This window comes from Momordica charantia (assembly GCF_013281855.1).
Source record: "Momordica charantia cultivar OHB3-1 chromosome 1 unlocalized genomic scaffold, Mcharantia_2.0 BLBB01000001.1, whole genome shotgun sequence".
Taxonomy (NCBI): domain Eukaryota; kingdom Viridiplantae; phylum Streptophyta; class Magnoliopsida; order Cucurbitales; family Cucurbitaceae; genus Momordica; species Momordica charantia.
In genome coordinates this window covers 1011679-1083767 of record NW_028275157.1, presented here as the reverse complement: position 1 = coordinate 1083767, position 72089 = coordinate 1011679, and the positions used below count along the sequence as shown (strand labels likewise).

The following is a 72089-nucleotide window of genomic DNA, read 5'->3' as shown; positions in this document are numbered from 1 at the left end:
TGTACGGCTTATTTATTCATTTAAATTCAATGAAAAATACTTTCTTTATGTTTTCGTGCATTTACTTTCATTTAATCATGTTCTAAATTAGTTATCAACCTCCTTGTGGAATGCCTTAGTCAAATGATTTGATTTCCAACACGCTCGAGATTTTGGCCAGATTGCGCCTGGTACTTTTTTGGGTTGGTTTCTAAAAACTTCTCTTTACGTCTTTTTTCCATTTGGCCGGTGGGAACTTGACTTATATACCAAAGCCCAACCTTGGGAAAGGTGAGTTAGGTAAAATAATAGGAAACCAATATGGGATGTGACTTAGGAATAAGCGCATAAAACATGGTCCTAGGCATAGGCCCTCTGACCCATAATGCAAATGAGTTGGTAGATATTCTCTAGGATTGTAATCACACATAGGAATATGATTGTAGGTTACCCTAGCCTCTACAGCAACCAAAAGCGGTAGTGAAAGAGTAGAACTCAAATCCCAAGAAAAGTCAGGAATTGCGCCTGGTGCATTTTCCCAACATAGTGTGTTTTCCATGTTTTGCATCAAAACTAAGGTAGGAGACAAGGAGGTTGAGTTTCATTAAATTGCTTGATAGTTAAAACCCCAAACAACAACATTTCACCATTATTTTCTTCCTAAATCACAATTGCATATTTGAACCATTTCACTGCATTACTTGATTTTGAAAAGCAACAAGTCCCTGAGGATTCGACCTTGGATTACTTCCGAGTATTACTTGTGACCGTGTGCGCTTGCACGAGTCTCTAATCTTTTTAAAGGTAGAGAAAATCCCAACAAGGACTTTACTTAAAGTAAGCTTTAATCACGAGCCATGTTCATTTCGAGAAACACTTATAGGTTTTGGAACTACAAGAGCGTGGAAATATATCTGATGATCTCTACTCTTTAGCAATGGGATCGGCTTCCAACGCGTGCAGTTATCGTGGATGCATTGTGAATCGAATACGTTTTCACAATATCGATTGCGACAAACGTCAGGTTACACAGAACAGTGGTGTATGGGTACCAAGAGAAACTAGAGGAGATGACAAAAATTTTAATGGCATCTTGACAGAGGTTTTAGACTTAGACTACTATATTATAAGATGTGTCATCACTTTTAATTGAAAGTGGTTCGACACGGACTCAAAACAAATACAGTAGTTGATTTAGCTTTACGTCAATCAACACACCTCGCAATTGGTACGTGCATGACCCGTTTATTTTGCTAGTCAGGCTTAACAAGTTTTCTATGTGGACGATCCTTAATTAGGAAAAAAAATTGGAAAGTGGTGCAGACAGTTCAAACTAAACGTTTGTGGGACGTCCCATAAGTAGATGATACTGAGAATGACAAAGTACAGTCTTTGGAAGTAGAAGGTGCTATTGGAGTTGATGAAGCTATCACAAATTAGTCATATTATAGAGATGACGTTAATCCTACGCTTGTGGACCGACAAGTCATTCAAGAATAGGCAAATATAAGTACACCATCAATCATAGACGATGATGTTGAAATATTAATGCTAGCATTTCAAGTCCTGTTGAAACTTCTGTACCGAATGAGTTAGAAAGTGATTGTGTATGTAATGTTAGTCAGCTGTTACTTTTGTAATGTAAATGTGTCTAATATATTTTGCTACTTAACCTAACTTTGTAATCTTGATGATGTTTTGAATCATATGATGTCATAGGTATGGCGGGAACTAGTCAACAATTGGTCGATGATATATTCGAGGATGCACGATGGGATGAAGAGTTTGGTGATGGACCTGAAGAAGACGCGTCCCGTTAGTATTTCACAACTATTTTGTGGGGTGTTAGTACTTCATAAATATTGACTTAATCTGATTATTTTCTACAGGTAGCACTGGTTGATCAGGTGTACGGATGCATACTCGCTGTGTTGACTTAGACAATGAGGTGGCAAAAAAGGGGAGAATCGAAATTGTAATTGACGAGAAACACGATAAGCTGGTATGTGCAAATGCTACACGGTTCTCGAATGCTATAGGCTCTGTCGTTAGAGAAAATATTAGCCCGGTGGAGTACACGAAGTGGAAGGAGGTACCAGAGGAAATGATAGGAAAGCCATCAAACGCGTAATTGTAAGTAATACTTTTACTCAATTCATTAAAATGATACAACATATGTCCATTAATTATAATGTTATCGTTCCAAAACTGGTTCGATGTGTAAATCTCACAGGCACATATGAAAAAATTCGTCTATAAACAGATTCAATTGACATTTAAGCAGTATTGGGCAGAATTGTATTCCTACTACAAAAAAAAAATAGAACTCCAGAGGTAGCTCGTGGGAAGCCACATTGACAAATTGAGAAGCTAGATGATTGGCACAAGTTGTGCGTTAGATGGGAAACTCCTGAATGGAAGTTACACTCCCATTTTTCCTTATTACAGCTTTAAGTAACATGTTAGATTGTGTACTAATTGCCAATTGATTTTGTTCATAAGGAAAAGTTAGAGACAAACAAAAGGAAGTAGGTCAAAGGTCACTTACAATCATTGGGTCGGGTTTAAAACATTCGACCGTATGAACGAGAACTAGTAATTATGTGTAATTGATAATTACACGTACCATTACTGTATGTTTTGCACTGACCGGTGTAATTTGTTGGATCGGTATGACAACCCTAGACGGGGGTGAATAGGGTTTAATGAAACTTTTTAAAATTTTTACTACGGTGAGCCCATGTTAAACAATTATGTAAACTTTTTATGAACAAATGATTTAACACAAAATTAAACAACAAATTAGAAATACAAACACCCTAATTAATTTCACCACCCAAATAATTCAAATATAAATATTGAGCATAAATATGATTAACAAATTCTAACAATTAATTCAATGCAATTTGTAATAAAGAAAATTAATTGGAAAAATTAAATAGAGTAGGGTTAGAGAAAATGACACCGGAAATTTTATAGTGGTTCGGAAACAACCGGCCTACTCCACTCCCCAAGCGCCTCTTGGGTATTCGATTAAGAAACTTTTACTCTTTCCACAGTAGTAGTCAAACTGGTATAAAACCTTCTTCTTTTTTCGGGAGCAAGAAGAAACCCGATCCTTTCCACGGTTCAGGATCAAACCGTTACAACGCTCTTTTTCGAGCTCAAGAGCAACCCTTACAAAGTATATGGAAATCTAAGAACAAACTTACAAACTCTCTCAAAAAGTGAGTATACAAATTTTTACTCACAAATTTGTAAGAAAAATTCTTACAAATAAAAGCCCTCAAATGGCTAAGAGAAATAAAATTGAATAGCTCCAAATCTCTCAAATAAAATTTCTCTCACAAGAAATTAGAACAACATTGAAATTTTGGAGAGATGAACATGAAGAGATTGAAGAGAAAATTGGGGAGGAAAAATTTGTTGTGAAAATTTGAGAGAATAAGGGGTTTAAATAGAGGAGGAAAAATTGAAAATAAATTTGAAATCGAAATTGAATTTCGACCATTGGATCTTTAATGATTGAAAATCAAAGGTTAAGATTTAATTGACTAAAATAATAATTGATTTTGAAAATATAATATAATAAAATAATAACAATAAAATATTATATATGGATGTGTCAAACGGCTATGTATATATAATATAATATAATATATATAATTTAAAAAAAAATATGCATTTAATGTGATGTGACATATATATATATTTTTACTTTTTATTTCTTTTTCTTTCTTTTAAGTTACCTTCAGCGGTAACTTTGTTTTTTTTCTTTTCTTTTTTTAACACCATGCCACATGTCAACATTTTGTTGGACCACTTAGTTGATTCAGTCGCCACGTCATCTATCTCGGGTAATTTTTCTTCCAACTTCTTTCGATCATAATTTCTTCGTTTGAGCTCTGATTTGGGTAATTCAAAATTCGTTGGAATCATCGTATTGAGCTCTACGCTGTGGACATTTTAAAACACTAAAATTATCAATAACAAAATATGTATTATCAGTAAATCATATAATATTATTGAAGCTCATAATAAATTTATGTTTTATAACAATAATTCTTACACACCAAAAACAATTAATACTAAGTGTGTTTGTTATCATCAAAACACTAATTAATTAACCTAGATTTGCTAAAAAGCCAACAATATCCCCCTTTTTAATGATGACAAACCACTCAAGAAAAATGTAATCAAAGTGGCATGTGAGATAACATGAAGCACAATCAAGATAAACATAAATTTAATTGTAACACAATTTCTCACAAGGTTATTCATTTTTCTTAATACCTCTCCCCCTTTTGGAATCAATCAAAAAGGAATAAGTAAGAAAAATAAACAAAGAAACATGGAAGCTCCCTTTTTTGAAGCAATTTAACACTCCCTCGTAATAAGGGACAAAAAGACATTTAACAAGTTTTTATAAAACTCCCCCTATCAAGATGCTTTCTAAATAAAAATTAACAAGAAAATCAAGAGGCATCAATTATAAGTAATTCTAAAATAAATTTTACTTTGAAGAGAATTGCTCCCCCTAAATAGATAAACATTATGCATAAGAGGGGTAAAGTTTCAACATACCTCAATAAGCTTTAACATCAACACATTTAGCATGTAATCTTTGTCAAGCTTAGTAGAGGTGCTTATGAGAGTTTTTGCAATTTTAGATTAATTGACTTTAAACAATTTGAGCAAATTCTCCCAGCATACTCAATGTCAAAATCAGTATGTATACTCTTTAAAAAAACACATAAACAATAAAAAGCAATATGTAGAAGCAATTTCATCAAATTCACAAGTATTATAACTCCCCCTAAAGATATGTATTCTCCTCTTAAAAAGACGTATCAATAAATATCAAGAAGATAAAAAGATACAAACAAAAATTATCTCAACAATTTGCACAAGATAGATATATATATATAAAATCATGGTAGATTAATCTTTCTCCAACAAATTATCAAAATATTACACAAAATTTTCATTCAAGAAAATATGGTATAAGACAAGAAAAATTTCAAGAGAGTAATTTTAATTCTCATGATTATGCACAAAAACAAATTTTCAAATCAAATGATAGTCTAAGCAAGTTAATCTTGAGGAATGAACTCATCAAATCCATGGAATATATAAAACACCATCATGATACCAAAATATTAAATGTTAGAGAATAAATACCAAATGATAAAGAAAAACTAAAATTGATACCAATTTGTCAAAATAACAATATCACCATTTATGCCACCAAAAAAGAATTACAGATTAAATATAATCAAATGACATCATAAAAATATTAACCAAATAAACATTGATGCCAAATGTACTTGATCATAGGTCTAATTTAACTTATGTCACCACAAAAAATATCAATCAAATATAGACAAAAAAATTACAAAAATCAATTAAACTCTTTTGAGCACCAAGCTAATGAAATTTTCAAATATGAATCACTTTCACAGATACTCCCCTTATGAAAAATAATTTAACATTTCTTTTCAAACGAAATATCAAAACAAATAATTTTCAACAATGAGCAAAATTTTGAAATTAATTTTCATATAGAGCACATAAATTATGGCAAAAAAGCATTCAATCAAAATTTTGTCAATCTCATCCAAAAAAGATTCTCAGGTTAAAGACATAAAACTTAACAAAACAAACTTGTTCAAATAAAATATATCAAACTATCAATGACCATAATTATCAAAATAACATGCATCTATTTGATCAAAAATTCAAGACTTTAAATTTATCAAAGAAGCAAAACAAAGCACATTTCCTTTTAAGAGAATTAAACAGTATGTTTCAACTATTAAGAACAATATTTCTCAAACAAAACTCAATATCTTCAATATCGTGCAAAATGGATATTCAATAATTTCTCAATGACATATAACAATCCAATATTTCAAATAATTAGCAACAAAGATTATGGATAAGTCTCAAAATAATTTACCACAATGTTTTTCAAGAGAATTAATCCACTAATCCATAAATAATCAAGCAATAAAGATTAATGCAAAAAAAAATTCCAATATACTCAAAGACATTTAATCCAATCAAAAATAAAGTTCAATAAATCAATTCATAGTTCTCTAACCCATCAAAGAGATTTCCGTAAAGTATATGAAAAGCATAATAATCTCAATAATAACAAGTATAAAGATATCGAATACGTCATTTTCCTTGGTTGTATTTCAAGCAAGTCATAATGTTGCTCCTTTAAAAATTAATTTCAATTTGAAGTCCAAAGCAACCATTTGCTTCTTGAAATCACACCTACAAAAACAAAGCTCAACCAAAAGATGGTACCCATTTCTTGGGTCCTTCATTTTTAGTAAGCAAGGATTTTGGAACCCATTTCAAATTAGTTTCAATATTTTTAGTATTCATTTTTGGCAAACAAATATCGAAGTTACAATCAACTTTGCCACATGACACAATATTTGATTTCTTAACATGTTGATTTTGTACTCTACTTTTCATGGAGAAATTATTTCTTGGAGCATTATTTAATTTAAAGCAATTAGGTCTAGTATGACCTTTAACTCCACGAAAATGATATGTAGGCACAAATTTGTCATTATGCATATAATTTGATTTTCCATGAACATGCTTAGACACAAGTTTAGCACTATGTATATAATTAGTTCTAACACAAGCATGTCTAGGTACAAATTTTGATTCTACATGCATATTTGTCTTTCCGTGCTTAGGCATAAATTTAGAACTTGCATTTACGTTTGAAGCTTTAGATTTAGATAAGTAACAAGAATAAGTTTTATGTTCATACTTGCCACATGATGAACAAACAACATTATGCAATGATTTATTTCTTTCAACAAATTTATGCACTCTACTTTTCTTTTGGAAATTTTCTCTTGAAGCATTGTGAAACTTTGCTTTTTGAGAAAAATTTCTTCTTGAAGAAGTTTTTTGAGCATATTTCAATTTAAAGCACTTAGGTCTAACATGACCTTCAATACCACAATGATGACATATAGGTACAAAACTAGATTTAGTATTCATAGACACAGCCTTATGCATATTAAGCTTAGGCGCAATAGGAGATGCTTTAACAAAGATAGTTTTAGAACTTGAAGGACTAGAACATTCATCTATATAACCTAAACCTCTTTTATCACCAAAAGGTTTGCCTACTTCAATTATTTTATCTAACCTTTAAGTACCTATTGTCAACTTCTTAATAGAATCTTTTGCAATTTCAAGCTCCTTATTAGCAAGCAATTCTTTTTCTTTAAACACATGCAAAAGATCATTTTTCTCACAATTATCACATTCAAGAAATTTAACTTTATCAATAAAAGAAAATTTTTCTTTTTCTAAAGATGTATTCCTAGTTTCCAAAATAACAATTTCACTTTTCAAACTAGCAATTTTATCCTTTAATTCCAAAGAAAAAGATTCAATTTTCTCATTCTTATTTCTCAAATCATTCAAATCAATTTTTAATTCGCATGCTAGTGATTTGAGATCCTCATTTTCTTTTTCAAGAAATTTAATTTTCTCATTCAAAGCATGTTTTTCATCACAAGAATTATCTACTTTCTCATGCAACAACATATCATTAGCTCTACTTTTCAAACAAACATTTTCATCTATCAAATATTTATTTTCAATAGACAATGTCTTATACTTCTTTGATAGTTTCACATACTTAGAGCTAACTTTTTCTAAATCACATTGCATGCTTTCAAATGCCTCAAATAATTCATCATAAGTTGGGAGCTTATGAATTACCTCATTGTCATCGCTTTCAAAATCGCTCCCATTTTTTGAATGAGCCATTAAACACATGGTGGATCTATCACATTTTTCTTTTTCCACTTCATGGGAGTTTTCTTGATTTTGAGATTTATAATTCTCCTTCACATCAAATAAATCATTAGTAGTACAAGGAGAATTTTCAACACTATACATATTATCAAGAAAATTCCAAATATCATATGCATATGTAAAATGTAAAATTTTATCACATATTTTTCTATCTAAAACACAACATATGATATTTATGGCTTTGGCATTAAAAGAAAGCATTTCATCACTTAATTTTAATTTAGATACATCATTTTCACAAACATACAAAATATCAAAATCAATAGATAACAAGAATGTTTTCATACAATGATTCCAAATATCATACTTTCTACCATCAAACAATGGAAGTTTATCAATACAATAACTTTCAAGAAAATCTAAAGTTGTAAAAGCCCTAGCAATTAAGCTTTTCAAATAATTTTTCAAAAATTAAGAAGATACTTAGTATCAAGATAAAATTTGAAAAATAATTTTTGTAGAAAAGCGAAACCGAGCTCTGATACCAATTGTTGAATCGGTATGACAACCCTAGAGGGGGTGAACAGGGTTTAATGAAACTTTTTAAACTTTTTACTACCATGAGTCAAATTTAAACAATTATGTAAACTTTTTATGAACAAATGATTTAACACAAAATTAAACAACAAATTAGAAATATAAACACCCTAATTAATTTCACCACCCAAATAATTCAAATATAAATATTGAGCATAAATATGATTAACAAATTTGAACAATTAATTCAATGCAATTTGTAATAAAGAAAATTAATTGCAAAAATTAAATAGAGTAGGGTTAGAGAAAATGACACCGGAAATTTTATAGTGGTTCGGCAACAACTGGCCTACTCCACTCCCCAAGCGCCTCTTGGGTATTCCATTAAGAAACTTTGACTCGTTCCACGGTAGTAGTCAAACCGGTATAAAGTCTTCTTTTTTTTACGGGAGCAAGAAGAAACCCGATCCTTTCCACGGTTCAGGATCAAATCGTTACAACGCTCTTTTTCGGGCTAAGGAGCAACCCTTACAAAGAATATGGAAATCTAAGAACAAACTTACAAACTCTCTCAAAGAATGGGTATACAAATTTTTGCTGACAAATTTGTAAGAAAAATTCTTACAAATAAAAGCCCTCAAATGGCTAAGAGAAATAAAATTGAATAGCTCAAAATCTCTCAAATATAATTTCCCTCACAAGAAATTAGAACAACATTGAAATTTTGGAGAGATGAACATGAAGAGATTGAAGAGAAAATTGGGGAGGAAAAATTTGTTGTGAAAATTTGAGAGAATGACAGGTTTAAATAGAAGAGGAAAAATTGAAAATAAATTTGAAATCGAAATTGAATTTGGACCATTGGATCTTTAATGGTTGAAAATCAAAGGTTGAGATTTAATTGACTAAAATAATAATTGATTTTGAAAATATAATATAATTAAATAATAATAATTAAATATTATATATGGATGTGTCAAACGGCTATATATATAATATAATATATATAATTTTTTTTAAAAAAACAAATATGCATTTAATGTGATGTGACATATATATATATTTTTACATTTTTTTCTTTTAAGTTACCTTCAGCGGTAACTTTGTTTTTTTTTCTTTTCTTTTTTTAACATTATGCCACATGTCAACATTTTGTTGGATCACTTAGTTGATTCAACCGCTACGTCATCCATCTCGGGTAATTTTTCTTTCAACTTCATTCGATCATAATTTCTTCGTTTGAGCTCCGATTTGGGTAATTCAAAATTCGTTGGAATCATCGTATCGAGCTCTACGCTGTGGACACTTTAAAACACTAAAATTATCAATAACAAAATATGTATTATCAGTAAATCATATAATATTATTGAAGCTCATAATAAATTTATGTTTTATAACAATAATTCTTACACATCAAAAACAATTAATACTAAGTGTGTTTGTTATCATCAAAACACTAATTAATTAAATTAATTAATCGAGATTTGCCAAAAAGCCAACATAATTCATGTGAAATGCAGAAAGACAAGCTTGACGTGGAGTCGGTCCCATCCAAATGTTTAAGGAGACGGATATAATCCTGAAAAAGGATGGGTAAACCCTCACGTTGAAACAACACATGTAAGTTTTAGTTTGTTAATTATCTATTACAAGTATATGAAATTAGAATATTGTTACACAGTGCATGACCCATTTTTGCAGAAAGCGTTAGAGGACGTGAGGGATGCACTTATACCAAAAGGGACCGATCCGCCAACAGAAACAGATTGATGTCGGACTGTATTTGGTCCTCGATCCAGATTCGTCGTAAGCATGGGATTGGGCCCAGCACCAAGAGCGAGAAGAGGAAGCTTATCCAACGATCCAACAGTCATAGAGGAGCTAAACTAGACGAAAAAAGAATTAAAGACGACTAAAGATGAATTGAGGGAGACTAAAGAACGGTTGGACAGAATTGAAGATCGCTTAAACCGAACTGAAGAAGTTTAAGCCAACAATCTACGAGAGTTCAGTAACTTCAAAAGCTACTTCAAAAGTTTCATGAATGAATCCTCAGGCGGATCATGCCCTTTGTCTGGATAGGCATAAAACCTCAACTTAGGTTTTTGTAGCTTTTGAAAGATATTGAACGTGTAAATTCAATAACTTTTGAAACGCACGTTAACCAGGATGATATTTTGGTATTTGATATTTTGGTATTTGACCTTCAAATGAGGTCTCTCAAGAATGTCGGGACTGAAATTAGCCCATTTTATTTTAAAAAAATTAAATAATTATTGCCAACGTCTTTGGTAAAAACATCAGTAAAACTGTAAATATACCGACGCTTGCAAGACATTGGCAGAATAGTAGATCTGCCAACATTTTTCGAAATGTTGGCAGAATAGTAGATCTGCCAACGTTTTCCAAAACATTGGAAGAATAGTAGATCTGTCGACGCTTTTCAAAACGTTGCCATAAAAGTAGATCTACCAACGTTTTCAAAAGCATCGGCAGATGGAAACTTTTGCCAACATTTTGAAAAACATTGGCAGATGGAAACTTCTGCCAACGTTTTGATAACTTTGACAACTCTACCAACGTTTCTTTAAAACGTTGGCAGAAGTTTCCATATGCCAACATTTCTTTAAAACATTGGTAGATCTGCCGACATTTAGGAAATGTTGGTAGAAAGTCAATTGTACCAACGTTTTTTGAAGGTTGGCAAAAGTATTGCTCTTCAAACGTTTTTTAAAAAACGTTCGCAATGTGCTTTCCCAACGCACTTTTGCAGACTTTTTTGCCAACAAATATTTATTGTTGGGAGAAATTACTCCCAATGTTTTTTTGGTCTTTTCCCAACATTTTATAGCGTTGGGAAAAAATTAAAATTCTTGTAGTGTCACTGTACAAGAAAGATCGCTTGGAGCATTGTTGGCACAAGAAGGAGAGAAAGGGAAGGAACGAGCCCTTTATTACATGAGTAAAACCTTGGTCGGAGCTGAGTTAAACTACTCTCCTATCGAGAATGTGTCTTTGTCTCTTCTTCGCCATCAATAAATTAAGGTACTATATGCAAGCCTTCACAGTGCATTTGGTTGCTAAGGTAGATCCAATCAAATATGTCCTGTCTAGGCCAATCATTTCTGGATGTCTGGCAAAATGGGTAATTTTGCTCAAGCAGTATGATATTGTTTACGTACTGCAAAAGGCAATGAAGGGACAAGCGTTGGTAGACTTCCTAGCAAATCATTCAGTCCCATCAGATTGGAAATTGTGCGAAGACTTGTCCGATGAAGAGGTCTTTTATGTTGAAATTAAGGAACCTTTGACCATGTACTTTGATGGTGCAGCATGAAGGAAGGGAGTCGGGGCAGGTGTTGTCTTTATCTCACCTGAAAAACATATGTTACCCTACAGCTTAACACTTGGTTAATTGTGTTCGAACAACGCTGCTGAATATTAAGCGCTCATCATAGGTCTTCAAATTGCCATAGAAATCGGAATAACATACATTGAGATCTACGACGATTTAAAATTGATAAACCAACTTCTGCTTGAGTATGATGTGAAGCACGAAGATCTTAAGCCTTTCTTTGCTTATGCGAGACAACTGCTGGAGAGCTTCAATGGCGTGACATTAGAGCATGTTCTTGGTTCGAAGAACAAAAAGGCAGATGCCCTAGCAAATTTGGCTACTGCTCTTACAGTTCAGGAAGATGAGACGTCGCACATCTCACTTTGCCAAAAATGGATCACCCCACCAATCGATAGTGAGCATCAAGAAGTAAACGCTATATTGGTTTGCATCCTTGAAGAAGAAGATTGGAGACAATCCATTATATACTGTATTCAACATGGAAAGCTTCCAACAGACCTCCTGCATAAGATTGAAATACGTAGAAGAGCTGTTCGATTTATCTGCTACAAAAATACTCTTTACTGACGCTCATATGAAGGCCTCTTCCTTCAATGTTTGGGAAAGGAAGAATCTGCTAAGGCATTAGAAGAAGTACACTAAGGAGTTTGTGGCACTCATCAGCCTGGACCAAAGCTCCATTTCCAATTAAAGAGGATGGGCTATTACTGACCCACAATGGTTCAAGATTCTATGGAATACGCAAAGAAGTGTGAAGCTTGCTTGTCAGATTCATGCTAATTTCATACATTAGCCACCAGAACCTCTATACCCCACTATAGCCTCGTGGTCATTTGAATCTTGGAGACTTGACTTTGTCGGTCCTATAATGCCTAAATCTTCAGCTGGACTTTCTTACATACTCGCAGGGACTGATTATTTTTCAAGGTGGGCTGAAGCAATTACATTAAAAGAGGCAAAGAAATAGAACATTACAAACTTGGTCTGAACTCATATAATTTATCGATATGGTATACCTCAGTGAATTGTTACGGATAATGGCAGACAATTCTCCAACGGTCTGATGGACAAACTATGCGAAAAGTTTAACTTCAAGCAATACAAATCATCCATATATAATGCTGCAGCAAATGGGTTGGCAAAAGCATTCAACAAACCATTATGCAACTTGTTGAAGAAAGTGGTCTCCAAGACAAAAACAGATTGGCAAGAGAAGATCGGTGAAGTATTATGGGCTTATCAAACTACTCATTGTACTACTACAGGAGCTACGCCTTACTCTTTGGTTTATGGTGTATAAGCTATCCTTCCACTAGAGAGAGAGATTTCATCACTACTAATGGTCGTGCTAGAAGGTTTAACCACTGAGGACAATGCAAAATTACGCCTTCAGGAGTTAGAAGCACTTGACGAGAAGAGACTTGATGGGCAACAGGCATTGGAATGCTATCAGGCATGAATGACCAAAGCCTTCAATAAAAATGTTCAGCCTCGGTCATTTTAGGTTGGTGATATGGTGCTTGCTGTTCGAAGACCTATCATCACGATGCATCACACAGGGAATAAGTTCACACCTAAATGGGACGAACCCTACATTATCAAAGAAGTCTACACAAATGGAGCGTATAAGATCGTTAATAAAGATGGATTGAGAATTGGTCCGATTAACGGAAATTTCTTAAAAGGTTTTATGCGTGAAATGTAAACACTTCTTATCGTAAGAGTCTAAACTGCATGATACTTCTGACCCACATGAGTTTAAAAGGAGAACGACCCAAAAAAAATTATTGTACTTGAACTACGTTATGACTTGATCCCTTTCATTGAATGATATGTAGGCAGCTTAAAGGAAACTTTGAGTTCAGTCTATAATAAAAAATCTTGAATCAAGAATCAAGGCAATTTTATTTCTTTATGAATAAAAAAAAAAGTACTGCTAACATGAAAACATAAAGTCCATACATGAAAGGATAAATGAAAACAAAAAATATTAAAATATTAAAAAATCCTCTGAAATCGCGGCATCCACTTGAAGTCCTTCAACTCTTGTTGCGCGTCGTCCAAATTTCACAATAGGCCTCAAGCGATCTGACATCCACATCATTCACAATTGGAGCACTTTCAATATCATTCATCTTTTTCTCGCACTTTAAAGGCTTCAAGTTTTTGTTGGTCCATGTATCCATCTTGCTCGAGAATCAGCTTAGAAACTTCACCTCCCTAAGCTTGAGCACCTTTAAGCTTGGTTTCCAGCTTTTCTTTCTTTTGCAGTAGTTGTGCAAGTTGTTGTTGAAGTTTGTTCTTCTCTACAAGGGCATGTTCCTCATTGTATGATATCTTCTCTAAGCTAAATTTGCACTTCTCTAATTGATGATCTTTGCTTGCTAAAGTCAGCTGAGAGAAATAGACGATTGCACGTTGTTATAAGTTTCAACCTTTCGAAAGTAGTCACCTATAAATTCTTCAAGATGAGCAAGGTTAGTTGTTCCTGTCTCCGAAATCGCATGGATTTCTTGCGTGCCTCTGGTTCAAATTTAGAAATTCTATCAAGTGGAGTACGCATAATCTTTTTATGTAAAGTTTCCCATGTAATTAAAGCAACTTGTCGTCGACTGTCGGAAGTTACGTACATTAGCTGTACAGAGGTTAGAGACTTCCGACTTGGCAACATACACCACCTTCTTGGCTGGTGTAGAGTCCTCAACAATTGCAGGCAACATATGAGGAGGAGTTACAACCTTGTCAGTTGGCACTTTGAAATTATCAATGCTAGCGACAACTGAATCTTGAACATGGGGACTCGTAAAAAATGAGACACTACTTTTCTAGTCAATTCCTTTGAGGAAATCATCTAGAAGTGACTAGAAATCACAAAAAAAATATGATATTAAAAAGTCAAAAAAAAAAGAAAAAAAAAAGAAGAAAAGAACCTCACTAACCAAAAGTATAGAAGGAAGAGGAGGATGAAGGGATGTGAATCCCGGAGCGAAAGCGGACCGTTGTTCGTGACATTTGGGAAACAAAATCACAAAGTGCAAGAAGAAAACTACCGGAGAAAAATTACCTTTGAAGAACTTTTCTTCAATGAATTTCCGACACTACCAATGAGTCTTCCGTGCTATCCTCTTGGGTCTCAAAGAACACGCTTGTGGGAGCGTTTCGTTTGGAAGAAGAGGGGATTTTTTTTTTAGAGAGATCGATTGAGAGAAATTGGGAGAGCTTTTTTCTCTGTTCTTTTCTTTTCTATGCAGAACAGTTCTGCAATCCTAGAAAAAACCAAGTGACGTGGGGAGTTACCCCACGTCACATAACTCCCCACTCCCCTGCAATAATGTAGGGGAGTTAATAATTAATTATGTTAATTAATTATATTAATATAATTAATAAATTAAATAATTATTAATCAAATTAATAATTAATTAATTAAATGTAATATTAAATAATTAATTAATATTAATAACTAATTAACTAAATATAATATTAAATAATTAACAATTAATTATTTAACATTTAATTAAATATCTCATATTTAATTAAACCATATTCTCTCGTATAACCTATAGTTCTAATGTACATCTTATGCACATTATTCTTAACCTATAGTTTTAATATGCATCTTATTCATATTAATTTTATTTGAATCTCATTCAAATAATTTCTCTCATAATATATAGTTTTAATTTATAATTAACTATATATTATAATGTATCAATATACATATAATCTCTTTAGTAATTTGAACAATTCAAATTCTTCCAAAACTTGATCCTCGTTTTACTCGTTATGAGCTAGCAAGGGGACCTAATGGACCTACAGATCCGAAGCTCCAACGATACGAGATTAATCGGTCAAACTCATTTATCGAGTTAATCAACATTCGTTAACTACGGGTCATTCCACTAAAGACCCGCAGTTGCACTCTTCTCACTGCAGAATGTTTTCGTGTCCACGGATATACGACCATTAATGACAAGTCAATCCTTCACGAGTGCTCGTAACTCAAGTTGGGTCAAATTACCGTTTTACCCTGAGTTACATCTTACTCCTTAAATACCACTGCTCCTCTAATGAACAACCCGGTTATGGTCCGACCAATAACCAGAAGTCCCTCTCGCACCAAAGAGAGGGTGGGGCCCCTTGTTCAAGTCCCGGAGTCGGCATTTAAGGGAACACTCATCTACTCCCCTAAAGTCGGAGAGGAGTGAATTCCATCTTGTGAAGTTATGTTCCCAGCTCCCCACTCGATCTCGTCCCCAAAATGGTAGGAATGTTGAGTCGGCAACTTGGGCCACTCTCACCCATACAGATCAAAGGACGAGCCCTCAAGGACAGGAGTCCATAACTCACTCAGGATTGAGAATGAGTTGTCTGGTCATCCTAAGAAACAACAATCTATTAGTTAACGGTGTTACATCTAAAGATTGACTATTTCGTGGTCCGGTCTTATACAAACTCATTGTATAGGATGCCCCCACTTGCATGTCTCCAAACGAACGACCTGGATCGAGTCGTCTGTAACCTTTATAGAGTGGGCCGTATCCATAGTATTGCCAGGATAAGGTACCTAGCCTTATCCATATACTATAGACCCTTTAGGTTATTTACAGGACATTATCCACTTGTATATCAGGGTATATCAAATATATACCTCGTATATCAGGGGTATATCAAATATATACCCAGTACATATACTGTCCCGGTTACACTGAAATAACCTCGGATGTTTAGTTTATTGGATTTTGGACAATGCAATTCTATGAATTCAACAACAAATTTATTGAATATACATTTGTTTTTACACAAAATACAAACTACAAGTTTAGGGCAACACACCCAACAGAGGACATTCTGAAGAACTTGCTATGCCATTAAAGAATTCGTCGTCGACACAAACTGATAGTGGTTTGGATTTCTTTGACTTTTCCAATGATGATCACTATTTACTACTGTGACTGTCCTCATTATGCTTAGAATTGAACTTCTCAATCTCTAACAAACGAATTCTTTTCCCTCCATTATCATCACCAACCTTCTTGGAAAGTTTGGGTTTGGAAGGAGGAGAGGCGCTGTTTATCAACTTGCGTACGTTTTTTTCAAGATAATCTTCATTTTTTACTAGCCACCAATCCTTGTATTTATGAGTAACTTGGCTATGTGGGTTTAGCGAACATGCAGGGACGTGTAATTGAGATGATTTTCTAGTTAGAATACAAAGCCTTCAATGACGTAATACGCTATCCAAGTTGGAGGAACCTCTTCGCCCCGATCCTTCAATATATCTTGATAAAACTCGAACTATCGACCAAATCGATAAGGACTATAAGCCTCAATTACCATCAAACTTGAACATCGTGACGATATGAAGCATGACCTTAGGCTTGAAAAAAGTGACAAATCCCAAAATGAAAGTTTTTCATTACCTTTCAGATCTTCATCTCTATTTCTGGATTGAAGAGTTGAATGTCATGATATAATTTTATCCTTGTGAATCAATGTCACGAGCAGCAACCTCGCTAAAGTATTTAGCTCCACCTTCTCCGGAATAATCAACCATCATCGGATCTCTAACTAGCATGAGAGTTTTGAAATGTGTAGGAAAATAATGATCAATCTAGCCATGAACATAATGTATGAGAAAACAAGAACCTGAGTTCCTAGCTGAAGTTGACACATCGTGGATCTGGCCGAGCCCACGATAAATGTTGGTCAAAACAGGAATGGCAAGGCTAAATGAAATACATTCAACCATGTAACTAGCATTTTTAAAAACTTCTGGATGAAGAAGAGAATTCTTACTGGGAAAGACGAATATGCATAACCAACAATATAGGAAGCCGACCAAATACATTTTTCCCCTCCATTCATCTTCTACGCCCAGCTGGTCAAATAACTCAATTTATTCCTCCGACCAACTACGACATACCGAAGGAGTCCCATCCGAATTATAGGTTGAATGAGGTCGAGAAGTTTTTTGTGCCCTTCGAGGAGGCGGTTGTGCATATTTTCGATCTCCTTTAAATTAGAAAGAGATCCACAACTTGACAGAGACTCGTAAACCAACACCATCTTTAGATGCAACATGGTGATAAGCAGCAAAAATATACTCACAACTCTTTGAGAGATTTCCGTCTTTTTTAGTAGATGACGCTGATAACTTCGAGCAACTTGGAATAACTTCATCATGACACCAGCTTTTGATGGGAAGTCCCACTAATCTCAACATATCCCATAAAGAGATGGATAACTCTCCAGATGAAGTATGAAGAGTATTAGTGGAAGGACACCAAGCTTCGAAAAACACTCGAATTATATCGTTGTTAAGATCATAGGTGTATAAAGAAGCCAACACAGCATCTAACAAGTGATTAGACTGCAATATATCCTTATTTCGGGCGACCGTGACTTCTAACCATTCCTAATAATAAGGGATATAAAAGAATTCTCCATTGAGCTTGAATGTATAGCCCCAAAGAGTTGAGCCTTCAATGATCCTACGTCCTAGTGTTGATAAGGGATTTGAATTTGGTTCCTTGTTATGAAGAGGAAAGTCTAAAAATCATGCCGTTTAGATAGATAGCCAAGGTCTTCTAAGTAGAGCCAACCCTTCGAATTTTGTATTGGCTCCTCTACTTGGAGGATAAGTCCATTTTTCAACAGTTGGTATCTGTTCTTTAAAATAACTAAACACCTCTTCTTGGGGGTGTTTTGCAAAATATACCATGATGCTGCAAAAAAAAAATGGTTGTAGAATATATGTATATATATTTTACAAAAGAAAAAAGGAAGTAATGTCATTGTCGGGCAAATAAAAGTGACTACTGTTGGTATAGGAACACCTCAACCGATCGAAAAGGTGTTAACCTACCCAGCAAGGTTGTCACTACAAGATAGATAAAAGTGACCACTGTTGGTATAGGAACACCTCAACCGATCAAAAATGTGTTAACCTATCCAGCAAAGCTGTCACTAAAAGACAGATAAAAGTGAGCACTGTTAGTATAATGGTGTTAACCTACCCAGCAAAGATGTCACTGCGAGGTAGATGGAAGTGAGCACTGCTGGTATAGGAACACCTTAACCGATCAAAAAAGTGTTAACCTACTCAGTAATGACATCACTGAAAGACAAGTGAAGGTGACCACCGCTGCTAGAATACCAAGATAACAAATAAATAAGTGATTGGTCATAGCAAGAGTGACGCCACTATAAAGGGAAGAATGATTGCAATACTCAACTACTAAATTTTGGATTGGTCTATAGACTCTATCACAAAATCTAAGTGTTGGCCTCTACATAGAGCAGCTTCATCAAATGGGGGCATCATATTTGCAAATCAAATAATATAGGCATGTTCATAAAGTTACAAAAATAATAAATAAATAAAGCCATGCTTATAATTTTTTTTTTTTTTTGTCATAATCACCTCACAAAAAGCAAGCAAAGTTGAATGTTGCAATAAGGTGTTTACTAAAAATAAAAAAAAAAGTCAACCTCAACTCTCAAAAACAAAAAAAAATTGCTTATTTAGTAACTTTAAAGTATTATTAGAAAAAAAAATTCTTCTTTGTCGATGCAAATGAGACGAGCGAGCAAAAGATGACAACCTCGATGATAATACAGGGCTGCATAAAGAAAGGAAGAGTGTGAATACCAGAAGCCAGCAATTTAAGGAAAAAGAGAGAAAAATATTTGAAGTCAAGAGGCTTAATTTAGAGGCAAGGAGTTAGGGTTCAAATCAGAAGAATAGTCAAAATTCCAATTCGACGAGTTGGAAATTTGATTGGATTCCTAATTTGAATTTGACCCAAATCAGATCTCAATTCTAATAGAATTTTTATTCAAATTCAAAATTGAAATTTGATTGGATTTCAACTCAAATCAATTTAAATCTAAATGGGATAAAGATTGCAGCTTAAATCCAAATAAAATAAGTTTTCAAGTTCGAATTTTATTATCTTGGTAAAATGTTCGATTTGGGCATATTTCAAATTTTAAAGTTTTACCAAATTTGAATATCAAATTTGGTCATATTCCAAATCGATATTGGGACAAAAATTCAAACTCAAATTTTATTCCTTTTTAAGTCAAAATTCGAATAAACCAAATCATTTTTAAATTCGAAATCTCAGTAGAATTTTAAATTTTGGCATATTTCAAATTTTGAATTTTACCAAATTGGGATCTCAATTTGACCATATTCCAAATCGAGATTGGGATAAAAATTAAAATTCAAACTTTATCCCATTCAAGTAAAAATTGGTAAAATTTTCAATTTTGGCATATTCCAAATTTTAAAGTTTTACCAAATTCAAATCTCAAATTTGGTCATATTCCAAATCCAGATTGGGATAAAAATTCAAATTCAAACTTTATCTCAAGTTAAAATTGGTAGAATTTTAAATTTAGGCATATTCCAAATTTTACAACTTTACCAAATTCAAATATCAATTTGACCATATTCCAAATCGAGATTAGGATAAAAATTCAAATTCAAGCTTTATCTCATTCAAGTTAAAATTGGTAGAATGTTTAATTTGGGCATATTCCAAATTTTACAACTTTGCCGAATTCGAATCTCAATTGGGTCATATTCCAAATCGAGATTGGGATAAAAATTCAAATTCAAGTTTTATCTCACAAGTTAAAATTTGTAGAATTTTTTATTTGGGCAAATTCCAAATTTTACGACTTTAATCTCAAATTGATCATATTCCGAATAAAATATTTTCTAAATTCATCCACAACTATGTTTGGCATAAATTTCGAAAAGGGACATTTGTAGAAACATAAATTTTGGGCCAATCATAAACAATCACATCACTATCTCTTTTATTTAGAGATCAATTATATATTAGCCCTAAATTAAAATTAAAGATAAATTGACAATTTGAAATATGTTACATATCTTTCATTAGGCCTCTGGATTGAATTTAATTGATTTAGTTGGGTCATATGAGAATTGGGTCTAGAATCAATTTGGTTCACAAATCCATTAGATTTTATTTTGGCCCAAAACCCAAATTACCATGAGACCAAGTGGAATAATATTTAAATTTAAATCCACTTAAAGAATTGGGTTAGGTCCAAAATTATCTAAGCACAAACGTTTTGAAATTAAATTGGGCTCGTAACCTAAGTAGAACTTAGTCCATGAGATTGAGTTCAAAATCACTCAAGCCCAAAAGCTCACTAAGCTTGTGGAAACCTCTATAAAAAAGAAAGGGTCTCCTTCATTTTGAGGAGTTCAAAATTTCAGAATTGAGAGTCACACTAAATTGAAGACTCTCTGAATATTTGAAGATTTGAAGACCAACGTGAAGACTTTCAAAGAACATAGAACTTCGATCTAAGTTCAAGAACAAGCATCTCAATTTTCACATCAACTTCGAGAGAAAGAATCAGAGGACAAAGACTAAAGATTGAATCCACTATATAACCAATACAACAAAATTAAAGTTTATCTCCACGAAATATAATTTCTTCAAAAATCTCATGTGTACAATCTCCATCTTTACAAATTCCACTTTTCTCAAATTAATTTTGTCTCTCTAAAAAACTCTCTCTCTCAAATGTTGGAATACAGAGAGTTAGAATATATATAGTTTTGTCTCTTTGTTTCTATGAATTAATTTAAAAATTATAATTTATTTTTAATTATAATTAATAAGGAATTTCAAAAGTTTTGTAACTTTTTATTTTTTAGGAGTTTTTTCTTACTATTTTTCTTAATTTTTTCGTCATCAAAACTTAGTCTTCTTCTCTCATTCGGTATGTTTTCTCCTTTAGTCAATGTCTTTGTGTTTTCTTATATTTTAGTTAGATTGTTTGATCTAAGATTCAAATTTTAGTCTTCTTTTTCAATGCAATGTTAATAATTGTTATTTCAAAGTATACTTGATTACCTACCATACATAAGTAATTTATTAAAAAGCTTAAAAGAGATGACATGCTTTCGGTTTTTCATTGTATGTGTTTCTTTTAGGAAAAAAAATTAAGTAATCGAATAATATGTGTTAAGTTGTTTATTCTTGCTTGTTGTATTTTACTTATGGAAAATTTTCAAATAATCGACACTTCTCAATTTTTTTTAGTAACACCAATCGATCAGTGGATGATGAGAATTATTGAGACGTCGATGTTATGAGATAAACATAAAAAAATACAAAAAAAAACTTGGTGAGGTAAACATTGAGAGATAAAAGAGCCAAATTATATTAAAAATTTTAACTATTTAATTAATTTTTATTTTTTTAAACTTTAAAATAAAACTATGAAATTTCACGTGCACTGCATGTGTTTCCTACTAGTAATAATCTATATCTACATCTATACTATATTAAAAATGGAGGAAGTAAGAAAAACATTTTTGGACACTTTTGTCTCTTACTGAATTTACTAATTTACAAACTATGTTATTAATATATTATTATAAATATTAAATTAATCATTAATTATTAATTATCAGTACTAATAAATGCATAGAATTTAAAAGGTTCGAATGCAAAAAAAATTTATACTACATAAAAATAATTTTTTCTTTAATTATAATTCATACTAGAATTTCAAGAATTTAGAATTTGAAAAGCTTTTGTAACATTTTATCCTCTACTACTATAAAAATGAGCTTTCTTTCACATGTTTTTCACAACAAGTTTCAAGGTTTTTTGGCTGGATAGCCCTTTTACCGAGGCAATATTATTTTTTACCCACTTTTTTCAAAATATATGTTTTCTAATATTTGCTGACATCATCTTAAATACTAAATTACTTTGACTATCGCTCCATTCATTTTTTAGATTTCTCTTTCTTATTCCCTCTGGCTATCTCCCTCTCTTTTTTTCCCTCCTCCTATTCCCCTTTCTCTTTTTCTAGATTTTTTTTCTTCTCTCATCTTCCATTAACCCATTCTTTCCTTGTTTTTTCTTCATTTTTTTGTTCTCTCTTTCTCTCTTCTGCAACTAAAGGTATTTTTCTTTCATTCTCTCCAAAATTTTCTTCGAGTTTATCTCTTCCTTCTTCTATTTTTTTTTAACCAGCAGCTTCCATGATTTCGATGACATTCAACAATCGCCAACACATCAAAATAAACCGAAGAGAAGAGAGAAAAGAGAGCGAACCGAGAGAGAAGAGAAGAGAGAAGAGAGAGGAGGGAAAGAGCGAGAGATGAGGGTGAGAGGAAATGAGAGAGAGCGGAGAGGGAGAGAGAGATCGAGAGGGGGAGAGAGAATTTAATTTAATTCTTTAAAAATCTATTTATAGAATGAATAAAATTTCTAAATTATTGAACTAATTTTGAATAAATATTTATCCATTTATAAAGTGAATAATTTCAAAATACTGAAATAAAATGTTGTTTATCTAAATAATAATAAAATTTGGTTAATTTAAATGAAATCATAAACAAAATTAAATCGTAAATAAATAAAATTCGAAACAATTTGGTCAAATTCAAATTCAAAGTGATTAACAAATAATTTAAGAGATATAAAGATTTTTTAATTAAAATTTTGAAAATTAGAATTAAGTGAAACAAAATCTCAATCTCTCATCAATCTCCAATATATTCATATTCAAATTTGAAATTTAATCCAAATTGTTAAACATTTTTTCTCTTCTTTAATTATTTGAACTAATAATTTGAAATATGAAATAAATCTCTCATTTAATCTCCTAATTTTAAATAGATTTTTAAGGAATTAAATTAAATTTTCGTACTCCCTCTCGTTCTCCCCTATTTCTCGTCCCCCCCCCCCCACCCCCTCTCCCCCCCCCCCGATCTCTCCCCCCCCTCCCCCCCTCTCGTCTCGGTTCCTCTCCCCCTCTCAATCTCGGTTCCTTCTCTCATTCTCTCGCTCTCCCTCTCGATCTCCCCTCTCAATGTCTCTCATTCCCTCTCACCCTCATCTCTCGCTCTCTCTTCTCTCTCGGTTCGCTCTCTCTTCTCTCTTCTCTTCGGTTTATTTCGATGTGTCGACGATGGTTGAATGTCACCAAAATCATGGAAACTGCTGGTTAAAAAAAAGAGAATAAGGAAGAGATAAACTTGAAGAAAATTTTGGAGATAATGAAAGAAAAATACTCATAGTTGCAGAATAGAGAAAGAAAGAATAATGAAAAAGAGAAAAAAAAAAGAAGGAAGAGAAAACAAAGAAAAATGACGGAGATAGAGAGAGGAAATAAGAGAGAAAACTAAAAAATATGGAAAAAGAGATAGGGAAATAGAGGGAGGAAAAAAAATTCTCGAAAAAAAGAGACGGAGATAGAGAGAGAAAATAAGAGAGAAAACTAAAAAAATGAGTGTAGGGGTAGTCAAAGTAATCTGATATTCAAGGTGATGTCAGCAAAGATTAGAAAATATAAATTTTGAGAAAAGTGGGTAAAAATCAATATTACCTTGGTAAAATGGTTATCCAGCCCAAATACCCCAAGTTTCACTCCTTTTATTTTTAGTTCCTTCAAACATCTCTTAAAGATTATTCAATCTTAAAAATATTTCGAGATATTGGTGGTATGGGTGAGCAAATAACCCCGAAAAACTGATCCGATCGATCAAAACCGAACCGACCGACAATATTCCATTTATACAAAAAATACTAATAAATGCATAGAATTTAAAAGGTTCGAATGCAAAAAATTTTGCTGCAACATAAAATTAATTTTTCTTTAATTATAATTCATACTAGAAGTTCAAGAATCTTAGAATTTGAAAAACTTCTTATAACATTTTATCCTCTACTACTATAAAAATGGACTTTCTTCCACATGTTTTTCACAACAAGTTTCACTCATTTATTTTTAGTTCCTTCGAACATCTCTTAAAGATTATTCAATCTTGAAAACATCTCGAGATATTGGTGGTAGGGGTGAGCAAATAACCTCGAAAAACCGATCTGACCGATCAAAACCGATCTGACTGATCAAAACCGAATCGACCAACTATATTACATTTATACAAAAAAAATTAAAATAAGTGGCAACTCGCATTAAATGCAATCTGCCCCAAGCGGCATGCTGCTGCAGTTGTACTGCAGCAGCTTTGAAAACCAGCGACCATTTAATGGTCGTTGGTTTTCAAGATTTTTTTTTAATTTTTTTTATGTTTTTACTTTTTAATTTTTTTTAAACTTTAACACACCCACCTCCTTCATCTCTCTCGTTCAAAATTTATCTTATTCTCCTTCAATCTTGATTCTTCTGTTGCCTGCTCACCCACCCTCCTTCATCTTCTATCTTCCTAGCACACCATCTCCCCCTTCTCGCAGTGCCACCGCTCGTGCCCTTCTTCCATTCGTCGTCCCTTTACAGTGTCGCACCTTCCTCCGTTCATCCTCCCCCTTGGCCCTTTCGGCCTACCATCCCCGTTGTTCGATTCTTCCCACAGATTTGAGGCTTCCAATTTTTAACTCTGGATTCAGAATGAGGAGAGTAAGTATCTGTATAGTAGTATATTCGAATTTCAATTTTTGAAGTTTTAGATTTAAATTAATGTTATTTGTTATTCAAAAAATGAAAAAAATTATTAAAAACGACATAGTGCTGCAATTTGTCGATTTTCTACAAATAGAAACCGACCTGGTCGGTTTCGACGGCAGTTTCGACAAAAAACCGACCCAGCTGGCATATTCATCAAGTTGTAAGGGATTCACGTACTAAATCTATATATCTCAAATACTTGGCTTGCAACATTACCGTTCCACAATTTTATAAGGTTGAATAATAGTATTTGCTAAGCAATTATCAAGAGCGAGCATATTTAGTCTAAAAGATGAGTGTATAGTTAGGATTTTGATTTTTTTTGTTACTATTGTTTTTTTATTCTTCTTTTATAATTAGTGTATTTTATTATTTGGATGTTTTTTTAGCAATTTTATTTAGTTAGGATTCGAATTTTTTTTGTTACTATTGTTTTTTTTTCATAATTAGTGTATTTTTTTATTTGAAATGTTTCTTTTTTGAACAATTTTATTGAGAATATTTGCTTAAAATATAGATCAATTACAATATCATGTTCTTATTATTCGTAAAAAACAATCATATAAGTCAATACATCAAAAAGTATTTAATTAATTAGTAGTAAATTAATAAATTAATAATCAACAATAATTTGTATAGAATCTTAAAAGGTGGAATACAAAACTTTTGATTATTTTATTTCCCAATAATATAATTTAAAGAATTTTTCTTTAATAATTTTAATTATAATAAAAAATTGAATCAATAAAATAATTTGTCTTAGGTTAAAAAGTTCCACCTATAATAAAATGTTAGCTCTAAACAAACATTTAAAAAACAAACAAAATATAAAAAAAAATAAAGGGCCCTATTAGGTAAAATAATACATTTTAAAATAAAAATATTAGAACACCTATTTATTTTTATAATTAATATATTATGTTGGAGGAATTAAAAGAGATTTGGCAACCGATAAAGTGAGAAAGGAATTGGGCCCAAGAGAACCCAACCTATTAAAGAAAAAAACAGCTCAATGCACAATGTCATGCACAATACCATGCATTGTGCGGCACCCCCCTCCCAGCCGCACAATAAAACGCTGGGAGGGGAAAGTTGAGCGGACCCACCACCTTGTGGTGGTGGGCTCCGATTTTGTGCGGCCTATTAGGTCGCACCCCCTTTTTTCAACCACTTTCTTTGACCACCGCCAACAAAGCTGCCACCATAACGCGGATATTTGACGCAAAACACCCACTGACTCTCTTTGCGCATCTATTGGTCTCATTATAGAGCCAATTATGGAGCGGCAGTTGACTTTGACAAAACCTCTTTGACTTTTCCAACATTTGTTCACACTGCCATCAAAACCTGTAAATAGAAGGAAGCTATGTCATTCTCTTTCAAGCAATTCACTCAAGATTTGCTCATTTCCTCTCTTCCATGGTTAAAGCTCATCAACTGACTTAAGCATCGGAGCGTGTTCGGCCGACATCACACCGGTGTTTATTCTCTTATTTTCTCTCTTATTGCAGATCCAAGCTCCTCCAAATTTTCAAATCAAATCCTTATCCAAAAGTTCGACGATCGATTCCCCAGGTTACTTGGTTTGCTCGACCCTATCCAAGTTCCAAAAAATTGCATCAACAGTTGGCGCCGTTTGTGGGGATGACTGTCCAAAACTCCCAAAAATGAATTATCACATCATGGACCCCGAATGATGCCCATACTATTCCGGAGGAAACTAGGGATTCCATGCGAATGTAACATTATAGCCCGAGGCATATAGCATCCCAGCCGACTTTCCGACGTCCGATTCAGGGTGCTAGGAGGGCACAAGAGAACATTACGGTGACTACCCAGTTCGTAGATGACACCGAGGTGCCTCGGCGACGTCGAAGTAAGTACACCCAAATTAACCGAGATCTGCAGGGACTGAAGGGAGATATGGCCCAAATTCTGGATCTGTTAAAACAAAAAAAACATCCAGGAATTTCCGCCAGTTCCCGCTCTCAGGGACCACCTGTTCGAAATCCAATCAAAGGAAAGGCTCCCATAGAAGGAGAAGACGAGTCCCGAAAAAGTCCGCTTCCAAATCCTTAGGAGAAACTAACCCTGGGAGGAAACAACCGACCCAGGAATCCCCCCAATAGTGTCAATTCCCCCAAGGCTCGCATTCCAAACAAACGACGATACCACCAGACATTGTCACGAACAGATTTAGAAGGAATGGATACCAACGACCTGCGGGAGTTCCTGGAGAACCGAAGAAAAGAACATGAAAGCCGAGGACAATTGAATTTACGCGATCTCCTCAACCATCGCCGCCAAATCCCTACTGAGGAACGTCCAGGCGTCACGTTAAGTAATCATAATGGCTACCCCGATAAGGTAGCAAATGAAGAAGAACCACGCGATGGGTTGTGCACCCCATTCGCAGACAATGTCATGGCAGTAGCAATACCGCCAAAGTTCAAATGGCTAACCATGAAGCAATATGATGGTACCGAAGATCCATTGGACCATATTGACACCTTAGCGCCTGGATGGATCTTCAGGGGGCTCGTGACGAGATAAAATGCAGGGCATTTTCGTTAACTCTTACTGGTCCAGCCAGTACTTGGTATCGACAACTTAAAAGGCAGTCGATAACTTCCTTTCAGGAGTTAACTCGTGCTTTTCTGGCACAGTTTGTAGGGCGACGTGAGAAGAAAAGGCCAGATACCTACTTACTGACGCTTCGACAAAAAGCGAACGAAAGCCTACGCGAATATATCGTTTGCTTTAATAACGAAGCCTCAAAGTTGAAGGAGGCACTGGCGGAACTACCTTGACTGCTATCATGGCTGGGCTACGAAATGAGAAGTTGCTTTAGTCCTTAGGTAAGAAAACTCCAACTACCTTCGATGATTTTATCGCTCGAGCTCAAAAACATATGCATGCTGGAGAACTACTCAATGCTAGAGAGAATCCGGGAAATACTGCCCGAAGCCCCGAGTCAAAAATGGAAAGGCAGACCATTAGGCAAAATTCTCAAAAAAGAGCAAAAGCTGACTACCAGCCTAAAGATCGACAGTTCCCGAAAAACATTCGAAGATATACCACAACAACTGTACCGGTAGAGCATATCTTGATGGAAATCAAGGATAAGAATCTCCTCAGGTGGCCTGCTAAAAGACAACAGGGAAATTTTCCCCGAGATCAAAGCTGCTACTGTTTATTCCATAAAGAAGTTGGACACAACACTGCTGAATGTGTTCGCTTGAAAGAAGAAATCGAGACACTGATACAACAAGGGTATCTTCAAGAGTTCGTAGATAGAAGAGGAAGAGGTAATCGCCCTCATCCGCATGATGGACGGCCAGAAAATAGGCATCCCGATCCACGTGAGATCCGAACGATATTTGGCGGACCAACTGGGGGAGAATCTAGTAGAAAGAGAAAAGCTCGGGCCAGACATGCACGACGTGAGCCTTATGACCACACTGTCTACACATCCACATCGAGGCCTTCTGAATTCACCATATGCTTCAACCGTTCGGTGAACAAAGTCTACACCAACCGCACAATGATGCACTAGTAACCGCACTTCCCATCGCCAATATCCAAGTACATCGCATACTGGTGGATGGAGGCAGCTCAGCTGATGTCTTAACATTACAAACGTTTGATGCTATGAGAATCAGTTGAGAAAGATTGAAAACGTGCAACACTCCCCTAGTGGGATTTGGTGGGGAGCGAGTTCACCCAATGGGAAGCATTGAATTACCTGTCTCATTTGGAGAAAGCTCGTGCATCCTTAACAGGTTAGTGTGCTTTTTGGTCGTCGATTTAGATTCGGTATATAATGCTATCCTGGGACGACCCACCATACTAGTTTAGGGACTGTACCTTCCACTTTACATCAAGTTATGAAATTTCCAACCCCATGAGGAGTAGGGAACATGCAAGGAGAACAACGCATTGCTCGTGAATGTTACTATATGGCTCTACGCCCTGAACCCGTCATACCAAACATCAAACCACCAAAATCAAGCGTCGATACTGAAAAAGAAAGAAAACTTTCTGATATCCCAACACCTGCTCCACTCAATCGAGATAAGGATACACTGCCAGATCAGCCAAAGAGTTCCAACAACACTCGTGGAGAACCTGCAGAGGCAATAGAAATTGTACCCCTACTTTCTGAAGAACAACGGGTTAGGATTGGTACACAAATGGGATCAGAACCCAGAGAGAAATTAATAGCCTTTTTGAGACATAACGCTGATGTATTCGCTTGGTCACATGGCTACATGCCAGGAATTGATCCCCAGGTGATAGTTCACCGGCTTAATATGAATCTAGATGCCAAACCTGTGATCCAAAAGCGAAAATCGTTCAACGCTGAGCGAAACCAAACTATCTCCGTGGAATTTACAGAACTCCTCAGAGCAGGATTTATACGCGAAGTGAATTATCCACAGTGGCTGTTCAACGTGGTCATGGTAAAGAAACCTAATGGGAAATGGCGAATGTGTGTCTACTTCACGGATCTCAACAAAGCCTGCCCAAAGGATAGTTTTCCCTTACCACGAATAGACCAATTGGTGGACACCACGGCCGGTCACGAAATGTTAAGTTTCATGGATGCTTATTATGGATACAATCAGTTACGAATGTACGAGCCTGACCAGGAGAAGACATCTTTCGTAATAGAACGAGGACTCTACTGTTACTAGGTCATGCCATTCGGCCTAAAAAACGTTGGAGCAACCTATCAAAGGTTAGTAAATAAGATGTTTGCACCTTTAATTGGCAGAAATATGGAAGTCTATATGGATGACATGCTGGTAAAAAGTCGACTCTCAACCCAGCATGAGAATGGCCTAGTAGATGCTTTCAACATCCTACGAAAATACCATATGAAGCTAAACCCCAACAAATGCACTTTTGGGGTATCTTCCGGCAAACTTTTAGGATATTTGGTTCATCAGAATGGGATCGAAGCCAATCCAGACAAAATTCGAGCAGTTATGGAAATGGCATCACCCAAGACTTTACGCCTAGTTCAAAGCCTTAACGGAAGAATCGTGGCGTTACATTGATTCAATCTTGAGACACCGATAAATTTTTGCCATTTTTCAAGATTCTCAGGAGAAGTGGTCAGTTTGAATGGACCGACCAATGTGAGAAGGCATTCTTACAACTTAAAGAGTACCTTAGTCAGGTACCCTTGTTGGCAAAACCTTCCCCGTGAGACGAGTTATTTCTATACCTCGTCGTCTTAGAAACGACAGTGAGTTCGACCCTAGTCAAGGAAGAAAATGGACGCCAGGTACCTGTGTATTATACCAGTAAGGCACTAGTCGATGCTGAGACCCTGATAAGAATCATGGTGTTCCGCACGTCTCCACTGGACCTATTACACGAGCCAAGGCTAAGAAGCTTCAACAAGCATTCCTTATTCACATACAAAATTGGATAGGCTCAGTTCAACCTTTATTTCAGATGCTGCAAAATAATCCAAGAGAGGACGATGTTGTGAAGGTCAACGTTTGCAAGATTGACGTTGTGCCAACATTTTAAAGATTCAATTGTTGTTAAAGTCATCAAATTTTGCTTGTAATTTTTGAGTTTTTGGTCTTCCAAATTATGGTTTCAACTTTAAAGTTCAATTCTGAGAGGTTATTAAGTAGACCAATTGTGGTCATTACTACTTATGGGTTTTATTTTGGGAAGTGAAGGGTTGGGGGTTTCAATCATATAATGGCTATAAAAAGCCCCATCCAAGCTATGTAAAAGGCAGATTTTAGCTGAATGAAATTTGATCTCTCAAGAGACATTTTCTTTAGAAATCCCATTGCCATTTCTAAGGTTTCTTGCAATTCTTGTGATAGATTGCATTTTGAGCCATTCAATCCAGCCTTGATCAAGTTTGATTGTGGAATGACTCATTCTAGAACAAGATCTCAATTCTTGCTTCTAGATCTTTGATCATAGAGGTAATCAATTTCTAGCCTTTTTCTTGGTTGATTCTAACTTGTTAAGGAGGTGTTAATTTCTTTGATTCAAGGGTTCTTGCTCAACAAAAGCTTGGATCATTGGGCTGAGAATTAGGATTGCCTTATCAGACCCTCTACCCATCCATTGAAAAAATGGCATTGGCATTAATAGTGGCGACCTGGCGATTGGGCCCTATTTCCAGGCCCATGCCATCCACGTGCTTACAGACCTTCTGTTGAAACATGTCCTTTAGAAGCCCGAAACTTCGGGACAATTAATAAAATGGGTCGTGGAACTGGGAGAATATGGCATACGATATAAGCCTCGAATAGCTGTTAAAGGGCAGGCAACTCCGCCTCTAGAGCTGAAGAAATAAATCCTAAGTCTACCTCAGGATATCTTTCACGGACCATAGTAGTTACCCACGATACGCCCAATTCCATAGCCTCATTGTGCAGAGCCACAAAGGCACTTGCCTCTCGCGTCGCGGCCTCGAGTTTGCTAAGGTCTCGCCAATCAGTACGTAAAGCCTCGAGCTCTGCCTTGCATTTTGCAAGCTTAGCCTTAGCCCGATCTGACTCTGTTTGATGTCTAGTCAGATCCTCCCTCATAGCCTCAATTTCTACCATCGCACGATCATTCTCAGGTTGTATCTGACCAAGCGTTATCTCGAACTCAGCCTTCTGTCGGTCAAGTTGGCGCGTAAGTTCTCGAGATTCTTCCAAAGTTGTATTAGCTCTAATCTTTTGCTGCTACAAATAAGACAGCTCGGTTCCCATACAATAAACCGACGAACCAACCAGTGCGCAATACTGAAGAACAAACAAGTGGTAGTAAAACAGAGGAAAACATAAAAAATAAAGAAAGGAAAAAGAAGAAGGCGAGAAAAGCAAGCTCACCTTCTGCACCCTCTCCTGAATACATCTCTCAGCCTTGTCAATCTCTTCCGGTAGCAACGGTGCTTGGTAAAGTCCTTGAAAACCAAACACAGGGCCTCGTAAAGGAGTCGGGGATCTCTCAAGATGGGAAGACTCAAGAATCGTAGGGAGAGACGACCCAAAGGTCATAGTAGCAGAATTAGGAAGCACAGATCGAGCAGACAAAGGAGGAGGGCGAATAGTAGCCGTAGGAGCAACACCGGCAGGTCGAGGTAGAGTAGATGGTTCTACCCCTTGGCACCGCTGAATTGGTGAATCAAACTTGAAGCTCCCCCGCTCAAGGCAGACTTCTTGTTAGCTTGAAGTTGATCAAAGAAACTCATATCCGCCTGATCTTTGGAAGACTCGGAAGAATCTAATAGCAAAAAAAGGTAAATCGTAAAGGCAAGTCATAAAGCAAGAAGCAAATAAAGGTCAAGGAGAGGGAACTTACCTGAAGTGGAATCACTAGTATGACCAAGAGATGGGGGCTCACTAACAAGTCGACTCTGAGCCTCGGAGAGAGGACGGGTCAGATCTGATAGGCCGTAATGATGCAAACTGCCTTCTGTAAGTAAGTTCTCGTTTTTTCCCACGTTAGTTAGACCTCTTTCTAAATGTGCAGCAACGTAGGTACGTCGACCATGGGTACGAGCTAAGACTAGACGTCCATAAAAAAACAAGTTAGCAATGAAAAGACATCAGCCAAACAAAAAAAAAGGGGCAATAAAATAATAAATGCCCTAAAGCCTCAAAGATGCCCAATAAACCGCACTATTGTTGAGAGAAAAGACAAATTTTCAAGCAAGATATGTACAAAAAGGATGACGTGATACCTTTTTATATACTTATGTGAAGACCACGCGCCCAAAAGTAAGCAACAAAGTGCAGCTTTAGAGAATAATATTGTGCATAACATTCGGCGCCCAAAAGAAAAATAATGCGAAATTGGGCCTTGTTTTAAGCGGCAAGGACATTTTAAGGAACGAGCGCTCACAAAAGTCGGGTGGAGCTATGAAGAACACTATGAGCGACATAGCGACACTATGGACAACACATTCAAACGACGAATGTGGAAATATATAAATACCTCGCCGACGAGCAACGACTGAAGAAGAGAGCAAAATTCGGTAATCCATTGGGCAGTCCATTGTGCGGCCTGTTGTGCGGATTTTGGTTTAAAAAAAAATCACTTACCGAAAATCCGAGAAAAAATCAACAGCAAGCAGTGTGACGACTGCGGTAAATGAAGGAGCTAAAGTGAGCAAATGGAAGTCAAAATAGAGAGATGGAGGTGGGTGGTGGCTACAAAAAAGAAAAAAAGAGGGAACACAACATACTCAAAAGCTAGGAAACCCTAACTTTGAAACTTTGAAGTGAATGCTTAATATTGGAGGAATTAAAAGAGATTTGGCAGCCCATAAAGTGAGAAAGGAATTGGGCCTATGAGAAATAGCCCAATGCATAATGCGATGCACAATACATGGCACAATGCATGGCATTACCATGCATTGTGCGGCACCCCCCTCCCAGCCGCACAATAAAACGCTGGGAGGGGGAAAGTTGAGCGGACCCACTGCCTTGTGGTAGTGGGCCCCGATTTTGTGTGGCCTATTAGGTCGCACCCCCTTTTTTCAACCACTTTCTTTGACCACCGCCAACAAAGCTGCCACCATAGTGCGGATATTTGACGCAAAACACCCACCAACTCTCTTTCGCATCTATTGGTCTCATTATAGACCCAATTATAGAGCGGCAGTTGACTTTGACAAAACCTCTTTGACTTTTCCAACACCTGTTCACACTGCCATCAAAACCTATAAATAGAAGAAAGCTATGTCATTCTCTTTCAAGCAATTCACTCGAGATTTGCTCATTTCCTCTCTTCCACGCTTAAAGCTCATCAACTGACTTAAGCATCGGAGTGTGGTCGGCCGACACCACACTAGTGTTTATTCTCTTATTTTCTCTCCTATTGTAGATCCAAGCTCCTCCAAATTTCCGAATCAAATCCTTATCCAAAAGTTCGACGATCGATTCCCCGGGTTACTTGGTTTGCTCGACCTGACCCGAGTTCCAAAAAATTGCATCAACATATTAAAAAAAATGAAATGTGACCTTAAAATTTATTAAAACTTAAATAATTTTTTCCTTTACTTTTTAATTTATTTATTTACGAAATATGTCATTAACCATTAATTATAAATAATACATTTATTATTATTAATTAATGGTCAATAATAATAAATATATCTAAAAATTAATCTTAATTATTTTCTATATAATTATACTTAAAATATTCTACCAAAAATTATTTAAAATTTAAGTTATCTTATAATTAAAAAAATATGCGTGTATTCTAGTAAAAAAAAAGAAACACTCGCAGTGATTCGGAGCTAACTATAATATTTTCGGGTCTGTTCGGTTTCTCCGAAAACCGACCCGATTACACCCTAAATTTTATGATTCTCTAAATCCAAAGAAAGTTTCCCAAAAAGAAATAAATGTTCGTTTTCTTTATATATACTCTACGAAGCTTTTACTTGTACACGGACTCACGAATCTCTCTCTCTGCTTCCATCTTCGATTGCATAGAGGGAAGAAGATGGCGACGCCGGCGGTTGAGGGAGGAGCCGGCGGTGGAGGAGCAGCAGCAGCCGCCGGAGTAGGGCAGCCCAGGCAACAGCAACAGCAGCAAGGAGGCTTCGGACAGTCTATCACTGGAATCATAAGGATCGCTGTCTTTTGGTACTTCGCCTCTAAATTCTTCTCTCCGAAGAAGCCCTCTGATCCTGCTATTCTCATGTCCAATCTTTTCCAGAAGGGGGAACCGCTGGTAATTTTGTACATAGATTATTTGATGTGTTGTTGAGTGACGGCGAATTCGTTGTACTTGCTGTTCTCCATGTTTTATATGCGAGTAGTGATTTGGATAATTTTGGATTCACTTTTCTTGAGAGTATTTTATTTTATTTGTATGGGTTTTCTTGAATTTCGCCACGTCGGAGCACCACAAACTGAGCCTGCTGGATGCTGAGAAGGGTGTAGAATAGTTTTTTCACTCTAGAAGTTAATACTCAGCACTCAGGATTCTCAATATTTATCGTTGAAGATAGAAATGGTTGTTATTGTTGACTACAGGAGTGATCCCGAAGCTTCAATGTTATGCATCAAGCATGTGATGTAAAAATTAAGCTTTATGTAAATATCTGCATTGAAATTTATCTGAGGATGCTCGCACTGGTTTTTCAGCCTAAGAAGCATGGACACTTCAGTTTGGGTAACGTGTGTCGGACACTCCGATACTCCAACACTTATTGGACACGTATCATATCTGCATTGAAATTCCTGCTGAAGGGAGAGTTACCTAATTTGATATTTAAGCAGTTATTGCCGTAGATAATAATTTATGTCTGTTCTTAGTGATAAATATAATGTAGGTTTTTGTTTTCCTTGTTGCTTTTTATCCATATGTAGTGTATTATGTTTTTATACCATTTTATTTTTAGTTATAGATCCTGTTACCAATTGCATTAATTTCCTTCAGGATATGTGGTTGTATCTTTCTGAGCATGAAAGGTTTAACGACTTTGGAAGTGAAGGTGCGCTTGTTTGGCATGAGAGTGGTATACCTTATGCTGTATGGGGGCAAGAAAGTAGCAGGTCTCTTTCATTTAAGTACTATCCATCTGAGGTACTATTAAACTTATTTCAGGGACATTTATTTGTTGTCTTTTTAGTCCCTCTTATAATTCTTGATGTTAGAGGGTTTTGATGCAATAGCTCTTCTTATAGGCTTTGAAGCAAAATGGATCTATGTTTGCACATGTGTTCTTCGCACGGTCAGGGTACACTCCAGACCCTAGTGATCCAGAGTTTCAGCCTCTTGCTACATTTGGAAGGACACATCGTAAGATCGTATCTTTTTTCTTGTTATCTTAAGCTTTAGAGTTTTCTGTTTCATCTGTAATGAAGCAATGAGTAATTTATCAGCAATTGAGGATGTGTACTTTAATTCATTTCAGCTCTCGTGGTGTATTTTCCCAAGTCAAAATCAGATAAAAGGAGGAGTTTATTGGGAAATTCTGCAGGTTCTGATACTGGTGAAATTTTGAAAGAGGTGAGTCCTCTACCATCGCAAAGTTTTTATCAAATAACTTTCCATTCACTGATATTAAAAGCATGCATAGGTATGAGGCATGAGAGATGCTAATTAGGGAAGGCACTCTTGAACAGTCACCTGTTATTTTGTTTGAATGGGTTTTTCTACTGTCTTTTTTCTGAGGAGAAACGCATCTATTACTATTATCTTCCTTTTTTTTTGTTGTTGTTGTTGTTTAAGGCTGAGTTTTTCTATTATTGTTATTATTATTCTTCTTCTTCGTCCTGATTTACCTGAGCAAACCTAAAGAAAATTGTCTAGAATCTGCAGAGAGACGGTTGATGTCACGCTTTCTGCTTTTGTTGCATGTACCTTATGTGCTTTCTGCTTTTGATGCATGTACCTTACGACATAGAGAGAGAAGCTTGTTGATTGATACTTAATAGGTTGTGCTTATATAGTTTTTAAGCGTTTAACTAAAACATTTTCACCACATATTAATCCTTCTTGCATTAATATGCTATGAGTTATTAATACGATTAAGATGTTATGCTATGCTATGCCATTATTATATATATTAAAAAATTTACAGAAGTATATTTGATAGGTGTTAGCGATATATCACCAACACTTCTTATGGGCACTGGGATTTTTGAGCTGTGTTTATTAGAATGAGACGAAAGAAATTGCTCAAAAGAAATATAAGAGTTGTGTATGGAAGCTTAGTTTTATTGTGTATTTTCCATTACCTATACAATGATTCAAATTGCATCAGAACATTTCTGTTCTGTCATATTGTGGTGTGGTTCTCTTCATGGATTTCCTTAGATGGTACATCAATATTTGATCCATATCAATAATTCTCATTTAAATTAAATGTCAGCCTTCTATTTTGTACTTACGATCTTAACAGTTCTAGTCTAAACAAGTGTCACTTTTGATTGCTCAAGGTTGTTGATGATGACCAAGTTGAGGTGAAAGATGATGGTCCTGTGGAGTGGGTTTCTTATTGGAAACCAAATGTTACTATTAATCTAGTTGATGATTTTACTCGGTATGTTTACTACATTTTAACTTTTAGTTTTTGCAAGTTTTTGGAGCAATAAATTTATGGAAACATTATATGTGGTACTGTTGTATTTAAATTTGATTTTCCTTATTTTTTTGCTTTTATGATAAATATTTTTTGTACTTTTCATAAATTTATGGAAAAATTATATGTGGGGTCTGCTATGATGGTTCTGTCTGCATATGATTTTATTTCTGCTCGAGTGTGTTGACAAACTCCCCTCCCTCCAACTTCATTTCATGTCAGAGGGATGATTCAGAATCTTTCAATTAAGGAAAGAAAGTCTTCCGAGCAGAATTTTAATTTTCTACCTTTGTCCTCCCAGACATAATCTTAAGGAGAGAGTGCCTTTTTTTTTTTGGTTGGAAATCTCCTCAACCTAAAACAAACAGCTGGTGCTTCTAATTTTTATGATTCCGTTTTCCTTTTTGATTCCTTGGAGATGCTACAGCATCCTTAGAACATGCCTCAACCATTCTATTTTTTTTTTTTGATATCCGTGTGTCCGGGCCAGTTTGCGCGCACCTCGACTATTCACGGGCCAACTGTCTGACCGTACTACATTTGATTGACAAGGAAACTCGTAGGATATTAAATCCTAGGTAGGTGGCCACCATGGTTTGAACTCATTCCCTCTAAGTCCTTTGCTATTTACATTGGCCCTCATTGACCACTTGAGCCATCCCATGATGGTTGCCTCAACCATTCTATTAGGTTTCTGATTACGGGAAAGTAACAAGATAACTACACTGTAATATAAAAAACAAATTATAATATCAATAGCCTTTCAATATGGCTATCTCTCTCCCAAGAACTATGCCAAGTTCCTCACCTTAAACTATTTCCAAAAGATGTCCACCTTTTCTCCCTAATACATCTATTTATATCTAACAAACCCCTAACTAATTACCATAACACCTCTAATTAATATACTAATATTATTCCCAAACAAGCTCTAATAGGACTCTCACATTACCCGCCTTTCGAAGATACCTTGTCCTGGTGTGGATCATCAACTTAAAACTTAGATAATGGAGTTTTATTTTTATTTATTTATTTATTTTAAATAATTAAAATAAAACATCTACCTAGAAATGGCTTCAAACAGAAAGTAAAGGAAAAACCCTAGTTGAGTCGATTGCTCTGATGGGGCGTGGACGGTGTACTGCAGCGTATGGTGGATGATGGCGGTGGAAGACGATGGTGTGATGGCGGTGGAAGACGATGTCGCACTGGTGTGCGACAAACGATGGTGGTGGTGTGACAAACGACGATAGACAATCGTGTATAGCGACGGGCGCACAAGTGGTAGACGATGTAGGTGACACAGGCGGCAGTGGGTTGTCTGTGGCGTGGGGCAGACGGCAACCAACAGCAGGCACATCAAGTGGCGTAGGTTGGAGGGTCTACTGCATAGAAGGAAAAAAACGTGAAGATGTTGCAGTTAGGGTTACTTTCTCCACATGGGTATGCCAAATCGGTTCAGATTCTATGTTTAAAATCAAGGACACCCCGACCCAAAGTCCATCTTGTACTTCTGTCTCATTTTCTTTCTTTAAGAAGTCATGGGCCCAACAAATTTATTTAATTTCAGCCCTCTCAGCCCAATTCTCTTTTCCAACCCAGGGTCCAACTTTTCTTCAGCATCTTCTTCTTCTTCACCCTTCATGTGAGCCATGTGATTAGGGTTCCTTCTCCCTTCTTTCTTTCTTTCTTTCGTGACTCTTCTTCACCTTGAACCTCCATGGTTGCCTCTTCACAAAACATTCATCGGAGCCTCCACCCGAGCTCCTTCTCAAACCATACCCGCTTTTGCTGCTGGCATTGGCCTACATTACTACTTTAGACCTTTTTCTTTTTCTAATTTCTTAATGATTGTTTGCCTTCTCTCGAGCTTTGTTGCTGTTGAAGCTCTGTCTCCTCCAGCTTCTTCGTCTCCTTCGAGTCTTCACCTTTCGACATAAAATTGACAATGGCCATCAATATTCCTCCAAAAATCCAGCCTTAGTCGCGACATTTATCTTCCCAGTTCTCTCTGATCCTGCCAGAATGTTGTCGTTTCTTCTTTGTCATTCGATTTCTCCTTCATTATTCTTTTTGAACCTTGTTGGGTTTGCTGCTGCAGCCTCCTCATCCTTGGTCAACTTCTCAAGGGATCTGGAAACTCTTTTACGCCTTGATTGATTTTCCATCGCACTCCAGTAGGCATTCTTGGGTATGATCATCGCCTTCCAGCCTCTCTTAGTCTTCGCCCCTGCTTTCAACAAACCAATAACTTTAGGATGGGTTTCTTCATTGTTGCGCCTTCCCTAATTGATGTCTACTGCTATTTTTCTGCCCTCCGATCATTTGAATCTGCCAACCGATTTTGTGTTTCTTCTATTCTTCGTAGCCCTTCTTCTATTGCTTGTTGCATTTATTCCATAAGATCCCTCTCTTTGGCCAAAAATCCCTATAGGCTATACCTTCAACAATAACTCTTATACACGACCCATGGCTAGAATCGTTGCTCTGATGCCAATTTTTTAGGTTCCTAATTTCAGGAGAGTAACAAGATAACTATATTGCAATATCAAAGAGAAATTACAATATCAGTAGCCTTTCGAGAGGGCTATCTCTCCAAATAACTATGTCAAGCTCCTCACCTTAAACTATTTTCAAAAGATGTCCCCCTTCTCTCCCTACTACCTCTATTTATATCTAACTTATCCCTAACTAATTACCATAACGCCCCGAACTAATGTACTAATACTATTGCCAAATTATCCCTAATATGATTCTCACAAATTCTTGGAAAAGAGAAAAGCTTTTCTATGCCCATTTCAAAATTCTAGGTCTAGTACCTTCAAAATTGAAATTTACCCTTTTGTTTAGACCTAGGCAGTTTTTGCTTGCCATAGCCTAATATCTTCACTTTTGAGATTTGTTCAAACCTAAGAAGCACATATCGGACACGGAGTGTTCGACACGCCAAATGAAGTATTTGTTATTTTTTAAAGTTTTTTTAATTTTCAGATACGCTAGACAAGTCTAATGTCCCGGACGTATTTTTTCTTTTAAAAAAGGTACTTTCTAGCTTTCTATTAGACAAAGCAAAAACTTGAAATTACATGGAGGGAGACACAAATTTCACCTCAAACTTACTAAGAAATTCCCAGTTAATGGAGAAGAGGGTACTTATGTTCTTCAAATACTCCATAAAGAAGCCATGATACTTTCAGTCCATTGTATCTTGCCTTATCCTTTTGAGCAGCCATTATCTAACCAAAGGTATTGTCTAGAGAGGGCAGATAACAATAATTTTCATTCATTGTATTATAGCAATTTTGGGTTTCTTAAATCACAACTTTGTGGCTCTGTAACTTTATCATATGGCTTAAAAGGTGCCTATTGTTTTTTCCCCCCTTGATATATCTATATATAGAGTATCACTGACAACTACGTGTTTTCTTTATTTATTTCTTTTGGGTAAGAAACAAGTACTTCATTGATAGTATGAAATAACCGAAAAGCCATGGTGGCTAATTACAAAAAGGCCTTCCAATTAGAGGCAATGGCTCTTAGGGAGGAGCTATTGAAAGGGGAATAAGAACATTTACACCATCCAATAGCTAAAACATTAACCCTATAAAAAAAAATCTCGAATGAGGAACTAATACTTGTGAATTAGTGTTGTAATCTGCTAATATACCTAAGACATTTTTACTGTTTGTTTTGCAGATATCCTCATAATGCTGTCCCGCCAAATATTGCTCCTTGTATCCTTTAATGTTCCTTTGTTCATCTTCATGAATTTCGTTTTTTCTTATTATGCTTAATGGCTGTAGAAGTAACAAAAGAGATACAAAGGTTGATGGAAAGTCTAATACAGTTAGCGTATTTCAATAGATCTCATTAAGCTTTCATGCTCATGCCTTTCTTACGAGGAACTAATACTTGTTCGCAATAATAGATCTATGAGATATAATGATTTCTTGTTAAAACTAAGTTGAGGGCCTGCTTATGTTTTCAAGATATGATGAAAACTCATTTCTGTATGTTTTGTAGTTTTGTGTTGACACGGATGATTTTGCTATGGAATGATCTTCAGTTGAAACACAGTAAACCTATCATTACTTCTTTGGGGACTCACATTCTGTGGTGTACGAGATCTAAAGAAATAAGATAACCAGTTTCAATGATTCAAAATCATAACCAGTGCACAGTTCTGTTTTTAATGTACTCATGATTTATGAACATGAAAGTAGTAGTTTTTATGCTCCCAGAAATATTTCTGGGAAAGTTTGTTGATGGGTTGGATTGACACCTTATATGGGTTGAAGATAGGAAGTTCCTTGACAGCTTCTTATCTTTGAGAAAATTAGTAGGTCGATGTTTAGTTGTGATGAGGGTAATGGTGTTGATGGATTCTTTATAACATTCTTCCAGAATAACTGGAACCAGAGTCTTTAAAGTTTGAGGTGCACCGAGTTACAAATTACAATAGCGCTCTCTTAAAAAGCAATGTAATATTTCATAGATATAGCTCTCTGGAGATTGAATTACCTTTGATCAGTGTTTAGTTGTGTGCACTGCCAATAAATTACCTTGTTTATATTTTTATTTCTTGTCTCATGTTGTTAAATGATAGATCTAGTAATTTGCATGTAAAGTGCGAGGTCAAAATTACAATGCTGTGTATCAAGGAATGAGTTTTCATGATTTTAACGCTATCTACTCAGTATTATTTGCAATGAAAAAGGTTCTTTTGATCTGAATGATTGACCCTTTTGCCACAACGATGCAGATGGTTGCACACTAGGTTTCACTTTTCCTCTTCCTAAAACCTTTGGATATAATGAATAATATGTTTTCTGGCTTTCATCTCTTTATTGTCCTTGTAGTTGCTGAATTGGCTTAATAGTAGCCTGGAACTTCATGGTAACGTTGATGGATGGATTTTTGTTTAGCATATTTGAATTGAAACCACAACTTTAGATTTGACTTTCTTGACTTTAGCAGACTTGAATGTTGAGCCTACTACTGGAAACTACTATCCAACCATTTTTTTCAACGAGTTTTGGCTACTTAGAGATAAGTTGGTTCAAATAAATGAGACAGTGAATGAACTGACCCTTAATCTCGAAGTGGCTCCTATAAGCATGACCAAGTGGCAATTATTCCTCCAGATTGATCAGTCATTCCAGATTCACCGTAACTATGGAAGCATGATTGAAGGCGAGGCTGATGAGTTGAAGGTATTTGTTCTCTTTGACTTGGGGTTTTTTTTTTTTACTTTTTGGTTAAGTTATTTTGGTGCACTTTTTTTTTTCTGGTATGCAATCCTGTTGCAGCTTGGAATGTATGGTTGCTTTGCTCTGGAATATAGTGAGATAAAAGGGTTGAGAAAATAAGTAGAATAAATTATACTTGTGGTGGCTCCTTGTTGGGCTTATTTTCATTTATCTCAAGGAAAGCTCGGTTTCTCCTCATGAGAAAAAAAGCCTGGTTTCTCGAAAAAAAAAAAGCCTACTTGTATGATAGCTGTTTAAGTATCTATGAATTTGTTTTGGTAGGAAAAATTTCTTTGGAAAAATTGTGGGGGAAGAAAAATATATAACGATATGGTTAAATTTATATTTTAGTCCCTAAGTTTTGGTTTTTTTCCGATTGGTCAAAGTTTTTTTTGGTAGGAAATTGATATTTCATTGATAGTAGGAAATATTGAACAAAAAAAAATCCCAAGAACTGAGTTATAGAAAGGCCTTCATAAGACTGATTGAGCTATAATCTTTGAATGGTGAATGAAAACATTTTCGACTACCCAAGAGCTAGTACAAAAGCTTGATCATAGAATGTATTGAAACAGAGAATCTTGTCGTTGAAAATTATGTGATTTCGTTCTAACTAAATGCTCCAAATAAAAGCTCTAATCCATTTTTTATTATTATTTATTTATTTATAAGAAACCTTTAAAACATTAAGAGCAATACAACATGGGGGCAGGGAAGAGAGATGCCCCTCCCTCATGAAGCTTGATTACATGAACGCCATCCAATTTTTGATGATCATTGAGATAGGATAGTTTCAGAAGTATTTGCTATAAGAGTGCCTCCACCTTGTACTAAAAAAAATGTGGTCATTATCACAACTATAAGAGTGCCTCCACCAAGAAGCTCTAAGCTGTACACTGTACAATATCACAAAAGATAGAAGGATTTGAGGATTTATCCTAAAAGTTCCTCTAATTTCTTTCCAAGCGAAAACTCCAAAGAAGCTCATGAGCAGATGCTTTCCAGCCCAAAGTGTTTCTCCCTCTTTTTTGAAAGGATGCCACATTAGAAAGGAATGGAGGAGGATGTTTGGGTGGGTGGGAGTGGAGGGGAGCTTGCCAACCAAAGGATGTCCTATGACTTACTGATGTTTAAAAATATTCTCGCCCATAAAATCAGGACTTACTCATTTCATATGACTTGCTAACTTGAACCGAATCTGCTTGTCATTATTGACCCATTAAAATGTTTGTATACTAAATGTTGACAACACCATAAAGTTTTTTTTTTTAACAAGATACAAACTTTTCATTGATATATGAAAAGATACAAGTACAAACTCCTGAGAGAGTAAAAAAGAGAGGGAAAAATAAAGTATAAATTAATGAGAAATGAAAACATCCCAAGAAAGATAAATAGCTGAAGGAGAATAATCTTTAAAAAGAGGTCAGATCGAGCACCAAAGGGATTTCTTATACTTAGCTAAATCAAAAGCTTCGAACCAATCTCTGTTTTTCTATTCAAAAAGCTTTTGGTTTCTCTCAAACCATCGGCAAGCAATGGTTTAACTGCATTAGACCAAATCAAACGAGCTTTTGGGGGTAGAGCCGGACCAAAAAGGAGCTGTTTCAAATTTTTTGTTGCTGAATTCGAGAGAACCCAGCTGAGGCCGAAGAGACAGAAGAGTCTCTCCCAAAAACTTGCTGCAAATTGACAAAATAATAGCACATGTATTTGACATTCACTGTTTGCTGAACAAAGAGTACAAACTGAGGGCTGTAGGAGTGAAGGCGGCATCTTCTTTTGAAGAATATTTGTAGTATTTAGATTGCCAAAGAGAACTATCCAAGATAGAACACTGATTTTCTTTTGGACTGTCTAATTTCCAAAGAGACAAATGGAGCTTTTTTGGCAATTTAAGTGCAGAATCCAAAAACCATGAGTAGGACTTGACGGAGAAAGATCCTGATTATTCAAGGTTCCATTTGAGCTTATCTTCCATAGATGAGGGAGCTATGTTGGTAAGATGTTCAAGTAATGATGAAAACTCGAGAATTTCATGATCTTTGAGGTGTCTTCTAGATGCAACTGTCCAACATTTGACAACAGGATCCCAGCACTTCGAGACTGGAAAATGAGGGTATTGCTGAATGCTGATAAAAAATAAATGAGGAAACAAGACCTGTTCTTGAGGGCTAAATCCCCATGCCATTTATCATGCCAAAAACAAATGCGCTTCCCACTCCCAGTATGAAGCTAACTTGCTGCCATGCATTATTCCATTGCTTGCAGATGTTAGTCTGTGAGCAACGAGAACAGCTATTTGCCTTAGGCAAGGTCGTCCAATTGAAAGGATCAGATCCATAAATACTTTCTATCACCGTGCGGCAAAGGGCATGAGGTTCATGGCAAAACCTCCATCCCCATTTTGCAAGTAGAGCTGAATTCTTTAAAAAAATCCACCTAGGCCAAGGCCACCATTTTCTATATGAGCTGCAACTGAATGCCAATTGGCTACATGCTTCAGTTTTCTGCACTATGACCTTCCCAAAAGAAAGTTTACAAGCTTTTTCTATTTTCTTTCGTGCTGTCACCGGTACTTGGAACAAAGACATGTAGCAAAGTGGAAGGTTGTTGAAAACTATAGCGCAAACTGTCATTCTTCCTCCTTTGATATCTGGAAACGACCCCATCTCTCCAATTTCGTTGAGAATTTTTTCAGAACCGGCTCCCAAAAAGTCAGCTCGGATTGCCCCCAAGTGGTAAACCAAAATACAAAATAGGAAGAGCTTCCACCCTACAACCAAGAAGAGCAGCAAAATGAGTTACCTTTGGAGCATCAATGTTTAGTCTGATGATGGAGGATTTTTCCCAATTGATCTTCAAACCCGACAACCACTCAAAGGCCTTGATGGTGTAAAAAAGAACTTTCAGCATAGAATCTTCATTCTTGCAAAACTGAAGGGTGTCATTGGCAAATTGAAGGTGAGAAATGTGAACTCTTTTGCTTCCCATGACAAATTCTTCAAAAGAATCGTTTGAATAAATATTCTCTAAGAGGCTACTAATACCTTATAAATAGAAGATATTAAACTGACCGGTCGAAAGTCTTTTACCCTTACAGTTAATTCTTTCTTTGGTATCAAGCATATGAAATTATCTTTAAGGCAAGCGTTAACGTGACCATTACGATAAAACTCCTCAAACATTCGTAGAAAATCCGACTACAGAAAAGTCCAATATCTAAAAGTAAACTCTATTGTGAAACCATCCGGGAGCCTTGTTTTTGTCAAGGCTTTTAAGGGCTGAAAGAAATAAAGTTACCACATTTAAATTTAGGGTAAAATGCACTTTTGGCCCTTGAGTTTGAGGTTAAGTTTCTATTTGGTCCCTAAGTTTCAAAAAGTGACAATTTGATCCCCGAACTTTAAGAAATGGTTCTTAAAAGGTCATTGGAGTCAAAATCACTCTCAAAATGTTGATGTGGCAATGTTGAGTTGACAAATTTTAAGTGCTATGACAAAATTTAATACTTTTATATTATTTTTCTTTTCTCCACTCTCCCTCCCCCTTGTTAGTCCCTCTTCTCTAATTTGATGGGCTAAAACTGCCTTTGCAGATAAATCTATACAATAAAATCCAGATCTCCATTAGAGGAGACCCAAATCTGCCCCATTCTCTCCAATTTCTTCACCGCCTCTAGAGACTCATCTCCAAGCTCCCCATAAAAACCCAACCCGAATCCTCCACTCCCGATTTTCCTTTAGGAATTCCCCGACGCCCACCGGATATCTCTTCAATTAACTTGTCTTCCTCCATTGCGTCTTCAATGGAGCTCAGCAGTTCCTTCATTTCCCGACGATAGAATAAAAAACAGAGCAGGCCATAAACACCAGAGCCACTCCGGCAAGGAAAACACTCATCCGCACGATGTGTGTTCTGCTTTTGTATTGGCTTTTGCTCATCTCACGGTCGCCGCCGTTGATGGGGAGCTTCGTTTTCATGTATGAAATGTAGCCGTCGGAGGATTTTTGACGACCGCTGTAAACTTTTGATTTAGGCGAGGAGGAAGAAATTTCTCGAAATGGGTTCGAAGAATAGAACATGGAAAGAACAATTTTTGGGGCAGGCCGTTTCGTAGGGGTTCAAAATCAGAGTTGAATGAAGGAATTGAGAAGTAAAGAGCGAAATAATAGAGATTCTTCCCAAATACAGAAGTTCGGTGGAGCTGCCATTATTGGGGAGGAAGGAAGGAAGAGAGAGAAGAGATGGGAAAAAGAAAAATAATATAAAATTATTAAATTTTGCCATATCACTTAAATTTTGCCATCTCAACATTGCCACATCAGCACTTTGAGAGTGATTTTGACTCTAGGGACCTTCTAAAGCCATTTCTTATAGGTCGGGGACCAAACTGTCACTAAACTTAACCTCAAATTCAGCGACCAAAAGTGTATTTTACCCCTAAATCTATATATCATCATTCTTTTAACATTTATTGATATTTAGTGGGGGTGAGAACTTCATTAAAAAAAGTTCCAAGGAATGAAATTTAAAATTTTAAAACATTAGGAAATAATTTGAAGAAAGACCCAAATATTGGGAACTAAAATATATATTTAGGCTATGAATACCAAACTGATTGAAACTGAAAAAATCTATTGCAATCGAACAAACCAACTAAATGTGGCTGATTGGAGTGGCTTTCTTGTAACCAATTTTGGCTTTGAAGTGGGCTTTCCTCCCCATCCTGTTGTATATTTCATTAATTTGTGAAATATAGTGTTTGTTTAAAAAAAAAATCTGAAAACCGGATTACTATCGTACTCTGTCGAACAATGTATCATTGGTTTTTGGGTTTTGGCTTGCACCCCTAGATGAGAGGCTATGGAAGTTACATACTTATAGGTCATTTTATGTGCAATTATTGTTCTATAACAGTGCCCAACAACAGATATTCCCTTTACAATTTGGATAGGTAAGTACCCGAAGAAGGTTGGAGTAATTTTGGTGACAGCTTGTCTTCATGGACTAAACAGAGTTGATAATACCTCTCCGTGCTCTCTTTGCTTGTAATTGATACAAATTGGGGGGGAGGGGGTTGTGAGGTACTGGGGAGTGGTCTTGTTTGAAATATTGGTGGTTGGATTTAATTTGTACTTTTTCACATATCAATGAAAAGGTTGTGTTTATATGTAAAGGAAAAGAGATTGTTTTTTCAATTAAAAGGGGCTCCCTAGATGGATCCGTGCCTATAAAATTTTAGGACCGGAATCTATGGGTTTAACAGGTCTAGAAGTTTCAGGACCATCCGAAGCTTAAAATTTCTACTTGTGAGATATAAATGAGTTCAAACATGATAATTCCCGTGGCCAAGTATTGTTTTGCCTGGAACTCCTAAGTTTTAACATTTAGCATACTTGTATAAAAAATGCAGCGGTCAAAGGACTATGTTAAGCAAAAAAAGACCTAGACTAAGTCCAAGTTCCTTTACTCTTTCACTAGCCTCATTGATCACAACCTATGGAGGTTCACACACACTTTTGCGCACTTTTGGTTTTGTGGGGGGAGGAATTGGATAAGGTATGGGATTGTATTGATTACTTGGGCATTTTAGCGGTTTGAACCAAAGAGTTACTATCATTTTCCTCGTTCTTGATTTTTTATCAGCCGTGAGTATTTTTCATTAATCTCTTTAGCCTGTGATTGGTTAAACTTCTAGTTCTCCATTGTTTCCATAATGTTGCTGAAAGTATAGCTTTTTCTTAGTGAGAAATACTGTTTGTTCTTATTAGTATGAATGATGGCATCTGGGGCTGGCGGTTTAGTATAGAAACTTCAGCTCTTTGGAGGCAAGTTGTGGCAAGCATTTATGGTATTGACCATTTTAACTGGAATGTTTCTGGGAAAAAAATTGGTAGTCGTCGTAGTCCATGGTTTTGCATTAAAAAACAGTGGTCGTTGGTGGCAAACTTCACCTTTTTCAGGGTTAAGAATGGCAAAAGAGTTCTATTTTGGCATCATTTATGGCTGGGGGATTCTATCTTAAAGGATAGGTTTCCATCCTTATTTCGGATCTCTTCTTCTCCTTCTATACTAGTCTATGATGCTTGGGACTCACATTCTTCTTCTTAGAGAATTGAAGTTAGGAGAATGCTAAAGGATGAAGAATTGGAAGAATATTTATCTTTGCTGTTATGTTTAAATCCGATTCAGCTTTGTGATGATGAAGATCAGTTGAAATGGAGTTTAAACTCTTCTGAATCCTTTTCGGTTAGCTCCCTCTGTAAGCCTAGAGTTAGTCCTTCATCTCTGCCTAAGGATTTTGTTTCAAGATTGTGGAATTCGTGCGGCCCAAAAAGGGTGAGTGTTCTAACATGGATTCTCCTTAATGGGAAAGTAAATACTTCCGAAACTCTCCAAAAGAAGCTACCTAACATGCTCCTCCAACCTTCTATATGTGTTTTGTGTGCTGCCACTTGCGAAGACCAAGTGCATTTGTTTCTCTTTTGTCCTTATGCATCAGTTTGTTGGGATCTTTTCTTTCATATGTTCAATTTAGCTTGGGTAAAGGACAAGTCAGTATCTTCATCAATTTTTCAGTTGCTATTTGGTCCTTTCTTTTCGCCTAAAGCAAGTCTTCTTTGGGTAAACGGCCTTAAAGCGCTTATATATGAGTTATGGTTTGAGCGGAATCAAAGGACTTTCAAAGGGAAAAGCCATTCAGCTTTCGAATGCTACAGTATAGCTAAGTTCAAAGCCTCACAATGGTGTGCTCTCTCCAATCTCTTTGCAAATTATTCTCCTAGCATGATTTGTTCTAATTGGGAGGCTTTTTTGTGTAATGTTTAAGCTTTATTTATTAAGTTTGGTTTGTTTGTATCTTTTTTATTTTTATTTTTATTTTTTTTCCTTCTTCATCCCCTTCCTTTGGGGGTTTGTATCTTTGAACAATTTTTGTTCTTTTTCATTTATCAATGAAAAGTTCGTTTCTTGTTAAAAAAATAGTATGAATGATGGCATCTGTATTTGTCATCTCAAAAACTTGAAAAAGAAGTGAGTTGCTTATACTTCATAAGTTAGATAATTTGTGCAACAAAACACTATTTTTATCCAAATCGTGATTAGTGAATTATATTTCAGAGGGTGTTCTTGGAAGGAAATCCCTATCTCCTGGCAGTTACGATGGTTGTCTCATTACTTCATTCAGTTTTTGATATGCTCGCCTTCAAGAATGGTAAAGAGATCTTCGAGCACTATTTTTCGTCATTGGTAAATATCTATAATTTTGCAAAGCAATCTATGTTCTTTGCTAACTTATGTTGTTGGTTTCTACTTCAGATATCCAATTTTGGAACAAAAATAAGTCTATGGAAGGACTTTCTGCGAAGTCTGTCATTGTCAGCTTTATATCGCAACTGATTGTCTTCTTGTATCTACTTGATAATGATACTTCATGGATGATACTTGCAAGTTCTGGCATTGGTTGCTGTATCGAGTTCTGGAAAATAGGGAAAGCTATGCATATAGAGGTAGCATTTATTTTTAATTTCTTCACTGCTCACAAATATTTTTTTCTGGCTTTTGCTTTTTTAATTTGCTTTTATTATATATACATGTGTTAGTATACGTCACCGTATTATCTTATTAAACAGTATGCTTTCATGTTTGCGAAGTTCTCTTTTCATGCATTCCTTGCGGAAAGCTCTAATGTGATCAGATCCTTAGCATTTCCTTTCTGGTTGTTTATTTCTTTTGTTTTAGTTGCTGTCTATTATTTGCTGCTGCCTTTTTTCAATAGGAAATAGACTGATGACAATTAGAATCTCAATGGAAATTATGGAAACGTGCTAATTTGTATCACAAGATCAAAGAAGCAAAATATAAAGGCCTACTAATCATTCAATAAGTTTAGTTTTCTCTTACATAGGTGATTCAATATTTTTCGCTCAGCTCATACCATTTCTCTCTATTTATGGTCACCACACTTACTCTAACAAACTTACCATGACTCATATGCCCTTAGTAATACTTATATGATTTTATCTTAACAAACCAACCAACTAAGATAACTAATAAAGCTTTTCTCAGTAGTCCTATCATTACTTCACCCAGAAACATACCTTCTCCATAAGATGTTGGTCAAATAATGCCATTTAAATGACGCCAACTCTTTCCCAATCCATGGTGATAGAACAGAGAAACTCTCCAGGAATTCGAGAGTAATTGTTGGCTCTTTAATTAGAAACCTACGTAAATGCAGAGGCAGTAATCTTCCGACCCAAAATCAGTTCAAATGGTGTCCTACTCTCATTTGGAATTATCTTCTTTGGTTTCCCCGGATTTATACATGCTAATCTTTTGTCCTCTCAACCGTGATCTCAATCATTTATATCATAAGTTGGTGTCTCTCTCGTTGTTGATTCCCAACCTTCCCATTTGGAATTTCTTCTTTAGTTTTTGTTTATTTATTATTTGTGAATATTAGCTGGAAATATTAATGGTTATTTTGCAAAAGTGAGTATAACTCAATGGTAACATATATATCTCAAACTAAGAGGGCGTGAGTTCGATTCTCCACCCCCACATGTTGTACTAAAAAAAAATATTAATGGTTATTTTATTCTTATTTCACTTTCTGCATTGAGCCTTACTTCTATATATATAAAAAGGCTATACTTCTATATATATAAAAAGGCTATGTATTTCTTATCTTTAATATACATTGGAATACAAATATTTTTATTCCATCTAAATCAAGTGTTTCCCCTGATTTGGAGTGCCTTTAACAAAGACAGAGGGAAGAAAGACAAATTAGAAGGGCTAAAGTCTCTTTCTTCTGGCTCAATCAAATTCACTAATGAAGGATTGGTTTGTAAGAATTCTTCTTGCGATTTCTTGGATAATGGAGATGATGAAGACGATGTAGTGGTCAGTATCAGGAGTTTGGATTCATCCCGGAAGTCCTTAGAACCTCCTTTTGAAGATCTTTGTGAGAAATCTTTTGAGGAAGACTTTCAAATTCTTTTCATTAATCAATGAGAAGCTCGTATCTTGTTAAAAAAAAAGCGCTTCCCTGATTTGATCCTCTCAATTGTGATCTCAGTCATCTCTATAATGAGTTGGTGCCTTTCCCCATAATCGGTCCCTTGCCTTTTCTCTTTCATCCATCTTTTTTCTAAAAAGAAAAAGAAAAAGGAAGGAATTTCTTTCTAAAAAGAGGGGGAAACAATAAAAGGTGAGGGCTTAAGGCATTCCCTTCCTACCACTCTAAAGGGAGCTTTTAGAAAAGGCCTCAACTTGAATTGCTAACAAGAATTGCTTTAAAATTCCTGTTTCTATCCTTAAAAGTTTTGCTGTTGTTTCTCTCAATCCAAAGCATCGATAGGACCTAGAGTAGGCTACCATGAGACAACAAAGATTCTCTTTCTAAAAGAGAGTCAATTTGAACTATTATACGTCTAAGGCTTTATACTGAAATAATTTCAGAAGTTTTCCTTTCTTTTTCTGTGTCAATAAACAATTTGAATTGCTTGGCTTATTTTAGAACAAATTCAAGTCAAATAGTATTGATTTGAAGGACCACTTTTTATAGTATTTTGGATCCCAAAGGGCTCAACCACATGAATGTGTAAAATACAAGATTTCCCATCCTAGTAGGAAAGGGAAGGAATAGATACTCGAGTAAACAGAATTCCATGCATGATTCGTAGACGACTATTGGCAATCTATACAGTCACTGCTTTGAACGTTGGGATGGGATCAGGCTTTTAATGAAATCTCTTAGTTATATAGTTTATTGTCCTCAAAAAGAAAAGATACGTATGCTGATGGTTGTGTACAAATATTACTTCAATTAATTAGTTTATTTTAGTTGCTTCTTTTGTAGATGATTTCATTTGTCTATTACCCATTTTGTCTCTTTTTTCTGTAAGTGATTATTTTATCTATCCTTGTCCTATAAATGCCTTATTCATATCAACAATGGAACCTTCTATCTTCTTTCATTATCTTTTTCCTTTTATTCCAGATTGATAGGAGTGGAAAGATACCTATGTTGAGATTCCGTGATCGCGAGTCATATGCAGGAAATAAGACCAAGGAGTATGATGATCTTGCAATGAAGTATTTGTCCTACGTGCTATTCTTCCTCGTTGCTTGTTCATCCGTATATTCACTCATGTATGAACAACATAGGAGCTGGTATTCTTGGATTCTCTCTTCACTTACGAGCTGTGTGTACATGTTTGGTAAGTCCTTGCATGTTTGTTGTTTTTTAACTACCTTTTGCACATGAAGTATTAATTTGGAAATATGAAATAAATGATAAATCTTGTTTCTAAGTTGCAATCTGAATCTGTGAGTGCAACTGAATACTTGTAACTGTGTTCTCAGTCTGTTATATCTGAATTTGGATTTCTTTTAGGGTTTATTATGATGTGCCCTCAGTTGTTCATAAACTACAAGCTCAAATCTGTTGCCCATCTACCCTGGAGACAAATGACATACAAGTTCCTTAATACAATCATCGACGATCTATTTGCTTTTGTCATCAAAATGCCAACCCTGCACCGGCTTTCGGTGTTCCGAGATGGTGAGAAAATTATCAATCAAAGTGGGAACTTTTTGTTTTGTTATTATCAAACAGTATATTTGGAAGAGATGTTTTTGATGCCTGTAAATTGGTTGCCCTGCAGATATCATATTTCTTATCTATCTATACCAGAGATGGATGTACCCGGTCGACAGGAAACGTATAAACGAGTACGGTTTTGGTGGCGAAGAAAACGAAAATCAAGTTGCTGAAGCAACAATTGCGAGTGTTGCAAATGAAGATGACAAGAAAACTAATTAACTGCCAATCCTTACATGTTATGTTACAATGTTTAGAATTGTATAATACGGTGAAAGGCAAACGTTTTTTTTTTTTTTTTTTTTTGGGTTAAGTCAGGTTTGATTGCAAAGCTCTTAGAAAGGATTTATGTTTTTTCCTTCTGCTTTCTAATTTCTATAGTGAATTTGATTATTTATTATGAATTCTTTTTTCTTCCTACCATCACATTCCACGATATCCTCTCTCTCCCTCTAAAACCTGCTTTCAATATTCACTTTATTTCTGTATTTTTCTTTTCTAATATTCTTTTAAACCATGTAGTGTGGAAATCTACGCATCTTTTGATCTATTTGGAGGTTGATGTGGAGATTTTGATTTCATGGATATATCGATCAAACATTGGTACTATAAAAGTTATTTTGATTAATAATAAAGGTTTTTTTTTACTTATTTATATTCATATAAATGATTCATTAATGATGTTTTTTTATGATGTTTAAAAGATTTTTATACGATTTGGTATGTGACGAATATTTTAATTCTAGTTCACGGGGTGAGCAAATAACTTTGAAAACTTGATTCGACCCATCAAACGGATCAAATCAGTCAGTTTGATGGAAAAATTGGTTGGAATTGGTTTTTAAATTCCAAAATTGATGTTTGGTCGGTTTGATTGGAAAAGGGATTTTCAAACCAACCGATCATTTATATTTAATTTATAAAAATAATAAAATTAAAATAGGGTAGTCCAAGCCGCGTGCTGTTGCAGTACTGCAGGAGCATTGAAAACATCGACCACCAAGCTAGTTTTTTTTTTTTTTTTTTATCTTTATTTATTTATTTATTTTTTTTTTTTTTTTTGTTATCATCTCCATTTCTCCTCTCCCATTTATTTTTCTCTTTTCATTTATTTTTCCCGTCTCTCCTCTCATCTCTCACTTTGCCCCACTCCATTCTCCCTCTTCTTCTTCATTCTTCTCCCCTTATCGGATAGTTGATTTTCCATCATTTTTTTTCTTCTTTGCTTCGTACGGAAGCTTACCATAGCTTCGGCACCAGCATCTTCTACTAAAAAGAAGACTGTTTTAAATCCAACGAAATCGACCAATTAAATCGACCAGTTGAGATTGGGTTGGTGCAAGATGACACGACATAGAAGTCGATTTCCATGATGGGAAATTGACTAGGTTGGTTTTTGACATCGAGATTGGTCAAAAACCGACACTGAGCAATCGATGCTCACCCCTACTTGTTCACGAGTCTAGTGTGGCTTAATGTATTTTAGTGCATGTTTGGTTTTTTTTTTATTAGTATTAATGTCTTTAATTTTAACAAGTAGGATTTTTTTTTCTATAAAATTCTTAGCACCACCAAATGTAAAAGAAACTCTTATTTATTGGATTTAAACTTTTATGTTTTAAATGGACGGGAGACGTGATATGTTGGTAAATATACAAAAAATACCCTTAATTATCAAGCTAGAGCAATCGAATATGATCTAGCTAGTTTTCTCATTCCAGATCACAGTTTAATCAATAATAAAGAAAATAAGGGATAGAAATGCAAACACCAGAAAAATATACTGGTCTTTTGCAATATGCACGTTCTACCATAATGAGAAGATTATAATGGATCTCACTTCGCTCTACAACGCTTTCTTGATGCTATAACAATAGCCAACTAGCTTTTAGTACTACACAATAGTTACTTATGAATACAGAATGAAAAACCTCACAATAATCATGAGAACGGACTACCAACAACACTCTACAACACTCTACCGGCCACTTAACTTGTCTTTCTCTTCTCTACCAAAAATTGTCACGTTTCTTCTCCTTTCTATCAAAATGCCACCACCTTCTGCGTGTGTGTTATTTTTTAATCTCTATTTCTTCTCTCAGTGAAGAAAATCGAATGAAAAAAGGGAACTCACAAGGTGGTGCTTGTTGAGCAAGGAAGAAAGAAAATAAAAAACTATTATTTTCTTTGGGAAAAAACTATTATTTTCTTTGGGCTTCAATTGTTATCTTTGGCTCAATAAATTTCCCTCATTTTTATTATTTTGTCTTCATTATCAACAATCCAAAACGACAATCTCGCCTCCCACTGCAACAACAATGTCGATCTTCTTGCCAAACCACCAAGATTCTACCCTCAATGCAACAACAGCATTTGATCATCTTGGCAAACAACCAAGGTTCCATCTGTGCTTGTCATGAGACTGGGCAGCCTACGTGGTATTGTCTCCTAGACGTAAAAGACACAACCACGTACTCCCACTCAAACTAAGTGGTAACTCCCGACGCTTCCTTCTTCAATCGCGACCAACGACTGTCAAAAAAAGAATTCTTCTTCAATGACCTGACACTCCCACTCAAGTCTGTTACCAGGCTAGAGATTCAACTTTGACCTCAACACCAATTGCAATCTTCCTTTTTGATGTATTCTTTCACCTGTGCAACTTCACTAGTTCGCTGAACCGTCTGACAATTGGGGCTATCACCTGACAACCAACTGAACTCTTTTTCTTTTTCTTATCTTGACCTCCCAATGGATTTATCCTTGTTTTCAATGATTTTGGTTCAATCCTGTCTCCATCTAAACTATTTGCAGCCTTATGCATCATCTGTCTCTTTAATCATTTGGCAACATCAAATCTCGCTATGTACACTATAGATGTCATGTGGCCAACAACCACCTCCTCGGATCCTCTAGTGAGTTTCTACAGGTTTCCACCAAAGTCACTTCCATAACCATCATCATCCAGCTTACTTGTAGATATCATATTCATTTTAATGCTAGGTACATACCTGACACCATGCAGAACCAACTCAGTTCCACTATCGGTCTTTTGATTGATATCTCCAAATCCCCTAGTCTTGGAGTGTACAATTTCCCATCCTCACCGTGCTCTAGTTGCCTACAGTGAAAGATGTGAACAATCTCTTGTCTGAAGAGATGTGTATTGGTGTTGTGTTCCTGTCAACAAATAAAAGCATCATGCACAACTATATTTGTATTTGCATCCAGCTTTTTTAGTTCTTCCTTCAATCTTCTACAGTTCCTCTTATATTGGGCCTTCCTGTGGCAGTAATAACATTTGATCTCTCCATTTCCATTCCTTCTGCTATTTCTATGTTGTCTATCATCATACTCAAATTTTTTCTTTACCTTTCAGCTAAACCACCAATGCTAAGCTAGAACCATAATCAGAAGTGGATTCTTTTACACTCTCTCCTGTGAATTTCCTCAACAACTGCAGCATCACAAATTTATGTAAATTTCAAACTCTTATCTCTTTACGAATTAGACACAACCGTCTTCATTGTTTCCCAACTTTCAAGCAAAGAATTCAACAACAATAAAATAGCATTCACCTCATCACTAAATGTAATCTTTAGAGAAGCTAACTGATTGATTAAATTAGTTACTTCATTTATATGGGAATTCACAGAAGCATTCTCATTCGTACGAATGTTAACAAGATATACCTTATTATTGGTAGAGAGTTTTTTCTAGCTATTCGTCAGTGCATTCATTAGACCTAGCGTCGTTATCTCATTCGCCATAAGACTCGCCACATTTAATTCAATCTAAGAATCTATGGGTCCTTCGTTGTTCCTCCTTCTATGAGACATAATTGTATCCCACCAAGTTAGTGCATAATCTTTAAAGTGAGAGATTGCGAGAATTACCTTCTTGCCATCATCATAGTTATGACATGCGAACACTAACTCAATCTCCTTCTCTCATGATTCAAACTTCTCGGGTGTAGATTTCCATGGAAGGTTGGGATTTTCAACTTGATGCTCCCTAGGTAGTTCTCCTTTCTTGGCCTCTCTCGGATAGGTTGAAATCTTCCTCTTCCTTGGCCAATGTATGCTCTTCTTAGAGGACTTACATTAAAAGAATCTTCATCAACATGAAACTCATCAAGTCATTACCTCTTCTTTTTGGGAGTCTTCAGATGCCTCTCTTGGACTCATGGATCTCCTTCGGTGTGGCACTCTTTGTGGCCTCTCCAATCCTTGAAAACGTGTGTTCATCATTTGTAAGGATTCGGTAAGATCTTCCAGTCATTGTGTGAATCCCGCAAATGCTTGGATTTGAGCTCCTCTAAGTCTTTCATTGCTCACGTTGGCTTTGTCTCTTTTTTCTTGAGAGTCTTGAGACTTTCCTCTTGTTGTCATCACTACACAACAAAAGGTTAGAAGTAATAAAGAAAATTCTCACTCACTCCCTTACTGATCTCTCGGCTTCTCTCTTCTTTGGTAGGGTTGGTGTCGATGTGGATACCCTCTTGGAGATGCTCACTTGGTTGCTCATGGCGAATCAGCACTTGAACAAGCAAACACAAGCCTATAAGTAACTAATGCAAAAATACTTTCTTCTTTTTATTTTTTGAATGGAGGTCAATGATATAGATGATACCAAAGATAAGAACAAATGATATGAAAGGATACCAAAGGATACTACAAAGAAATAATGAGACAACTAAATGATATAAACAAGAAAGACAAGATGCAAACCTTGAGTCTAATGCTCTTCGCAACTAAATACTTTACAACAATGTACAACTTGAAGTAAAAGCACAATAAAAAAAGAACTATGCAATAAAAGATCGATGAAAACAAAAGTTTACTCTAAAAGATGTACAAAATCCAATTCGTAGTGCAAACACACACAAAAATTTTCTTACCAACAAAACAATGAACTTTACGGCAAGAGGGGTGACTTTGGGTGAGGGGTGCGTGTTGTATATGGCTCAGATGGGGCTCAAACCAATGATAAATTAAAGTACAACAAGTGTACTTGACGTGTGTGGACTGCCAAAAGGTTTTGAAGTTGTTTGGAAGGGCTGCTCTCTCAAAAGAAAAATCTAGGGCTGCACTAAGGCCTCTTTCGGGTAAACCTGTAGACTTGGCGGTTGTCCTTCTTCTTTAGGACTGTCCAAAGTTGACAAAATAATTCAAAAGTATTTTTAAAGCACAGAATAAACAATACTAGGATTAGTTACCAAAAATAAATTGATTTGGACCGGATTTGATTGCCCAAAGAAAATCTCCAAAATCGTTCAGCTCCAAATATGGAAAGTTTTCTGCCTGGAAACTTCGTCTTCAAATGTCGATAACTCTTGTTGCATACCTCGGATGGCTGCAATCTTGGTGTTCCTGGAAAACTCTTTCAAATATCTTCAATTTAGCATCTAATTTGACTGTGAATAATAAAAAGCAAGTGAGATATAAATCGTCGAAGTTGGTACAGGGAACTCTCGGCTACTGCAGGATTTTTCCAGAAACAGTGCTCACTAAAAATTCGATAACTTCTAGACCACATATCCAAAATTGTCGATTATAATCTCTTTGGAAAGCTAACTCAGAGATATTTCTAATGGCATCAATTTCACTCAATTTATACTTCGGAGCAAAAATTTATGAAATTTTGAAATCGCTCTTGATTTTTGGCTCGCTGTAGGTTTTCTCTCAAATTCTGAGGTTCAAAGAAAAATTGATAACTTTGGCTCCGAGGCTCGAATCAAAGTGAAACTTGGTTTGTTGGAAAGCTTTTGAGGTGCTGATCATAAAAAAAAAGATTTATATACTTTAAAGAAATTTTCAAAATAAAAATTCTTATGCAAGGATGATCTAAAAGTTTGGCACGCGGAAGAACAAGAACAAAGGGTGATTTTTTTCATGAGTTTTTTATTAAGGGAAAATAAAGACAAGACAGAATTTAATTGCGAGAAAATAACATATATTCTGATCTAGAGCCTCGGCTCTGATACCAAATGATACGTGACAACCCAAGCGTATTGGACTACTCGAGCCACAAGCCACTTGAATCCAATTGTATAAGTGGTTCAACCCGAAAGGCTAAAGGTTAGATGGATTACCTTTGCACTCGTTACCTTGAGCAGACAAAATATTCACTATACTCGAGGTTGAAAACACTCCACGAGTTTGATGATCAATCAAATGAGCATGCTCCTCGAGGTAACGGCAAAGAAGAGAAACACTCTCACAATTTTATTTATAATTCCAAGATTCAAGATGATTTCAAATGAAGGGGAACATGCCTATTTATAGGCTAAGGCCCATGACCTTTACACGGAAAATAACAAAATTAAAAATAAAAATAAAATTGATAGATTTCTAAAGATTGAAAAACGTGCCAAAAAGTGAAAACAAATAAAATCAAAATCAAAATTATTCGTCAATTGTTCTTGGAACAAATTGGGAAAACATAATCCTAAATGGTTCCAATAGTGGGCGGCAAGGAACTAAGGTTGGTGCCAAAAGGGTGGTGCCAAGGGGGGTGGCAGCATCAAGCTTGTGGGGTGCCCATGGGTGCTGGGGCGCATGCAGGGGCTAGCGCGCGTGCGAGGGCGCTGGCGGATGCGGGTGGAGGGGGCACGCGCTGACATTAGTGATGGCACGACATGAGGGTGCTGGTGGAAGGGCATGGGGCGTGCTGGGGCAGGCGGTGTGCACTATGAGGTTAGCATGGTAGGGATGTGCACGGGGCAGGGGTACGGGAGTGCTTTGGTGTACACCTGGCTAGGCGTGCGTGCGGGTGGCCATGCGATGGGGCTTATCTTTGGGGTGTGGCCACTCGTTTGGCTTCTCCTCCGCTCCTCGCTTACTCTTGACCCTTGCAGGTTCTTCATTGGCCTTCAAAATGGTCAAAATTTGTTGTTGGGTCCAACGGAGTCTTTTTTGTTTAGTGGGTCCCTCTTCAAGTCTTTCCTCATTGTTGGTGTAGGTGGAGTCTTGGAGCTTGGGGCATATTATGATCACATCAGAGTTTAAAACGAAACAGATGAAAAACATTCCTTATACTTCTGCAGTAAGAAGCTTAATATATGTTCAGGGTTGTACTAGACCTGATATAGCATTTGTAATGAAAATGTCGGGAAAATATTAAAGTAACCTAGGCATGGAACATTGGGGAGTTGCAAAAAATACCTTTAAGGAACCAGAGATTACATGCTTACTTACAGACATTCTAACCATTTAGAGATTGGATATTTAGACTCAGATTTTGTTGGATGTTCTGACAGCAGAAAATCGACATCAAGATATGTTTTTTTACTTACTAAAGGAGTTATTTTTTTGGAGAAGTGAAAAACAAACATTAATAGTCACTTCAACTACAGAAGGAGTTATTTTTTTGTTGGATGTTCTGAAGCACATTATAGACTATTGAACTCAGGAGTTTTATTTTTTGACTTGGAATAGTGGATTTTATTTCCAAGTGATTAAAAATATACTGTGACAATTTCGTTGTCGTGTATCTGCCAAAGAATAACAAAAGTGGAAGTTGAAGTAAGCACATCGAAATTAAATACTTAAGCCATTCGAGAGCGTGTTATGTGTAACGAGGTGTTCATTGAACATATTGACACTAAGTCAATGATACAATCATCAATTTTTTATGAAAATTATTACGTGGTTTACTTGTATTTTTTTACAAGTTTTTTTTCTTTGAAATTATTATTATTATAATTATTATTTTACAAGTTTAGCTTTATACTTATTAACTATTCTATTAATTTAGATAATTCGAATATAGCTCACTAGTCAATAAGAGTGTTCAAAAAACCCGACAACGCGACGAACCCGATGAACCCAACCTAACCCGTAGGTTGGGTTGGGTTAGGTTGGAAAATTTCCAACTTGATCGGGTCGGGTCGGGTCTCAAGTTGGCCATTAAAAATTTCAGGTTGACCCGACCGGCCAGTTACTACTTTATTTTTTATTTTTATTTTTATAATTATATATATATATATATATATATATATATATATTATAATACATATAAAATTTTCATCTTTAATCTCAACCATCCATGGGTTTTAATCTCAACCCTTTTTCCTTTTTTTTTCATCTTCCTCTTCTTGCCTCATGCCTCATCTCTCCCATTCAAGCTCTCACCGTCGTCGCTCCACCCACTGTTCAATCTCTCCCCTCACTCAAGCTCTCATCGTCGCCACCCTGTCGACGCTCCACCCACTGCTCAATCTCTCCCCTCACTCAAGCTCTCACTGTCGCGCCCTTGCTCTACCGTCGCCGCCTCATCGCTCCGCCGTCGCCCACTGCACAGTCATCGCCCCACCGTCCGCTACACTACCCCGCCGCATCAACTCTGGCCACCCCCTCCAAATTTCTAAAGTTATAATGCTACATTTGGGACTTCACTTATCTATATTCTTATTTTGTTTATGGGTTTTGTGGTAATTTTGTTATTAATATGGAGTTATTGTTTCATTGAAATCATTCTACTTCCAAGCTTTCTTTAGAAGTGGAAGTTTTGATTCTCACTGAGACAACCCTACAGTAGCTATTAGATTAGTCTAACCTAAATCTCTAGTAGATGATTTTAATTTTTGTATAATATTTTTTTGTCCAGGTTATAAACAAAATAAATAAGGAAAAAAGTGTGACAACCCGATCCAAATTTTATGGTGGGATGGATTGGGTTGACCATCAATTTGGGTTGGGTTAAGTTTCACATATGGCCAACCCGAAAATTCGGGTTGGGCCTAAAAAACCCCCTATCCCGACCCAACCCAACTCGTGAACACTCCTCCTAGTTAAGATATGTCATGACTAAAAGGTGGTGAATTCGAATTTCTACCCTTATTATTTGATATATATATATATATATATATGTTAATTAATTATTAATTAGATTAATAATTAATTAATATTTATTAATTAATATGATTAATTAATTATTAATTATTAATATTAATATTAAACTCCCCTGCAAAATTGCAGGGGAGTGGGAAGTTAATATGACGCACGTCATTTTCTTTTTTCTGTTTTGTTGCAGTAGTGTGCAAAAGAAAAAACAAAGAATTCCCAGCATCTCTCTCAAGCTCAGGCTCTCTCTCAACTCTCTCTTTGTCCAAACAAATTGCTCCCACAAGCCCGATCCTGATACTCAGAGGATAGCACGGAAGACCGTTTGGTGTTGTTCGGTAGATTGAATCATTGAAGAAGAGTTCTTTAAAGGTAAGGAAAAACTAGTTTTCCCCTGTATTTTCATTGATGAACGTTTTGATTTTGTTTCCCAAAAATCATGAACGATGGTCCGCTTCCGCTCCGGGATTCACGTCCCTTCACCTATTCTACTTCATGTTTCACTACTATTTGTATATAATAATATTTTATTTTTAAAAAATTCTATAATTTTTTCAATCTTTATATATGTCAATATTTCACATTGTTCAATTGTGTAACTAAGGACTATATTGGATTAGAAATTATCAATAAAATAAATTCCAAATCTTGTTAGTTATACTTTATACAGTATTACAATGCGAATGTTTAATTGAACAGAATAAGATTACAATCATCGAGGTTGTGAGAAATTATAGACTGCAGTGGCGTAGTAGAAAGATGAGGAAAATAAAGTAACCTTAAAAGAAGAAAAGGACAAAAAAAGACATGTCAACATTTGAGTCGACATGTCGACATTTTGTCAATATTTTGTCGACATGTCTCTCGACATTTTGAACCCTGCATGGTACGAGGCGACGTGATCCATAGTATCATTGACCCATCATACTTGTCAATGCTTGCGCCCTTGAATCCCTTCGAAAGCTCGACAACTAGGATGCCGGCGTGAATGGCTCTTGGGCGATCTTTGAGGGTTTGTACTGAGTGGTGGGCCCATGATCTTTACTCCCGAGTTCGGTCTTCACCAGGTTGAAGATTTCTTCCTTTACCCGATCCAACTCCTTCTGGTTGAGCCCCATTTGAGATCCACTTGGTCGATTGGACGTCTCCGTGCTGGTTCGAGATTCCATGTTGGAGCTGGTTGCTTCGTGTCAGTATCGACCTCTTTTGAGCTTATCCCGAAGGTCTTTCCCGTCCCCAAGGAGTCCGAGCGTCGCGAGAGGGTCCCGTTAGTGAGTCTCTCCCCCGATAGGACGCGTGGCATTCTTTTGGCTACCTCCCTCTCCACAACACTTTCGCTCGGAAGGGGGTGGGTTCCTCAGGTTCGGTCGGCTAGGATGACCTCGTTTAACCTCCCCATCTGGAAAGTTATGTGGTCGTTGGTGGCCCGCATCTCGTTTTGAAATCTGGAGCTCTTGTGGTGGGGATGTCCCACCTTTCATTTTTCGAGGTGCCCGATTGGGCGAAAGGAGTTGACAGCGTCCCAAGCTCTCCTTGCCTTCTACTGTGTGGGGGGAGTCGGGGCGGACTTGTCAATTGGCTTGTCATGCCGACGCTCCTCGTCGATGGAGTTTCGTAAGAGAATTCCTTATCGGAAGTCATTTCAGTGAAGTCTTAGTGCAGAGAACTAGTTTTCGTTTTCGCTTGAAAACTTCGTTCCCATAGATGACGCCAACTGTTGATGGAGAATTTTAGAGAGGTCCATGTGTCCTTCAGATGAGTAGCTTCGCCTGAAAGCAAATGAACTTGCAACCAGAGAACTCGACGCTGGTGCGGTGTCCAACCTAAGGACCTCTGACGCTCAAGTCAGTGATCGGAGTAGAAAATAGGACCTTAAGTATTAGTGATAGGTTTTTTCATTTACTTGGTGGTGGTGAGGGTCCTTCCTTATATAGGCTCGAACGTCCGACCAGGAAGGACAGTGGTTATGGTGGGCAAGGGTGTGTTGCGCGGTATATCGTCTGCCAAGGGTGTACGTCCCCGACAACTAGCGGGTGGTGTCGTCACCTGTGGCTCTAGGACCTGTCGCCTGCCATAGGCAAGCCTCGGGTTCGGCGTGCTACCCGTTCTTGAGGGACAGAGGTGCACATCCCCTGCCATGGCAGTTTACAGTTCGTAACCGTATGTGGTCACACACCTCTCAATTATGGACATGCATCCGGCTCGATTTTTCCCTCAACAATTGTAATTATTTTACAACTTTTTGCCTGTTTGTCTTTTATTAACGAGACTCATAACTTTTTTAATTAATTGTTTTATACTTTTATCTTATACTTTTCATTTATACTACTTATACTTTTCATTTATACTACTAATAGTTCTCCTGATAAAAATTTATATAATATTATAAATTTATATTTAATTTTTTAATATTACTTTTTAGCTGTTTTTTCCCTTTTTTTGGCAAAATATTCTAATGTAATCTAATTAAATTTGTAAGCAATTTTGTAGAAGACAATTAATTCATCATTTCAAACTTTGAATTTTTTTAATTCATATATTTTTTAACCATAATTTTTTTTTACTTTTTTTTTCTCATGGATCAGTCACACAAATTAAAATTTTAAACTAAATTAAATGGTTCACAATAATTTGGAACAAAATTTAATATTCATATAATAGGTTCAACAAAATATTTAATGATAAAACGTTTTAAGAGTAAAGAAAGTAGTCCACGTAATTACAAAAAAGATAGATTTAATAAAACCTATTTCAATATTAGTTTTTTTAGTACAATATATGGGGTGGGGGATCAAACTCATAATATCTTAATTGGAGATATATGTCAATTACCACTTAGCTACGCTCGCTTTGTAAGCTGTTCTCAAATATAATAGTCTTGTTGCTTTGCATATGCTTAAAAATCAAATAACTTCTTTACCATGGATAATTTAAAATGAAATATTATTTAATTTTATAAGTTCAAAATAAAATATCGTTTAGTCAGTTTGAATTTAGCTAATTTAAAATGGATTATTTTTTGTAATTTAAAAATGTTGTAAGTAGCATGGAAGAAGGTGATAGGGAGAAAATTTGTCTAAAAAGGCAAAAACAAGCCAAGGAAACAAAAACAAAAAAGAAAAATAAAATAATTTCTTTTTAAAAAATTAACCCATGGGTTATAATTTAGTACTCAGTGGTAGTTTGGAGTTCCAAAATCCACGAGCCAAACATGAGTTTGACTTTGGATGCCAAGGCGAAATTACCTCAAATGTAGGATTAATAACTTCTATTTTATTAAATTGAGAATATCATCAATTTTAACATTAAAAAAAATGATATTACTAGAGAATATTAAAAGATAAAAGAGATAAAAAAAATAATGTAATTGAAAAAAATTAGAGATTAAATAGAAAAACGTAAAAGAAAAATGCTCGACTCCTCGAGGTAAAGATCTAAACCTTGTCATCCACAGTTCCAAAATTGACGATTCTTTTTTTTTTTTTTTTTTAAAGTCTTTACTTTCGTAGCGGTAAGAATCCGAATATTTTGTACTAAAGAAGAAAAGAATCCGAATACTTTCAAAGTACAAACATAACAAAAACAGAGGGCATCGGCTTCCGAACTACAACCCAATCTTCCAGAAAGTACAGCACAGTCGCGTTCAGTTCCATCACTCTCTCTCCGTTTTCTCTATTTCGATTCGCCGGAGGGAGGAACGCTGCTTCAACTATTGCCATCTCTACCAAATCTTCACAAGGGGTAACTTTTATATATTCATCATTTCATTCTCATTTCTGTTTGTTGTTTGATTTCTCTCTCTACTACTCTACTGTTAACTATTTGGTTGAGGGTTCTGCACAAACAAAACTATGTAAGGGAGACTCTAATGGAGGTCATTTTTAATATCTTACCATGGTTTCAAAGCCAGATCTTACAGGCATTTAGAAACCCTAGAGTGAGGAAGGTCAAGGATTTCAGACCCATCACTCTGTTTATAAAATCTTTGCTAAGGTTTTGGCCAATAGATTTAGGAACATCCTTCCTAATATGATTTTATGTTCCCAAGGAGCCTTTATTGCTCTTGGATCTAGCTCGAGGCTGTTAAAGGTTTATAGAAAACAAGATGCAAACTTTTCATCGATGAATTGAGAGGAAAAAACTGTACAAAGGATGCAAACTCCAAAAAGGAGTGAAAAGGTCGGGGATATAAATGCATCCCAAGTTACACGAGTATCCGTGAAGAAATAATTAATGATCAATCCGATCTAGATTTCTTGGATGAGAAGAATATTTGATTATGGTCAAATCATAACTTCAAGAAAATAAGTATGACTGCATTGCCTCGATATTGAAAGAATCTTCTTAAGGCATTCATCTGTATTAAGGCTACTTTTGAGCAATGAGCCTAACCAAATAATTTTGGGGCTCTTTGATTTTCAAATAGCTCAAGACAAGTCTAATGGCCAAGATGAAGAATTAAATCTGGTTGGTATTGTTCATCCTCATTTCATTTTTTATTTTTATATACGGGTTGTTTCATTTAATTTATTGAAGTGGTTATTATTTGTGGCATTTCATTAATTTATTATGTATTTTTCATTAATTTATTAAATTGATACCTACTTGGTTATTTTCATAAAACAATTCTCACAACAAAATTTCTTAAGTTTTTCAAATCTTGGTTATTTTGCAGAATGCTCAGTCTTATTCTTGTTGCTTATTATTAAGGTTATTTGGATAGTTCTAAGAATTTTGTTGATTATAAAAATGAATGATATATTAGTTGATGATAAGTTCAATTTTAAGGAATTCGTAGAATGTTTTGTTCTTCATCTTCATTTTGTTTGTTTCTATTGATTTTGTTCATTTATAAAGTGACAATCACATTAATTGATCTAACCACGTACTGATTAATGAGATCAATGTTTCAGTTTAAGAATTTTAGTATCTCATAAATTGGAAACTATACATTCATTAAATTTAATAAACAATAGTAACTCAAAATCAATAGAACTGAATCATTAAGGTACTAAAAGTAAAAACTTTGTTTAAAGTTGGAGTCCCTGCGTCTTAAAAAAAATAAAATTCTAAATGAAGGGGGACCACTTTGGAGAGAGAAAATAGCATTTAAATCAAAAGTATGGAAAGAATATAAATTTATTTGTTTTCTTAATTCTTACTCAATTGAATTCCAGATTTGGGAACTGAACCAAGTTGAAGTTGGGGAGTAGAGTAAACATTGCTACTCGAAATGTAATGAATGGTCTTTGCATTCGATCGTCTTTTTGATTCTAGGTTCTCTTCTTTTTATCTGAGTAAGTATTTTTGGTTGAAGGTTATTCAATTACTAGACGAATCATGTACAAAAGCAAGCTTCAAGAGCTTTGTCATCGGAAATCATGCAAGTTACCGGAGTATTCCGTGTTTAAACAAGGTCAAGATCATGACCCGCGCTTTGAAGCCATAGTCACTGTCAATGACAAGGAATTTCGCTCTCAGACTCCTTGTAAGTCTTCTAAGCAAGCTCAAAACGAGGCTGCTAAACTTGCTTTTGACTTCTTCTCTCTTCCTTCCTCACCCTCTTGTCCCCAACCACAACCACAACCACAACCGCAACTGCAACCGCAACCACCATTGCAACCAAAGCAGCATCGACCCCAACCACTTTTTCCGATGTCATCTCCTCCGCCAGAACAACTTCATTGCATTTCACAATTTCCTCAGCCATCTCTCAGTATATCTTCTTTTCCACAACCATCCTTGCCTTCGCATTTGGGTAAGAATCGTTTTTACATTTTACATTGTGTATGTATGCAATTATTTTTTGATCTACTTGCTACTTTACGAGAACCTATTTGAAAGTTCCATGGTGTCAATTTGTTAAATATTTAAGAAGCAATCATTTAATGTTTAAGACTATAATAGTATAAGCCGTAAAGGGCAATCCTAGAACAATAAATGATTTGTCATTCAACCATAATTTTTCAAGATTTGAAAATAATGGAGGGCTTTGAGGACCAGGCGAAGAAAGTGGACTAGAGGACTCTGCATTGTTAATGGAAAACTTGGAGTTAAAATTCTCACCTCTAGAGGTACTTGCGAATGGGACCTCTTATCCCCTCTCTTGTTCACTATTGTTGATGATTTCTTTAGCCATTTCTATTGTTGAAAGCAGAGAGGATGGTTTTGTGGAGGGGTTTAAGATTAGTAATTTAGTATCTAGTTAATTCATGTCTCAACATTCAGTATGCAGGTAATATTGTGACTTTTAGCTAATATAGATGGGATCTTGGATAATTGGTGTTGGCTTCCCAAGGATTCAGGTTTCTTTATCAACATGTTCTATATTCTTTTTAATCGGGATTAACATTGAAGAAATTAAAGTTAGAAGACTAATTACTAGATTTGGCTGTGAGTTTGATGTTTTGCCCTTTTCTTACCTTGGTCTAACATTAGGTGGAAACGATAAATTACTTCACCTTTTGGGATCTAATCCTAGACAAGATAAGAGTAGTGGTAAACTTGCTAAATGTATTATTTTGAAGGGTGTTAGGTTAACCCTAGCTCAATCGGTTATGGTCAACATCCCAACCATTTTCTCTTCCTTGTTTAATGTTCCTGTCAAAGTTGGAAAATGATGGAAAATATTATTGAAGATTTTGTTTGGAGATTTTATCCGGCGAGAAGCTAACTTTGATCAAGGTTGTCATCTAATCAAGTGGAAGTGGAACGCCCTCCATATTATTTTAGTTCGTCTGGGAGGTGGAAAACTTGAGACAAATTTTGTTGGTGTGGTTTTGGAGATACATGAAAGGAGGAGGGTCCATGGAGAAAAGTTAGTTTGGGGAAGTTTGTTGTGGATCCCTTTGGTTGGCTCCCCAAGGAGGGAGGTTGCTATCATGGAGGTACTCTTTGGCCTTGGATTGTCAAATCCAAAGTCCTTTTTCATAACTGAACTTCTTTCGAAGTGTGCAAGAGAGATAGAATTTGTTTTTGGGACAATAATTTGTATTGTCTTGTATATTTCAATCACCAAAGGAGCTCATCCATAAAATTTTTGCTTCACAAGGATGTGGAATACTTAAAATTTTGGTGTCACTTTCTTTTTCTTGCAGGCACTTTTGATGCAAGAACTAAGCTGGACGACAAACTTTCTTCCCCATGGAGACCAGAAGCTAAGCTTGAGGTGGCAAATGAAACTTCTGAAATTGAGGAATCTACCAAAGGTCTTAAAAGTTGCATTAAGTGTTTAGTTTATCAAGCTTTTTAGTATTTATCTTCATGTCCTTGAAAATAATTGTTATCGTTTGTATTTGAGTCATAAAATTATTTTCTGATTGATTATGTTTGTGCTAGGATACTTATAGTTACATTTGTTAATGTGGTCTGATTCTTCTTATAGATTCTTCCGTCATGAATTATAATACGGATATCAAGTGTACTACTGAAGAGTCAGTCCAACCAAACGTACAAGATACCAATCAGTCTCCTGTGGATGATGACATCGACAAAGGATTCACTAAATTGACTGGTGAGAAAGGATTACGATTATTCTCCTTTACATTAATAAAGATTGCTTCAGTTTTATGTTATGGCATTGGGCACATATTGGTTTATTGGACCATGTTATGCATATGGTATGATTTACTTTATTTCCTTTACTAACTCTTTAAATGCTATATGATCAACAACTTCATGTCATTTGGAGGTAGATGCGAGTTTCTTATCTAAAAACATATTTGTGTAATACCAAAGTATGAAATATTATTAAAATTCTGAATGAATCTACAAAGGGAAGGACAAGGCCTTTTAAAGGCAAAATGGCTAACGGCTAGTTTAAGAAACAGAAATAACCGAAAACTAAAATCCTAACTACTAACTTCTTAACGGAATAGGCTACTTGAACCTAAATAGAAAATAAACTCTGTGATATTACATCAAATTCCCTCCCTCTAAATAGAAACTTGACCTTGAGTTTAAACAGCCAGCTGAAATGAGTCTGGGGCTTGGTACTCATAGATATTTGCTATGTTAAAAACTAGATGTATATTGATGTCATTGGGTAGATTAACTCTAATAGCATTGTCCCTATATTTCTTCAGGATTTCAAAAGGCCCAATCTTCTTGTCTTGGAGTTTATTATAAGTGCCTTTAGGGAACCAAGATTTCTTCAAATGGGCCATGACTAGGTTGCGCACCTCAAAAGTTTTGGAACGTCTATGGGAATTGGCATCTATCTTGTAATTAACTGTGGCCTTTGTGAGGTTGTCTACCACTTCTTTGTGTAATTCCACTTTAAGCCATCAGCCATGTATCATGAAAGTCACTATCATGTTCATAAGAGGCGGGGAGATGTTCTAATGCCACAATTTAGCCAGATATTAACGTTAGGAGGCTAGCTTATCGACTTAGGGTGTCGGCCACCTTATTAGTAACTCCCGCTTTGTGCTTGACAACAAAATCAAATTTTTGAATAAATGCAATCCAAGGGGCATGCATATGATTAATGGTTTTTTGTGTTTGGAGATATTTTAAAGTGAAATGATCAGTAAATAGGATAAATTCTTTGCCTATAAGATAATGTTCCCACTGTTTTAGAGCTCTAATTAAGGCATACAATTCCTGCTCATATGTGCACCATTTTTGTCTGGGTGGGGTTAATTTTTCGCTGAAATATTCAATGGGATGGTTCTTTTGAGATAGGACAGCCCCTATACCTATTCTTGAGGCGTCCACAGCCACTTCGAATGGTTGAGTAAAGTCTGGAAGACCAAGAACTGGGTGGTGCTAAGTTTCTTTTTAAGGATATTAAAACTCCTAAGTTGGTTGGTATCCCATTTAAATTGGCCTTTCTTTAATTCGGTTAGAGGCGTGGCTAGTGTGCTGAAGTGTCTCATGAATTTCCTATAAAAAGATGCTAGCCCTAAAAAACATTGAACATCTCTAACACTAGTAGGAATAGGCCATTGTTTAATAGCTGATATTTTGGATGGATCAACAGCAATTCCAAATTTGAGATGAATAAAAAAAACTTGGAAAAGTCGTGAATAAAAAAAATGCCTTATCAACAAAAATTTGAGATGCTAATAGCAAATAAAAGTACCACAAATCTCCTTTGGGTCTTTCTTTGGGTCATGATCCCATTTCTCTTTCTTGTCAGAATCTTGTTTGTAGAAGGTGCTAAAGCATTTAGTTTTTTGGAAGATGTTTTTAAAAAAGAGGCAAGTTGATTCTTATTTAGTTCGTATTCGGTGGTATCTTATTACAGCTTATATCTATCTTTAAGATTTCGTGTTCTATTTTAGTTTGGTTGGAGAAAGTGATGGGGTCTCTTTGTGGCAAGGCAAGGTGTGGGTTGCATCTGGTTAAATGAGAGAGGGTTGAGATAGCTTTGTTGATGAAATGGTTATGGAGGTTTTCCCAAGAAAGTGAAGCTTTATGGAGGAAGGTCATCTCTAGCATTTATGGAGTTGATCCTCATGGGTGGTTGCCTAAAGATTCCAAAGGTAAATCGAGAGGTAGACCTTGGTTTGACATTGCTAAACTTCCCCTCCCTTTATTAATCAGTTGGCCTTCAAAATAGGGAAAGGTAGCAGGATCAGATTTTGGCTTGATAAATGGAATGGAGAGGCAACCTTAGCAGAAGATTTCCCAGACTTGTATGCCATTTCCCTTAAAAAAGAAGCAGTGGTGGCAGATTGCTGGAGTAACGTCTATAAAACATGGGATCTAGGCTTTCGAAGAGGTTTATTTGATAGAGAATTGGAATGCTGGACGAGAATGGTTGAACGTTTGGAGGTTTTCGTGTTAGAAGAAGAATCAGATGCTGTTGTCTGGCCGCTGGAGTAGAATGGTCGTTTCACCACGAATTCAGCCTATATGAAATTAAGAGAAACCCCTCCCAAATTTAAGTCCTCCTTGATAACTTTCATTTGGAAGGACCCTATCCCGAAGAAAGTAAAGGTTTTCCTATGGTCTTTGGCTCACCGAGCGCTGAACACCCATGAGAAACTTCAAAGAAAATGCCCGAGATGGTCTTTGTCTCCGTCGGTTTGCTGTCTTTGCTGGAAAAGGGTAGAGACTTTGGATCATTTGTTTCTTCACTGCCCTTTTGTTTTAAAAGGTTGGCAGCTTCTATTTCAATGTTTTGACGTCCAATTACGTATGACTAAAGACGTGG

General features: G+C 35.9%; 2 protein-coding genes and 1 pseudogene across 5 annotated transcripts in view; all 3 read left to right on the top strand.

Moving 5' to 3' along the window:
• Positions 1-2110, top strand: part of LOC148213049 (uncharacterized) — a 4292-nt pseudogene extending 2182 nt beyond the window's left edge.
• Positions 2111-34545: 32435 nt separating this feature from the next.
• On the top strand, positions 34546-53501 carry LOC111017802 (uncharacterized). The gene is made up of 12 exons (XM_022293679.2): positions 34546-34861; positions 35573-35719; positions 35821-35935; positions 36051-36145; positions 37078-37181; positions 40917-40954; positions 42198-42433; positions 49592-49685; positions 49790-49980; positions 52479-52698; positions 52875-53042; positions 53146-53501. Exons 1-12 carry the CDS (start codon positions 34631-34633, stop codon positions 53301-53303), a joined length of 1797 nt encoding a protein of 598 aa, XP_022149371.1. The 5' UTR covers positions 34546-34630; the 3' UTR covers positions 53304-53501.
• Positions 53502-65511: 12010 nt separating this feature from the next.
• Positions 65512-72089, top strand: part of LOC111017818 (uncharacterized) — a 9363-nt gene continuing 2785 nt past the window's right edge. For 2 of the 4 annotated variants that reach the window (XM_022293698.2, XM_022293695.2), the window contains exons 1-4: positions 65512-65668; positions 67245-67685; positions 69025-69135; positions 69312-69440. In XM_022293698.2, coding sequence (XP_022149390.1) covers positions 67268-67685; positions 69025-69135; positions 69312-69440 — 658 coding nt within the window. In that variant the 5' untranslated portion in view covers positions 65512-65668; positions 67245-67267. Of the gene's footprint in view, positions 65669-65756; positions 66395-67104; positions 67163-67244; positions 67686-69024; positions 69136-69311; positions 69441-72089 lie in introns of those variants that run through there. The other 2 variants (XM_022293697.2, XM_088124669.1) reach the window with 2 other exon arrangements.

Coding starts and splice junctions, on each gene's coding strand:
- LOC111017802 (XM_022293679.2), top strand. CDS start 34,631: ATGGCGACGCCGGCGGTTGAGGGAGGAGCCGGCGGTGGAGGAGCAGCA. Junction 37,182..40,916: donor CTAGTTGATGATTTTACTCG/GTATGTTTACTA, acceptor TTTGTTTTGCAG/ATATCCTCATAATGCTGTCC. Junction 42,434..49,591: donor GCGAGGCTGATGAGTTGAAG/GTATTTGTTCTC, acceptor ATTATATTTCAG/AGGGTGTTCTTGGAAGGAAA.